This window comes from Nipponia nippon, unplaced genomic scaffold (genome assembly GCF_047370975.1).
Source record: "Nipponia nippon isolate SJK-2023a ecotype South Korea unplaced genomic scaffold, ASM4737097v1 scaffold_8, whole genome shotgun sequence".
In the NCBI taxonomy this organism is placed as follows: Eukaryota; Metazoa; Chordata; class Aves; order Pelecaniformes; family Threskiornithidae; genus Nipponia; species Nipponia nippon.
This window is the reverse complement of record NW_028262402.1, coordinates 18,332,382-18,403,175: the sequence shown is the minus strand read 5'-3', so window position 1 is coordinate 18,403,175 and position 70,794 is coordinate 18,332,382. Positions and strand designations below refer to the sequence as shown.

At 44.9% G+C, this 70,794-nt stretch overlaps 8 protein-coding genes across 8 annotated transcripts; all 8 read left to right on the top strand.

Moving 5' to 3' along the window:
* The first annotated feature begins 21,428 nt into the window (after nucleotides 1–21,428).
* Nucleotides 21,429–22,430, top strand: LOC148050471 (uncharacterized). Its single transcript, XM_087742268.1, has one exon. The coding sequence runs from the start codon at nucleotides 21,450–21,452 to the stop codon at nucleotides 22,428–22,430; it is 981 nt and encodes a 326-aa protein (XP_087598394.1). The 5' UTR covers nucleotides 21,429–21,449.
* Nucleotides 22,431–26,111: 3,681 nt separating this feature from the next.
* LOC148050470 (uncharacterized) lies at nucleotides 26,112–27,113 on the top strand. Its single transcript, XM_087742267.1, has one exon. The coding sequence runs from the start codon at nucleotides 26,133–26,135 to the stop codon at nucleotides 27,111–27,113; it is 981 nt and encodes a 326-aa protein (XP_087598393.1). The 5' UTR covers nucleotides 26,112–26,132.
* Nucleotides 27,114–30,815: 3,702 nt separating this feature from the next.
* Nucleotides 30,816–31,817, top strand: LOC148050469 (uncharacterized). Its single transcript, XM_087742266.1, has one exon. It carries the CDS (start codon nucleotides 30,837–30,839, stop codon nucleotides 31,815–31,817), a length of 981 nt encoding a protein of 326 aa, XP_087598392.1. The 5' UTR covers nucleotides 30,816–30,836.
* Nucleotides 31,818–35,507: 3,690 nt separating this feature from the next.
* LOC148050468 (uncharacterized) lies at nucleotides 35,508–36,509 on the top strand. Its single transcript, XM_087742265.1, has one exon. The coding sequence runs from the start codon at nucleotides 35,529–35,531 to the stop codon at nucleotides 36,507–36,509; it is 981 nt and encodes a 326-aa protein (XP_087598391.1). The 5' UTR covers nucleotides 35,508–35,528.
* A 3,665-nt stretch (nucleotides 36,510–40,174) lies between these two features.
* On the top strand, nucleotides 40,175–41,176 carry LOC148050467 (uncharacterized). The gene has a single exon (XM_087742264.1). It carries the CDS (start codon nucleotides 40,196–40,198, stop codon nucleotides 41,174–41,176), a length of 981 nt encoding a protein of 326 aa, XP_087598390.1. The 5' UTR covers nucleotides 40,175–40,195.
* A 3,701-nt stretch (nucleotides 41,177–44,877) lies between these two features.
* On the top strand, nucleotides 44,878–45,879 carry LOC148050466 (uncharacterized). Its single transcript, XM_087742263.1, has one exon. It carries the CDS (start codon nucleotides 44,899–44,901, stop codon nucleotides 45,877–45,879), a length of 981 nt encoding a protein of 326 aa, XP_087598389.1. The 5' UTR covers nucleotides 44,878–44,898.
* Nucleotides 45,880–49,560: 3,681 nt separating this feature from the next.
* Nucleotides 49,561–50,562, top strand: LOC148050465 (uncharacterized). The gene has a single exon (XM_087742258.1). It carries the CDS (start codon nucleotides 49,582–49,584, stop codon nucleotides 50,560–50,562), a length of 981 nt encoding a protein of 326 aa, XP_087598384.1. The 5' UTR covers nucleotides 49,561–49,581.
* Nucleotides 50,563–54,235: 3,673 nt separating this feature from the next.
* Nucleotides 54,236–55,237, top strand: LOC148050464 (uncharacterized). The gene has a single exon (XM_087742257.1). It carries the CDS (start codon nucleotides 54,257–54,259, stop codon nucleotides 55,235–55,237), a length of 981 nt encoding a protein of 326 aa, XP_087598383.1. The 5' UTR covers nucleotides 54,236–54,256.
* The last annotated feature ends 15,557 nt before the right edge of the window (nucleotides 55,238–70,794 follow it).

Sequence of the window (70,794 nt, the reverse complement as noted above, 5' to 3'; positions counted from 1 at the left end):
CAATGTAAAATATTAATGAGCTGTTTGACTCCAAATCATCAGTGTTCTGAAAACTCTCTAATAATACAAATCAATTTAATAAATTATTGTGGTGTCTTCTCGCTTAACCCATTATATTTTGATACAACCAAATGTAGATTTCAATTTCATAGTAACTTAATCATTGAAACATCACAAAAGAATGTACACTGCTCTTAGTTGATAATTTGAGTCTAAATGACAAAGGAACGGTGATGACAATAGAATCTACATAAGCACCTATCTTCAGGACCATGATATAGTTTGATGTAATAATTATCATGTAGATGTTATTTTCTAGCCTTTTCAATAGTTGCTGGTAATAAAAGAATATTTTCATCCAGTTTAGGAGAGTACTGCATAAAGGCCTCTGGAAGGCTTACCTGATGCATAATGTACATAAACACATCACTTTGTATCATGAAACATCAAAACCTACAAAAGTTAATTATTGAATATTGATTACTCATGTTCCTTATTTTTTCTTCAATAAAACTGATAAAAAGTGATTTATTTTTTATGAGAAAAAAGTCCTTGTATTCTCTTCAAACTATCAGGGTTTACAAACAAAATAAATTCCAGAGCTCTCCTTTGTCATCAGCTGGATACTATATTGACAAATTTTACACATAAGTTTTAAGGTAAAAATTATTGTAAAGTTGAGAAAGATAATGAGATTGAAAGGCAAATCTTAAAAAGATGCTTGTGAATTTGTGAGATACAATAACTGGGGAATGTCATTGGTCATGAAAAAAACATACATGATACCAAAAGGTCCTCTCAGCTTTTGTGTATTATTTGTACATTTCATTTGCAATAAAGGCCTTTATTATTCCATTTTCTTCCCACAGACAATTTTACACACAAAATAAGTGCTACATTGCAAGACTATACCCAGGTATACAGTAACTAAAAAATCAAGTATGGTGGCTAAAGCTATCTGAATATAAAATATCGAAGTACTTTGTTTCATCTTCTGTTGTATGAGCAGAATAACACTGTAAAAAGATGGTCATAGGTTCCAGGAATCATAGTTATTAGGATGTTGAAAATTCAGATCCTTTTTTTTTAAAAGGGGTCTAACACTACATATAATTTTTTTTTTCTTTTTATTTAATTCTCTTTCTTTTTATCTCTCAAACTACAATCTGGCCATAATGACAATTTCTCCAGTTTACTGTAAGCAGCAATTTCACACTTGAAATACATGCAGAGCATTAGCTAAATTTAAGTTGCACATTTTTTATTTTCTGAAGCTTCCTTTCCATTGCTGGATCAATCTACATCATCTAGTAAGATAGCCTTGGAAGTTAGAGACACTGATAAGAAAAGTGGGGGTTTTCCTAGCTCTGTAACTCTATAACAAGTTTCAGCTCAAACAAGTTGTTTAATCTGCAGATAAACAGGGTTACTCATCTGTAAAATGAAGAACTGGGAGTTTGCAAAGTGATTTGAGCTCTCAGATAGAAAGCTATTTATGAAAACAACTAATTGTTTCTTAGTTTGACTAATTGTTACACATTGTTTTCTTTGGCAACCATGTCTGAATTCAAAAAAACCCCAAACAACAGGAATTTTGAAGATCAGTTATCCTGATTCTCTCATTGCTGCCACTCAAGAGATGAAGCTGAGCTTTTTGGGGGGGAGGTGAGGTAGCAAATTCCTTTGCTACGTGTGATCTCCTTGAAAGTCATCAGTATTTTTTCATTCATATGATATGAATGTGAGCTCACAGGCCCCTAGAACTATGAAAGTTTTATTAAAAGATCTATATGGAGATAAAAACAGTAAGTAATCATCATATATATATATATATAAACATACGTAAGGTGATAATAATAGTAGTATTAGATAAATATCTATACATGTAAGAAAAATTCAATGGGAAGTCAACGTAAAATTTCAGAAAAAAACACACTTTCAATATTCATTGTTGTTTGAGCTGCCATCATCCTGATTTCTAACAGCATAAAAAATGTATTATTTTCTTTCAACCATTAGAATTTAAAGTATAGCAAAAGTTTTATTTTTCTGTTCTTAATATATAGATAACACAAGCAACAGAAAGTTATTGCCCTTGATATTAAGAAAAAGAAATTCTTTCTATCTGAGGGGAACAAAGGCATGGGACACAGGCAGAGACGTATCTAAACTTAGTGCACAAGCACTATAAAGCCCATTCAAATAACATAGTATATATTTATAAATGGTAAAACACAACTCAGTGAATCACTTCTTTGTGTGTTTTTCGCTTTCACAGTTCGTGCATACATAAGAACATGCAGAACTCCAAGTGTCTCAAATAAAAAATGTGAACCATAGTTTTTCCACTTCTGAGCATCAATCTTGTACCATAATTGTCTTCAGCTGCTGAAGTGAAACTTCATACCTAAGTTGTGTTGAGTAAGAATACAGTTTTCCTTTCTCCCTCCAGTGATTTTTAGTCAGGTGATATGAAAAGTTGGTATTACAATAACATTTTTAATACTCCCAACAAAGAACATAATAACACATAAAAGTATTAATTTGTAACCATACAAACCCATGTAGTAAGTGTGTCACATATGTTAAATAGGAATATATTTCTTTTTTGTCCAGCCTCTACTGCATTGAAGTTAAGGAAAATGTATACTATAAGTAAAACAACATTCCTTTGAACAACAATAACTGAAAAAAAAAACCAAAAACAAAGAAAAAAACCCAGCTGTTGACCAAATAATTTAGGTTTTACAAAGGAATTAAATATGAAAAAAAAAATCAAATTTAAAATTTTTCCTAAAACATGCAGTCTCGATTCCAGAGCAAAACATGAGTTCAAAAGCACCACAGAGGGACTCACTTTTGACATCTGGAAAAATACCACTGCCCATTTTTTTTTGCTAAAAGCTTGAATCTTTCATCTCTTCCGGGGAAGGAGAGAAGAAATAAGAGATGGAAATATTTCTGTACTTAGAAAACAAGAAAAGGTGGTTACAGTTAAGACTGTATACCAAAAGGGTTACTAGACATGCAACTGAATATCCTGCTCACAGTATCTTCACTGTGGAATTTAGGTAACTATAAAAATATGATCAAACTTTTTAAAAATATGAAAAGCTAAATATTTTTAGTAACTCTCATGAGAATATCTGTTCCTACACTAGTATAAAGGGGTTTACCTAATGAGTAAGTAGAAACACTTCTGAAGGCTGTGGAGGGAAAATCAGCATCACCACCACGTTCTGCTGCAGTGCTTGGAAGCTGTAACCTAAGGTTTCTTGGTAGTGAGACTATGCATGTGTCTATCAGCATACGGTAAAGCATTCCTGGATTTATTAAATTAGATTGTGTTTGAAAGTCTATTTACACTAAATTGCTAACAGCAAGTGCTTTTTCCTCCTCTGATGAAGAATCCTCATAGCACTTAAAATTACTGATCCACCTGGAAATCACCAATTGCCAAAAGCCACAAAGAACTTCTCCAGAACTGATTTGTTACTCACATTCATGATTCCTTCTTCATGGGCAGACTCTTGCATTTAATGCCGTTGCTTTAAAGTATTTAATACATTAGCAAGCTTGTATCAGTATACAGACAGATCCAAATAAAGACATACCTTCTACTTCTGAAGTAAAGTTCTTCCCAGCAGAAGCTCATGTTCTGTACTATATTCTACTTTATCCTATTTTGAAAGCCATTCATATATCCAACATAAGAAAAGCAGGCAGAGGTAAGGTTGTGTGATATTCCCTTCCTGTTTTACACTATATGAAGCTTTGCGAGCAGAGAGCCAGACATTTCACACTAGCCTTTCTCCATAGTGGGGAAAGAACTACAAAATAAGCAGGGTAATAATTAGGACATATGTTTAAGAATATTCTTTTTTTTTTAATAGATAACTTTAATTTTTTTAAACTAGCTCTATATAAGCTGTGGATATTATTGCCAAAATAGAGTGAAAATGAGGGCTACCTGATAAGAGTAATGTAATTAAATTCTGCTAGCTGCCACTTTGAATATGGGGTATTAACAAGATTCTTATGTGAAGGCTGTGTTGCTGAAGGTTTTTAACTGGCACTTTTCACGGTTCACACTGACTAGTGTGAGCAGTGACGGACAATAAATGAAGGTCCACAGTCTTCCACGCTGTAAAATGCCATTTCAACTTCTGTCAGCAGGGATTAAATTACAAAGTCACTAATGGATTGTGCATAGAGTAAAATAATTGATACTGAAAAGCTGGATAAAAAGATAAAATGTAATGGCAGTCATCCTCGAAAAGACTTGTTATACCAGAGGAAGTAGTCCTTAATGATCCACCCAGCAATTTTGTCCTTTTAAACCAGACATGTATTATTGATTGATGCCTTTTGGTTCAAAGCAAATGATTCAAACTAGTCTAGATAAGCCTGGACTAGATAAGAGGAAAAAGTAAAAATTCTGTTTCACCGAGTACCTGAAGACAAACTGTCAGACTGGTACTCTGTACAGCGTTGATTACAAAAGCAAGATATAAGACAGTAAATGAAAAATTACAACTAAAATTCCAAGCTCAGAGATAAAAACTCCATGACAACACAACCCTCTAAAAAGCATGACAAAGAAGTCACATACAATAACCATATCTTCTGCCAGCTGAAGACTCCCATGAACATTTAAATTGCCTTGCCTGATTTTAACTACCATGGTACCTATTGGCTCCTCTAGTGACCATGTAGTTATAGCTCTCTGCTACACGTCTTAAACTATAAAACAAAATGGTTGCTAATACCTAACAGCAGTAACTTTCAGTCTGCTTCATTGTGTTCATAATGTGAGTTCAAATTAAAAACTAAGCCTCTGAGAAACTCTGTGTTTAGACAGCACAGGGGAAGGTCTTATTATTTATATAGTCCCTCTGCTAAAACTAACAGATTAGAACAATACTTCTGTTACATCTGTCATTTTAATACATTTACTTCTTCAGCTGAAGGGTTTCAAAGAAAAACTGCAAATGAGATTATCTTTACTCCATTCTGTCTATGTAGATAGGAGATATAGAAACCTTAAAATGTAGGGAATTAAATGCTGTCCCTTTTATCTGTGAACTGCACTTTACTCATGTTTCCTTATTCCAAGCTTTATCAACTTGTGCACGGTACCTCTGTGAATTTATGCATTTCTAGAGACACTTTTTAGGACTGAGGAGGGAATTGCTTATATGATTGCAAAGATGGCTGGAAAGGGAGGCTGAATCAAGGACCATGAGGGAACAAACTGAACTCAAGAGACACTCCAGACTGTAAAATGTAAGAAAGGAGGAATGTGTTGTGAATTGAATTAAGTCTAGTGTCAAACTAATCAGTATGAAATTTTTGGTTTTCTTCTGACATTCTTCTAGACTTATTTGAAGAGTCTCTTCATTAAGCACACTCATTATAAATGATTCTGTTATATTAAGACTGATGCATTACTGCTTCTTTATGTGTTTGTTGTATTTAACAGAATTGACTCTTCTATTCCCACTTTGAAAAATGCATGTGAATAGTCTTATCTGGGCTTCAAAGTTGGAGGTAGAAATCATGGTCTAAGTTTAGGATGATTGGTAGCTTAGTTTGATAATAATGGAAGCAAGTTTTTTGCTAGTGGGGAAAATGGCAAGAAAGTTGATTAATTAGAGATTTTAAAAAATGAGATAACCATGGAAACATCATATGATAGAAAACAGGCTTGGCATGTCTTACAATAGAAGAGAACATTGTAAGCAGAAGCAAGAGAAGAAATAAACAAGTTTCTCATTGTTAGAAATGGTCTGAAAATTAAATGCAGCTTGGAGGACTCATAGAAACCTGGAGAAGGGAAAAGCTACCAAGACTCACAGCAGTATGAATGGACTGCTGGGAAAACAGGGAACTCAGTAGACAAACTACTAAGCAAAGCAGGAGGAAATGAAAGCTGAACTATGATGGCTTTACTGGTGGAATTCATGGCTAACTATCAAGTTCCATAGCATTCCTGGGGAAAATAAAGTCAGGCACTGTGATAGTCACTCACAGGAAGAATGCTGATGTTATGGACAAAGCATTTTTAAAAAAAAAAAAAAAAAAAAAAAATGTATGCTCTAGCATTACTGTGGGAATTGTCAACAGCACAGAAAGTTTCTAAGTTTTTTATTATTTCTGCTCCACAGTGACATGTAAAAAGATGCAGGTATTCTTACAATCTAAAATACCCCTGTGTTCTCATCCATCATCAGTTGCTTTATTCAAAGTGCATGAGAATGAAATAAGCACAAAACATCCAATTCTTCACCGAGTGACTGTACATCACTGTTATCACAAAGTCCGTTACCTGAAATGAGTGGTTTTGTTTAATTTTATTTGGAGCTCTTTCAGCAAATCAAGACATAACACCAGGTTATATATCACATAAGACAGAACAGTAGGTTATACACATTTATATCTGCTCATGTAAAACTCCATATAGCTTTTAAAATGTCACGCATGTGAATCTTTTCTTCTGCACTGCCAAATGAATTAGAGTTGGAGAAACTAGTCTGAAAGAATAGTAATAACTCCAGATAAATCATAGCCAGAGAGAAATAAAGCTGTATAAATATTAGTCATTCAGATTTGCTGTACAGATGACACATGTGTTTTGGTAGTTATCAACAAATGCTGATATTTCACTGGCCATCACTACCTCTTCAACAAATGTTCTCATGAGTAATAAAAGGTCTACTTTATTCCTTCTATGTGATGCAATAAAGGTAACACAGATATGTAGGCATATAATATTCCACTGCTTAAGACAGAATCTACACATGATACATATTTGCAAATGTGCTTCAATCCACACATACAGCAAAAAGATATGATGTTCTTCTATATTATCCATCCAGAAAAGTTGCAGAGCTATGTGATTTCATGCACGAGGCTTGTCTTTTTCAACATTAACTTTTTTCCCATTTAAACTTACTCTAAGCTTTTAGAGTCTTGAAACACTGGAGTCTTACGAAATCTCAAAAGGGTTCCATTAAGAGGGAGAAAAATAGAGAAGAAAAACATTATCTTTTATAAAAAAAAAATTCTTTAATTACACTGCAGTGAAAACCAGCAGATAAATATTAAAAGCACAAGTGATAGACTTCATACCGCATCATGTTTTGTAATTCTAAAATAGAACCTGCTAGATATAATCATTCTTGTGTGTATGCATCTATATATACACACACCCCTCCTCCCCAAACACAAGCATCTGTATGTTCACACATGCCATTGTTTTAGGTTGTTTATAATACATCTCCTATTCACAGGAAGTTGTCCAAAAAACCCCTCAAACACTCAGTTAAATAAAATTAAGTCTAATGTGTAATGAAAGGTTTACAGTCCCAGAAGGTGGCAAGTCCGTCTTTACTAGGGGACACACCAGCAATGATTTCTATTCACAGAAGATCTAAAATGTTTTTTTTACAAAATTCTAGCCATTTGTACACTGAGGATTTCACTTCACTGTACAGATTTTTATTTTCTCTTGTGAAATTGCCACATTTATAACTGTTCAACAGTTCTCCAAAGCATTTAACTTTTTCCCTCTAGCTTACATGAAATACATGTACTACATGACACGATAGGAAAAGAAGCAAGCCCAAAGAAGTACAAAAAGTCTGTAGTCAACTCAGCAGAAGTACAAGAGTAAAAAATAAAATTATGGTCCTCCAGACTCCCATTCCTGGGCTATAAGATTATTATTCCCCCAAAATAATGAAATGACATGGAGAAGTTCAGAGAGAACAGAAAAAAACAAGTCTCTTTTGTCCTTCTCATAGCCCCTACAATTTTCGATGCCCAAGTTATGTTTCAGCTCTGATTTGCTGCATGGATAACCCTGCTTTTGTCTCTGACTATTGTGACAGGACATGTCTACCGTATGTTTTTCCTCAGTTGGTGTTGCCTTAAAAAGATAGTTATCAAGATAGTTGAATTCCAGTGAGACAGAGGGTTTCTGAAAAACTGTATTTTACAGGGGACCAGCAGAGAATGACCCAGTGAAATTCCAAAGACAAAAGGAGATTGCTCACTCAATTTGTAACTCATCTGTGACATTGCTTGCCACAAGGTGTTGTGGATATTAAATGACATGTGAATTCAAGGGGAGACTAAAAAGTCCATAAAATATAAATCTATCATGGACTCTTACCTACAAAAGGCAACTCTGCCTAGAAAATCCCTAGGGCAGTAGGTTGGGAGAGTATTTTTGGGAAGTGCATCACTATATGCTAGTTGTGTTCCTGTACTCTTATTTAGTCAGGGTTGGAGGCAGTACCAGGTTATTCCTGTGCTCCAACATTGTGCTCAGGAAGAAGACTCTTCAAAGAAAAGATCTGAGAATAAACATAGGAAGGAAATGTAAAAAAGAGCTGAGCTGCTCTCCATAGAGATTTGAAGAGAAGTCTGTGGGGACTTGGACACAGCAAGAAAAAAATGGGTGTAGCAGAATTTGTATGAGCAAAACTCCAACTCATTAAGAGTGTGGAAAGAATGAAAAAGGCTGCATAAAAGATTTTCAGTTAATTTTAACAAACCTGACTGTAGTGAATGGGAGAGCTATCAAGGGGTCTGACAAACCTGGGAGGTTAGAATGGATGCTACAATGGTTGCACCCAAAAAGGGAGGAATATTACCTGTAACACACAAACGAGAACCTTAATTATTAATATCACAGTAACACCCACGAAGCTGTAAAAAAATAAACTGTGCTGGATGGTGACATTAGAAAATCCTTCAGACCAGGTTTTTATACTTACACACTCACTAAGAGAACAGGTTCTACTGTAGAAAGATGTCCAGTCATTCTTTTCATTACATATTGCATATATTGTATATCTCTCTGTGTGTTTGCACAGGCCCAGCACACAATGAGTGACAAATATAATAAGCAGTAATGAGTGCTTCTCCCTCTTCTGGGTCCCACAGTACAGCTGTAATCACTTTGGTAATGGCTTACACCACTGGCCCATCTCTGTCATTTTATGCTTCAGGGAGGGAAAAGTGGTAGACTTTGATGACAAGACATGAATCCATGATAGTTGGGGAAAAGTAAAACAGAAAACTGCGAAAGCATATTAAAGGAGATTATGCTGTGAATAAACTTGTTTAGCCACAGCATGAGTTGGATGCTAAATTTGTTACATAAAGCTAAACTTGAGTGCAGATTGATTCATTTGATGCGCTGTCAAAATTTAGTCTAGTGTGAAAGTCTCTTTTTAAACATATTGTCACTTTGGAACACACATTAAAAACTTGGATTAGACTGCCTGCACTAGCTAATCAAACAATGGAAGAGTAAAAGGTATTGGTCCAAAGCAATAACGCTGCACTGACGGTCAGAAAGAGTATCTAGAGACTTCTTAAATTCAAAGGAAACAGTCAGGGGTCACTATCACAATAAGTAGTTCTCTTTAAGAGGTAGCTTCAATCATACTGAGAAAGAGTTAAATAGAGACTGAACAAAGACTTTACAGATCTCATCAGCATACAGCATTCAAGGCAGGTCAATCTGGGAATAGCTGCTGTAGAGGGATCACACAGATAAAAGTATAAAATTGACCTGCCTTAGATCTTAAGGCAGTCACACTAGCAGTTGAAAATATCAGCTCATCCGTAAGATTTGCTTTCTTTAGGTAGAGCAGAAAGCATCAAACAAAAAGCCAAGGCTATTGACTCACATTAAAAGCTAACTTTAGGAGATACTAGCATGAGTCAGATCCAGGGCTACAAGTAAAAGTGACAGAATGGAGTTTTCACAGATTTTACATGTTTAAGAGGAGAGAAATAGAAGTCATTTCAATAAGCACTTAAGAAAAACTCTGCTATGAAGATGAAAACTCTTCACAGCTAAAGATAAAGAATAAAATTGGAAAGATAGATAAGTCTGAAGAAATTACATGATGAAGATCAGCAGATCCAAAAAATACACACACAAACTCCCTATACTTCTGAACATAGATGAGAGTATTTCCCCTTTTTTGCACTACCGGTAGTTCATTGAACTAGTTGAAATGAACCAGTGTCATGGGTGCCAAGGAAGCACTTTTATTCCTGGCCAACAAACTGTAACTGTACATCTTTGCTACCATTTAAGATGTAGTTGGAAGGTATTGCAAGTACCTATGAACTAGACTTAAAACAAGTTCATCTGGGCACCACAGAAAGGATAACTGCATAGAGTCAAGCACAAATGTCAACAAGTTCACCTCAGAAAATACTTAGGTAACCGAACTATGACAAGTTTTGCGATATGCCAAGGGAGATGAAACACCCTCCAGGGATTTGGTGATTTAAGAAGATGATACTCCTTTTTAAATAGAATCAGACAATGCAGTAGCTCCATAGACACCTGAAAACACAGATCAGTTACATAAAAGAAGGTGTATTTGCCATACAGTAAAGCTTCTGATGAAAATGTCAGTCATAATGTGAATATATGGCTACACCTACCCAACTACTGCCACCACTCCTCAAATAGCTTTTCAGCTGAACCACAAAGATGGAAAGTTCTGTTTTTAGGGAGCACAAGCTCTCTGCATACTAAATAACATGCCAATGCCTACTGAAATAATTTGAAAGTGTAAACTGAATCAGGACTGAGTTAATAATTTCTCTGTAACTTTAAATAAAAAAGCAGCGGATATTGATATAAACTTTCAAATGTTTTTAATACATCTGCATGAACCAGTGAAAAAGCCTTTTTTTTTCTGCAAAGACACATTAATTTTAGTTAGAAAATTAAAATTGCTTATTATAATACCCCCAAAAATGTGAAATGAACAAAATTACATTAAGAGGATTAAGAAAGTTATGACTAGCATTTAGACTTATAATATCAACTAACTATAAATAAGTTTTGGAAAGAAGTACATAGCTACCTGAAAGGTAAATAGATCCCAAATGTCTACACTGACATTCTTCAAAAGGGCTGATCTTCATAAGTCAGAAGAGGAAAAATGCAGCGGTGAGTCATGCTTTCTCAGGTGTCATAGTGCTATCGTTAATTACTTTTCTTCTTTATATTATATTAATGTAATTACTGTTATTTATGATCTGTGAAGGTCTGACAGTAAAGAGCTATAGAAGAAAGGCCTTAAAACTCCCAGGAGAGAAGATCATAGAGGAAAACCTTTACTCCTAGAAAAGTAGAATTAGAATCCCATTTTCTTCCAAGGCATTACAAGATTCAAATTTTAGTTCAAGTATAATAAATCTAACCTTGCTGTGTCTTTGTCAAAAAAAGAATGACTTGTCAGTACTAAATAATAACAATGTATATCCAAACTGCCAAAAGGTGACATTTCAGCTGTATTCTGTTGCATACAACCACACAGCTCTTAATTCTGTTTTGGCTGTTTATCAGCCTCATGTCACTGAGCCGGTTAAGAATCTCTAAATTTGCTATGCTGTGAACAGAACTCTTTAAGGACGTAGTTGTCACAATGACAAGCAATATACCATACATATAACAAGGCCAATTACTCTAGGAAAGGTATGTCCAACCTAGCAGTCATCTCACATACTATTATTTCATCCTGTCAACCAGTACATGCAGGAGACTAATGCTTACAGCTTCAGGTATGAACATGGTTCTACAGAAGACTGCTGCTTTGTCAATGTAGAAATGTTTTGTGGAGGGAATTTGATTTTGAAATGTGACAAGTTTTTTGGTAGCTCACCTGGCAAGCTGCTGAGGCCCCCATCCTGGTAAGCTGTCAGGAAGGTGGAAATCCAGGGCCTTCATCTTCTGGCATCCTAAACTCCCAGTCTCCTTGGGTCTTTTCACAAGTTGTCTGGTCAGCAGCTGAGAAAGAGTGTTTCCAGAGTTTCTAAGCACTTACTAATTTCCAGAACATCCATTATACTGATAAGAATCTAAGTACCTCTGAGACTTCAGACTAAACCCTCCAAGCCCCAGTGCTAATAAACTAGCCATGGTTCCTGGCTCACAGCATTATGCCAAATAGCCCACCAACAGTCTGAGCAATCTTAGGTCAGGGACTTAAGAATGCTAGCTTTCTATTTTTGAGACTGAATCTACCTGATAAACTAGGTAACACTCCCAGAGCTAGACTGTCCCATAGCTTGATCCCCTGTGAACGAGAGCTTAAAATGTCACCACATAGCTCCTTAATTGCATTCAGAAAAAAAAAAACCAAACAGCCAAGCAATCCCTTTTTCAAACCAGAGTCTGTCTGCACAGTTTCACATATCCCTTTGCTGAATCTGTTACACTGGAGACGTTCTACATTGCCTCTATGTGATCATGTTTTCTAATGATACTGAGATTTGAAAATGGTTGTCTCTCTTTTAGAAAGTATCCTAACCTTTCTTTTGATGGTTGTTTAATCTCCAGATGGATAAATTTCCTAAAAGAAAATTCTGAAGTCATCTAAAGTGTATTAAGTTTTCAATCCTAGATTTCTTACTTTGAAAAACAAAGAAAATGTGGTGTTTTCAGTTTCAGTTTCTCAGAGATAGATGTCAACAGCCACATAAGATTAAAGTCTGCTCCAGCTGATAGGATGGTTTATCTCTGGTGACATTTTTTGGTGATAAATACTGTAATGTTTCCTTTGAGTTCACTGTTATCTTGATGCTATTAACCATAGTCTGGACAGGTACCAGTAATGGAGTTTTGTGTGACACTTGCAACTGATCAGGAAGAGAACACTCTTACCAGCTATTTTGTTGAAGCCCTGGGCAGTTTTATAGGACTTACTGAGGTAACCAACAGTTGTGAATGAACTGGAAAATTCAAGCAGGATGTAACTGTATGGTACCAACAAAAATTTGTTGCTGCTGAAGATCAAAATAATGTCCTTATAAATAAATACATGTTACTGAATGTTTACTAAATAATGCATTCAGGACCCGTAAGTCACATCTCCATGCAAGACCCTTCTCATTTTATTTATCTATCCATTTTTGATTATCACCCTTGTCAAAATCCTTGCATACCTTAAAAAAATTCAATGCTTTCTCTAAATATTGCCCAGAAAATACTGCAGAATATCAGTTCTCATTATCCTTAGGAAAGTATCCACAACAAAAGACAGTATTTAGTAGGGGGAAGAGACAAGATAGCAAAATTTAACAATGGCATCAAATAGTTTTGACTGATTAATCTCAGGAAGTTTTATAAGGAACACTATAAGGATTTAAAAGTATGTCGCAAAGCATCATGTTGCAAGAGAAATTATCCATAAAGAACACAAAGTTCTCCACAGAGAAGGAAAAGCTTGAACTGTTAATACAAATTGATGGGTTCTACATAACATAGTCAAGGAAAATCAGCTAGGAATCTCTCTGGAGAGCTCTATGAAGATTTAGGATCAACACACACATGACTTCAAAAAGCAACTAAAAGACTATAATGAATTAATGTAAAACTTCTGGGTAAGTTATAATACCTTAATATTTATTTACTTTAATTACTTTACCTACATAAGACTATAAATTAATCCTTACTTACAGAAAACTCCTGTGAGTATAAGGGGTTTCATCAATTTAACCCATTTCCAGCTGTGACGTTAAATTTCTGTCAGGTGGCTTCAGCATTTAAAAATACTTTCACTTTAATATTCCTTAGCATGTTAGTGCATAAAAAAACTTAGAGGTTTTGGGTTACACAGGTACGGACCTCTACATAAACTGAAGAATCTAGCAGACCGATCAATACTAAGCAACAGCATACAGAAATTTATAGTCTGCCTTATAAACAGATAGTTTAATCACAACACCTACAGATGGTTTTATTAGGATGATCATAGTTAAGAAATTCCAAATTCCACTTTTGTTTTTTAAAATTACCTACATTCTTGAATTATTGCCACTCTAAAATATCAGTGGAAAGAGATAAATGCACCCTAAGAGTGACAACAATAATATAGCAACTATCATTTTTAGGATGTTATTTTAAAGATATTTACTATGCTTTAGTTAAAGATCATATTCTGCATACAAGGAAAGGACTAATTATTATCCACAGAAATTAGACTTTTCTAAGCTAAAGTGAAATAAATTACAGAAAATGTTCAGGGTACTATTACTACCATCCCAGCATTAAAAATCTGTGAGTTGATGCCCTAAAAGTTTGTAAGATTTAGAACTTACTTACTTAAAACAAAAAAAAATACCTGGTCCCTTGTCCCGATCCAATGTCGGGGGAGGTTTCGATACGATCCCAAGGACGAGATTAAGACGCTGGAATCGGTCAAATGTCATACAACCTTTTACTTTTATTCGAGGGGAGAAGAGAACGGAGGGAGGAGGGAGGGCAAGGGAGGAGGGGAAAAGAATAGGGGAGAGAGAGAGAGAGAAAGAAAGAGAAGGAAAAGGAGTTTATCGCCACCACCTCGAGTCCTGACGATCTTCTGCTGGGTCTCCGGTGGCCTCGGGCGTCGTCGGGGACCGAAGCGGCGGGGGGGGGGGGGGGGGGAGGCTTGAGGGTGCAGGAAGAGAACGAGTGGTCTCCCACGCGCCGCCGCTGCCGCCCCGCCCGAGGGCCACGTGTGCTCCTTATATAGGGGCTCACGCATGCGCGGATCACAAATGCGTACGTGCAGCTCGCCACGGATGTGCCGTCCCCGCCTCTGCTCTTTTCGCGCCTTTTTGTCCCCGCCTCGGCTCTTTTCGCGCCTTTAGTCTGTGCGCAGGCGCACGAGGTTGTTTTTCTTAAAGCTGTGGAGAAGGTGGTCTTTTCGAAGCGCGACGCTGGATGGCGCTACGGCGGCAATGTCGAGACAAAAGCCACGTTTTTCTATCGGTCCTTTACATCCCTTAATTTAAAGAAAGTTTCAATATTCATCTAATTGAATCACTGAAGTTAGGGCTTTAATACAAAATGCATGACTTCTGTGAAATCATATATTTAGCAACACCTAAAACAAATCAACTATTTGTCCTGCTTTCAGCTGGGATGGAGTTGATTTTTCTTCATAGTAGCTGGTATAGTGCTGTGTTTTGGATTTAGTATGAGAATAATGTTGGTAACACACTGATGTTTTAGCTGTTGCTCAGTAGTGCTTACACTAGTCAAGGACTTTTTAGCTTCTCATGCTTTGCCCGGTGTACAAGAAGCTGGGAGGGGGCACAGCCAGGACAGCTGACCCAAACTGGCCAAAAGGCTATTCCATACCATATGACATCATGCTCAGTATATAAACTGGGGGGAGTTGGCTGGGGGGCAGTGATCGCTGCTCGGGGACATGCTGGGCATCAGTCAGCAGGTGGTGAGCAATTGTATAGTGTATGACTTGCTTTATATATTATTATCACTACTACTACTATTCTATTTCATTTTGCTTCAATTATTAAACTGTTCTTACCTCAACCCATGAGTTTTCTCACTTTCACCCTTCCAGTTCTCTCCCCCATCCCACTGGGGTGGGGGGAGTGAGCAAGTGGCTGTGTGATGCTTAGTTGCTGGCTGGGGTTAAACCACAACACCATTCCAGGAAAACAAATCATCAGTGCCTTCAGGTGTAAGATGAGAATCAGAGACAGGAAGATAGCTCCTTGAAAGGAAATATTTAAACAATAACAAACTGGTTTTCATTACAGAAAGCCAACTCAATGAACTGTTATATAAATCATGAACAACATGTATGTGACAAAGAGCTACAAGTTACTGTGAGGATGGGTGTACAATGCGTCCTTACAGACTTAACCAAGAAGATGTCCTTGTTCTTTGGGCTTCCACAGGTGATAGATCTTGTCTAAAAGATGTCTCTTACAATTCAGAAGTCTTTCAAAAGCTAGGAACAAAAAAAGAAATTGCATGTATGTGTGTATTTACATGTGCACACACACACACAAAATTAGACTACATACAATGCCCTGCTTCTAGTGTCATGTATTTACATTAATCACTTCATTCAAGAATGCTGTTGTAATAGAGTTTTCATGCAATCCAGGTGATTATTATAAAGGCATGTCTTGAAGAACACAATATGCAAAGTGTAAAAAGTTAAAATAGCAAGACACTAACCAGAACAGGCAGCAAGGGAACTGGCAGCTGGAACACCTTGAAGAGATTCAAAGTACTGGGTTAGCAGACTTAGAAAGTTGCTTCATCTTCAGGGGTTTTCTTAATTTTCATTTTTTTTTCTCCTTTAAAAAACATTTTATTCCTATTTCTTAAAACCTTGATCATAAAACATAGCCTCTTTTTTATTCCATTGCTTTTGTTTTAGCATGCATCTCAATCAGGTTTGAGTACCCTGAGATGTGTTTGAAGAACTTAGGAGCAGGAAGCCGAAAGCTACAAACAGCCAGCCTGAACCCTAATAACACCAAATTGCGTATCTGAGAGATATATCTCAGAGTAGGTATTTCTTTTGAAGATATAAACCACCACCATCTAGTATCCCTAAGGGATAAACAGCACAAAAAAGCCTCGCTCCAGTACAAAAACTTGTAGTCATACCAAAAGAGGAAAAATGTTTTGAACTTCCATTTACTTAATGAAAAAAAAAGACCCAACAAACAAAAGACACACAAAAAAAACCCACTTAAAATTTGAACAGCAGCAAATTTAGAGTCTTATTTTTAAAAACAGAGGTGACAGCTGCACTCAGTTTTAAGAGTGTAATACAGTTGCCATGAAATGATGTAGAACTCTGCTCCACACCTGCATATCTAGGCACATCTGTCCACTAAATGCTTGATCTTTCACACAACTGGGTGAAAATTAAAACCAGAGTTTCAATTTTCACTATCAAAGATAAAATTACAAAAGAATTCAACTGCTGTTGAAAGGTGTAAAAGAGCTGTCTGAAGCTTTTTCTGATATTTTTCTGACATTATAAAGTAACCAGATGCAGATTATTACAGAAAGAAAATCTTGCTTTGCAAGTATTCACATCTGGCCCACCAGAAAGCTACCTGCTGGGAGCATGCACTCACTCTCACTCTCTCTCTTTCCCACTGTAGAAATAATAATGCTCATTGCTAAGCAAGCTCTCATTTGTCAATACCGCTCACAGGTCTACCCTTTTACAGAACAGCTGAGACTTGTTGCTGTAATTCATTAGCCAGGTCCTGGCTGCTAACATACTCAGGTAGTAAACTCATATTTGGAAAATCCTTCCTTCCATGTAGTTGCTGATAACCTTATAGGAGTGACAGTACTGTCTGTTGCAACTTTGTAGGCTCAAAATTTTCCTTCAGCTGCAGATCATTATGTAGGCTAACCCTTTACTAAGCTTTTTTTCTGCTTAATTTGTCCACCTTTTCAGACTCTGATTCAGCAATTATTCCCTGTATATTATTTTAATCTCATATTAGTTCTTTTTGTCTGCTCTACCTAACTTGCTTCATTTTTTCAAATAGGCCATTTTAATTCCAGGTCACCTGTCAATCAGTCAAAGAAACAAAAAAAGGTTTAAGTCTAAATCAGTGTGGGATCATCCTTTTTCATACCATGGTACTTAAGAGGGTATGTATGCACAGATACACACTATATACAGGATATCTTAAGTACTGGGAAATATGTTGACACATACTAAGTAACCCTGTCATAGACTGATATTATATTCAGTAGAACTTTTTGTTTTAAACAACAGAGGCTCTGCAAACCAGATAAATCTAGACATTCAAATACTCGATGTCCATAGACAGTCTTTTAATAAGCCTGTGGTTTCAAGCATACAAATTTCCTGAGGCACACAAATTTCCTGATAGAACTATTATGTTACATGGATATATCCATCACTTCGATGTATTACTTCAAGTCAAACCTGGCTGATGTATAGAAACACATTTTTCTCAGCTGGTTCCCTAAACTGAATTCCAAGGGAGTTGTGTTCCATTTCATCAAGGTCAAAGCAATGGAAAATTATCAAACAACAAACAGTTCATGAGCCAATGCCCAATTTTTTGTCCTATTTTCCAGTCTCCCAAGTTCCATTTTATTTGTGATTTCAGGTTAGTTTAGTTAATAGTTTGATCTGTTTTTTTGTTTTGTTTTTACCTGAGACTAATAATTGTCATGACAATCATGACAATTCTCTTTTTCAGGACATTTACATGAGATGTTTGAGTTCACTTACAAGATGAAGAAAAATTAGGTCTTAATCTCACAGTACACTGAAGAGTGTCCCTAGACCTGGGCTATTGGCTGCTCTGAAAAACATGATCTAATCTATGACACTACTATCTATACATAAAGTACTTAAGTTTAAATTGATCCAGAAAATCTGAAAACTATTTCTCTACTCTACTAGTAAGACATGCATGAATGAACCGGTATGCCTGAATTCTATTATCAGTTCCATTGAATGTTTAGTTATTAAAAATAGCACAGTATTTAGTAAGTATTAGTAAAACTCATCTACTGAAATGCCCATAGCTTGTAGTGAAGAAATTTTTTGGAGAAGATTCAAATCAGTCACCTCAGGTTAAATTTTTTATATGTAAGGTGATTGTTGCTATCACTGAGGTACTGGTAGCAACATGACTTTCACCCCTTATCTCCCCCCTTTTGTTTCATTCAATATAAAATAAACATTTTGGGGTTTATGATTTAATGCCAAAATGGAAATAAATATATTTGGTGTCAGTCCAAACCATCTAAAGAATTCTCTGTGGTTTGTCAATAAAATGGCAATTACTTACATGGTCCTACACTTATTCTTTTTAAATTATCAAAATTGACATTTAATTGACAAAGGAAGCATTTCACAAACATTTGTGGATGAAAGTCAGCCTGTCTTTTATTTGACTATGTAAATAAAAAATACAGATGAACTCTTAGAGCAATGTTATAGTTGTAGGATTTTGGCAGTGGAAGAGGGAAATAGGATTAGTTTTCATTAACAAGGCAGGGAGAAGATACCTGCATGAGCAATTAAAGACTTCCAGGAAGTATAATAAAAATAATTTAAAATTCTTCATTAAGATTAAATTGAATGTCAAAGATCATGATTCCTGCAGTACTTCAGCTGAAAGGATTTTTGTTGAGCAATAAATCAAGTCTGAAATGAAAGCAGGAATTACTAAGGAAATAAAAATATTAAATAGATTTAAGGAAAAAAAAAACATCCACTGCAACTTAAAATGAGTTTAAGATCAAGTTAGCAGAAATTAATTCAATTTAATTTTCTTCAGAGAGTAAACTTTCTGGAAGAAATGAAAGAAACATCTCTTGTTTGATCAAAGTATTAAAATTGAGTGGCTGCCCAAGAAGCCATGATTTAAGATGGAAGACCATACTTTACACAGAAAGGTGTGCTTCCAAAGAATTGAAGGATTAAGAATGAATGTGAAAGGAGTCCCTAACTCCACTGGGAACTCCTTGTAAGCCCAGTTCCAATGGCAACACTATTTCAGGAGAGCTTTTGGTGAATGAATGGCAGAGGGAGGGGTGGGAAAGAAGGCTCGAGTACCTTTTCCTCTCAGCTCATAGGGCCACAAAAGCCACTTTGACGTCAAAACTTCTGTTCTGGTGTATCATCTCTTCTGAGCTGCTCTTTCATGCAGTCCAAGGCATTCCTTCAATTTTGGCAAGAATGCAATGTTAGTTTTTTTTTCCTTAGATTACTAGGTACAGGGCTGGGGTGAAAGAGTGGTCATTGAAATGATGTGTTACACTTCCTTGGCCTCTCCTTTGTTTGCTTGCTTGCATTTCTTGTCTTTGTTGGTTGCTTTGTGGCCATGTCGCACAAGTTACAAATATACCATCATATTATATAATATATACTATCATTAATATAAAATAAATATAATAATATTAATAATAACATTAATAATAATAATAACAATAATGATAATGATAATGATAATAATAATAATAATAATAAAATATACCATCATATTATATAAATATACCATATACCATATACCATCATCAGGACTTGGACTCGATGATACTTGTGGGTCCCTTCCAACTCAGAACATCATTCTGACTTCTATGACTATATTAGAGGATGGCTTTTGGTAATGTAATGCATTCAGGAGTCTTCTATCTATATGTTTCTTGATGACATAAGGCAACTTATATTAAAACATCTGACTAAAATAAAGAACTTGGAGAACCAGAAATAATTAGAGGCCATGCTCTTCTTTCGGACTCTCTATGGGACAATATATTCTAATTATAATGGAATGATTTTAACTCCTGAATAGCAATCTGCCCCCCAAAAACCTTTGTCAGCAAGGAGAAGGTCCATGCAATATGATGAGTAATCTTTAATTGCTTAGATCATGTTGCCTTATTGGTCTCTACATAAAGTTTGTGGGCATTTCCTGGGGTATTCAGGGCATTCCAGCTGAAAACGTCTGTTGCAAACAGTAGTAACAAATCTCAATAATGTTGCAAAGTTCAAAGCAAGGAGGGGAGGAAGATTTTTATTTCAAAATAAAATTGATTTCACCCATTCACATGTGTGCTGGCATATCCACATATTTATAAGCAGCTAAACATGTATTTCCACCCAGTGTGGACAGAATTACCTGAGGTGAGGCAGAGAACAAGAGACACAACCTTTGGAGGCCTCTTCACATCTCCTGGATTGTCCTTACGTGGAACACTGTCTGCCTGTGTTTCAATGTTCTGTGGGAGGAACCAGGGGAGCACAGAGGGCTGGCCAGCAGGCTGAAGTGTGGGGAGAGCCTGTGGGACTTTGTCCTGCAGCCTCCGAGGGAGGCACGGGATGTTATCAAATGAACTCTCTTGGCATATGGGCCTGGAGATATGTACCACAGCCAGAGTAACCTGATGGGGCCCTGGGAAGCCACAGCCAAGACCTCAGTGACTGGCATGAAACACCAATGGCAAGCACAAGAGGAGATAGGGGGGATAGAGTGGGCAGTGGCATTGTGGTACCCTCAGACGCATGTGCTGGGGCTGCAGCACTGCCGGGGTGAGTGCCACAGGCAAGGATGGCCCATTGTGATGTCCCCGAGGAGTGGACTATGATGTCCCTGAGTGATGGGTTCCGACGTCACCGAGGGATGCACTGTGACAACATGTCCCTTGCTGCTTATATCCAGGCGGCGAGTCTCATCCGCCTGACTCGTGCCTTCACTCCAGATGAGCGAGTACACGAGGTTTGGGGCATTGAGTGAGGCTTTCGGTTGGTGCTAGTGTCATGCACAGAGAGCTGTTGACTGCAGCTCCCAGTGCCTGTTCCCACAGCCATCAGAGGATTTTCCCCTGCTCTGCCAGGTTTAGGCAGCCGGGGCACCCAGGCGGTGTGCTCACAGCAGCAGAGGTGAGCTGTACGGGGAAACTTCACTCTGGGGAACTGGGAGGGTTTCCTTCTTGAGGGTCCTGGACATTTCCTCCACCCCTGCCCAGGCCAGCGAATGACCATGGCCTCTCTTCCTTTTCTAGCGTGACACCCACTGCTGCAAAGCCAGTGAGAGGGAGCGGCTCCTCATCGCCAGCACTCCCCAGCCCACCGCAGCAAGTGGAGGGCATGGCCATGGAGCTGGACAACCAGTGTCCCATATGCCTGGACAGCTGGGAGGAGGCCAGCTACGTGATGCCATGCTGCCACCGTTTCTGTTTCCCCTGCATCCGGCGGTGGGCTGAGAGCAAGCCTGAGTGCCCCCTTTGCAAGAGAAGGGTGAGTTCCATCGTGCACTCGGTGCGGGCGCATGACAACTTCGAAGAGCATGTCATCAGACCGCCTACAGCATCACCAGTTGCTGTCCACCAGGCCGCCCACAGTCCTGCAGCATCCCCACCACTGGCCTCTGGACAGGTGCCCAGGGCTCCAGTAGGCGGCCTCCAGGCCGACACCTGGGCAACCCTGTTCTGGGACCACCCAGCTCTCCTCGAGCCCCTGCTGCCCTGGCTGCATCAGATGCTGGGGCTGATCTTTGAGGATGACCATCTGCAGGCAGCCATCGTGGAGGACATTGTCATGTCCAGCCTGGTCCTCTTCGGACCAGACGAAGATGTCCTCACCCAGCTGCTGGGGCTCTTCCTTCACAACCACACAGCAACATTTGTGAACGATCTCATCAACGCAGTCATGCAACTGTGCGGCAGGGAGGCCCACCACGTGCTGGGCCTGGAGGACACCCGTGTTGCCAGGGGACAGGAGGGCAGCCCTGTGGCTGCCCTCAGCCTCACTGCCTCCCGAGAAGGATCTCCCACACCCAGCCCAGCCCGCTCCAGTAACCCTGCCAGATACAATGTGGACGACCTCCCCAGCACCTCCACAGCTACCCTTGGTGGGGATCCCAGCAGCCACCCCTCTGCCCCTGCTCCCATTCCCAGGGAGCAAGAAGAGCCCCAGGATGAGCCAGAGGAGGCTGCGCCAGGTCCCTCCACTTCCAGCCAGGGCAGGGAATGCTCCCCTGGGGGGTCACGGCGACCCCCAAAGAGGAGAGCCGGCAGCCCTGAGGCCTCTTCACCACCCAAGAAGAGGCCACCCCACCAGCAACACTAGAAGAACATCCCAGGAGCTGCTGAAACCAGGGCTGGGCCATCAGCTGGGGCATGCATCAGCCCCCAAGAAGATCAGAAGGCTCTCCTTAGTAGTCCAGATCTAATGATCAGACAGAGAAAATAAAGGCATGAAAGCTACAGAAAAAGTCTCAGTGTTACTCACAATGCAGGTGGCATTGCTGTCCTCACCCGTGCTGCTTTCTACCCTTTTGCTGTGCCCACTGTTTCCTCTCTTTGTCCTTAGATGAGCACCATGGGACTTCTCCCTCTGATCTGGCACAACCTCTTTGCCCTGCTTTGACTATCATGGGGTCCAGACCTGTGGTCTCTGAGCGCATCTCTCCCCAAAGCACAAGCATCATGGGTCTTGGCCCTCTGCTCTTGCAGGGCCCAGTTCCCTTGAGCAAGGTGTCATGGCACCTGGCCCTGTGCTCTTGCTGTGGCCCTTTCCCCTGATTCAAGCACCATGGGGGCTGGCCCTATGGACCTGAAGGGCGCTGATCTGAGCACCGCTGAGTCAGATTGTCTGGTCTCGCTGAGCCCTCTTTCCCCTCATTTGAATGCTACAGGACTTGGTCCTCTGCTCTTGCAGGACCTCTTTTGCTTGAGCAGGGTGCCATGGTACCTGGGCCTGTGCTGTTGCAGGGTCCTTCCCCTCATTCGAGCACCACAGGGCCTGGCACTACAGCTTTGCAGGACGCCATGGTACCTGGGCCTGTGCTGTTGCAGGGTCCTTCCCCTCATTCGAGCACCACAGGCCCTGGCACTACAGGTTTGCAGGACCTCTTTTCCCTGACAGGAGCACCGTGGTGCCTAGCCCTGTGCTCTTGCAGGGCTTCTGAGCCCTGATTCATGACCTATAGGTCATGATGAAAGCCTGATGGTCTTTGAGGGCTTCCTTCCTTTCAATTGAGTGCCATGGGGCCTGGCCCTCTGCCGTTGCAGGGCCCCTCAGCCCTGATCGCAGCACAATGGAGATCAGCCAAGTGGCCTTGCAGGGCCCCTGAGTACTGATTTAGGTGTGTGGGGACTGTGGACTTCCCCTAAGATAGCTCCTCTTCTCCCTAGTATCCAGTGACAGGATTCCTGGGAATGTCTCAAAGCTCTGTCAGGGGAGGTTCAGACTTGACATTAGGAAACACTTCTTTACTGACAGGGTGGTCAAAACTGCAACACCCTTCCTAGAGCGGTGGTCAATGCCCCATGCCTGTCAGTATTTAAGAGGCATTTGGACAATGCCCTTAATAAGATGCTTTAAATTTTGATCGGCCTGAATTGGTCAGGCAGTTGGACCAGATGGTCATGGTAGGTCCCTTCCAACTAAAATATTCTATTCTTTTCTTTTCTATTCTATTCTATTCTATTCTATTCTATTCTATTCTATTCTATTCTATTCTATTCTATTCTATTCTATTCTATTCTATTCTATTCTATTCTATTCTATTCTATTCTATTCTATTCTATTCTATTCTATTCTATTCTATTCTGTTCTGTTCTGTTCTGTTCTGTTCTGTTCTGTCCTATCCTATCCTATCCTATCCTATCCTATCCTATTTGCCTCCACTGTCCCTTTCAGCAGGATTTCTTTTGCATTGCATTTAGTTTTTTTATTTTTACACTATACTTTTAGTTTTATACTTTCTAAGTATGGATAATTCCATTCCACTGTAAATAAAACACTGAGGAGGCTATTTGAACTGTATGCTGTGAATTGTTTTCTTTTTCTTAAAGTGAGTCTGCTAGCCTGAGAAAATGAAAATACAATTTTTTTAGTAAGTATATAGATAATACCAGTGCATGTTTGATTAATTCTGATGAGTTCCTTTCTTTTACTATGGAATGGTAGCAATAATATCAGTTATTTTACATATTTCAACGTGAAAATTGTGTGAAATTTTCAAGATAAATGGGACAAAAAGGGCGGTCAAGTAAAGTAAGGCTAGAGACACGCTTTTTTTTATAGTATGAAATGAACTTTATGTAATTACAAACCTGTTCAGGCTGCTTTCCATCAGTGCTAAACATTCAAAACTCAATCACAGTTTATTATTATGTCTCAGAATTCAGATCCAAGACAGAATCACAAAGTGACTGAGGTTGGCAGAGACCTCTGGAAATTGTGTACTCCAACACCCTGCTCAAGTAGGGTCACCTACAACAGGTTTCCCAGGACCTTGTCCAGTCACACTTTGAATATCTCTGCAAACGGACAGTCCACAACCTCTCTGGGCAACCTTTTCTAGTGTTTTACTACCTTCACAATGATAAAAAAAAAAATCTTATGTTTAAATGGAATTTGCATGTTTAAATGGGACAGCCTGTATTTCATTGTGTCTCCTTCACCCCATATCAGGTATTTGTACACATTCAGAAGTTCCCCTCTGAGCCTTCTGCAGGCGGAACAGTCCTCGCTCTCATCCTCTCCCCACATGACAGATGCTTCACAGACCTTTGATCATCTTCATGGCCCTTTGCTGGACTTGGTCCAGTATGTCCATGTCTTTCTTGTACACGACAGCCCAGACCTAGATGCAGCACCCAGATGTGTCTCACCAGGGCTGAGTAGAGGGGAAGGATCACCTCCCTTAAGCTGCTTGCAACACGCCTCAAAATGAATAGAATCATAGAATATCTCAAGTTGGCAGGGACCCATAAGGATCGAGTCCATCTCCGTGCTCCTCACAAGACTACCTAAAACTAAGCCATATGACTAAGAGCATCATCCAGATGCTCCTTGAACTCTGAAAGGGTTGGTGCCATGACCACCTTTGGAGGCCTCTTCACATCTCCTGGATTGTCCTTACGTGGAACACTGTCTGCCTGTGTTTCAATGTTCTGTGGGAGGAACCAGGGGAGCACAGAGGGCTGGCCAGCAGGCTGAAGTGTGGGGAGAGCCTGTGGGACTTTGTCCTGCAGCCTCCGAGGGAGGCACGGGATGTTATCAAATGAACTCTCTTGGCATATGGGCCTGGAGATATGTACCACAGCCAGAGTAACCTGATGGGGCCCTGGGAAGCCACAGCCAAGACCTCAGTGACTGGCATGAAACACCAATGGCAAGCACAAGAGGAGATAGGGGGGATAGAGTGGGCAGTGGCATTGTGGTACCCTCAGACGCATGTGCTGGGGCTGCAGCACTGCCGGGGTGAGTGCCACAGGCAAGGATGGCCCATTGTGATGTCCCCGAGGAGTGGACTATGATGTCCCTGAGTGATGGGTTCCGACGTCACCGAGGGATGCACTGTGACAACATGTCCCTTGCTGCTTATATCCAGGCGGCGAGTCTCATCCGCCTGACTCGTGCCTTCACTCCAGATGAGCGAGTACACGAGGTTTGGGGCATTGAGTGAGGCTTTCGGTTGGTGCTAGTGTCATGCACAGAGAGCTGTTGACTGCAGCTCCCAGTGCCTGTTCCCACAGCCATCAGAGGATTTTCCCCTGCTCTGCCAGGTTTAGGCAGCCGGGGCACCCAGGCGGTGTGCTCACAGCAGCAGAGGTGAGCTGTACGGGGAAACTTCACTCTGGGGAACTGGGAGGGTTTCCTTCTTGAGGGTCCTGGACATTTCCTCCACCCCTGCCCAGGCCAGCGAATGACCATGGCCTCTCTTCCTTTTCTAGCGTGACACCCACTGCTGCAAAGCCAGTGAGAGGGAGCGGCTCCTCATCGCCAGCACTCCCCAGCCCACCGCAGCAAGTGGAGGGCATGGCCATGGAGCTGGACAACCAGTGTCCCATATGCCTGGACAGCTGGGAGGAGGCCAGCTACGTGATGCCATGCTGCCACCGTTTCTGTTTCCCCTGCATCCGGCGGTGGGCTGAGAGCAAGCCTGAGTGCCCCCTTTGCAAGAGAAGGGTGAGTTCCATCGTGCACTCGGTGCGGGCGCATGACAACTTCGAAGAGCATGTCATCAGACCGCCTACAGCATCACCAGTTGCTGTCCACCAGGCCGCCCACAGTCCTGCAGCATCCCCACCACTGGCCTCTGGACAGGTGCCCAGGGCTCCAGTAGGCGGCCTCCAGGCCGACACCTGGGCAACCCTGTTCTGGGACCACCCAGCTCTCCTCGAGCCCCTGCTGCCCTGGCTGCATCAGATGCTGGGGCTGATCTTTGAGGATGACCATCTGCAGGCAGCCATCGTGGAGGACATTGTCATGTCCAGCCTGGTCCTCTTCGGACCAGACGAAGATGTCCTCACCCAGCTGCTGGGGCTCTTCCTTCACAACCACACAGCAACATTTGTGAACGATCTCATCAACGCAGTCATGCAACTGTGCGGCAGGGAGGCCCACCACGTGCTGGGCCTGGAGGACACCCGTGTTGCCAGGGGACAGGAGGGCAGCCCTGTGGCTGCCCTCAGCCTCACTGCCTCCCGAGAAGGATCTCCCACACCCAGCCCAGCCCGCTCCAGTAACCCTGCCAGATACAATGTGGACGACCTCCCCAGCACCTCCACAGCTACCCTTGGTGGGGATCCCAGCAGCCCTGCCTCTGCCCCTGCTCCCATTCCCAGGGAGCAAGAAGAGCCCCAGGATGAGCCAGAGGAGGCTGCGCCAGGTCCCTCCACTTCCAGCCAGGGCAGGGAATGCTCCCCTGGGGGGTCACGGCGACCCCCAAAGAGGAGAGCCGGCAGCCCTGAGGCCTCTTCACCACCCAAGAAGAGGCCACCCCACCAGCAACACTAGAAGAACATCCCAGGAGCTGCTGAAACCAGGGCTGGGCCATCAGCTGGGGCATGCATCAGCCCCCAAGAAGATCAGAAGGCTCTCCTTAGTAGTCCAGATCTAATGATCAGACAGAGAAAATAAAGGCATGAAAGCTACAGAAAAAGTCTCAGTGTTACTCACAATGCAGGTGGCATTGCTGTCCTCACCCGTGCTGCTTTCTACCCTTTTGCTGTGCCCACTGTTTCCTCTCTTTGTCCTTAGATGAGCACCATGGGACTTCTCCCTCTGATCTGGCACAACCTCTTTGCCCTGCTTTGACTATCATGGGGTCCAGACCTGTGGTCTCTGAGCGCATCTCTCCCCAAAGCACAAGCATCATGGGTCTTGGCCCTCTGCTCTTGCAGGGCCCAGTTCCCTTGAGCAAGGTGTCATGGCACCTGGCCCTGTGCTCTTGCTGTGGCCCTTTCCCCTGATTCAAGCACCATGGGGGCTGGCCCTATGGACCTGAAGGGCGCTGATCTGAGCACCGCTGAGTCAGATTGTCTGGTCTCGCTGAGCCCTCTTTCCCCTCATTTGAATGCTACAGGACTTGGTCCTCTGCTCTTGCAGGACCTCTTTTGCTTGAGCAGGGTGCCATGGTACCTGGGCCTGTGCTGTTGCAGGGTCCTTCCCCTCATTCGAGCACCACAGGGCCTGGCACTACAGCTTTGCAGGACGCCATGGTACCTGGGCCTGTGCTGTTGCAGGGTCCTTCCCCTCATTCGAGCACCACAGGCCCTGGCACTACAGGTTTGCAGGACCTCTTTTCCCTGACAGGAGCACCGTGGTGCCTAGCCCTGTGCTCTTGCAGGGCTTCTGAGCCCTGATTCATGACCTATAGGTCATGATGAAAGCCTGATGGTCTTTGAGGGCTTCCTTCCTTTCAATTGAGTGCCATGGGGCCTGGCCCTCTGCCGTTGCAGGGCCCCTCAGCCCTGATCGCAGCACAATGGAGATCAGCCAAGTGGCCTTGCAGGGCCCCTGAGTACTGATTTAGGTGTGTGGGGACTGTGGACTTCCCCTAAGATAGCTCCTCTTCTCCCTAGTATCCAGTGACAGGATTCCTGGGAATGTCTCAAAGCTCTGTCAGGGGAGGTTCAGACTTGACATTAGGAAACACTTCTTTACTGACAGGGTGGTCAAAACTGCAACACCCTTCCTAGAGCGGTGGTCAATGCCCCATGCCTGTCAGTATTTAAGAGGCATTTGGACAATGCCCTTAATAAGATGCTTTAAATTTTGATCGGCCTGAATTGGTCAGGCAGTTGGACCAGATGGTCATGGTAGGTCCCTTCCAACTAAAATATTCTATTCTTTTCTTTTCTATTTTATTCTATTCTATTCTATTCTATTCTATTCTATTCTATTCTATTCTATTCTATTCTATTCTATTCTATTCTATTCTATTCTATTCTATTCTATTCTATTCTATTCTATTCTATTCTATTCTGTTCTGTTCTGTTCTGTTCTATTCTGTTCTGTTCTGTTCTGTTCTGTTCTGTTCTGTTCTGTTCTGTTCTATCCTACCCTATCCTATCCTATCCTATCCTATTTGCCTCCACTGTCCCTTTCAGCAGGATTTCTTTTGCATTGCATTTAGTTTTTTTATTTTTACACTATACTTTTAGTTTTATACTTTCTAAGTATGGATAATTCCATTCCACTGTAAATAAAACACTGAGGAGGCTATTTGAACTGTATGCTGTGAATTGTTTTCTTTTTCTTAAAGTGAGTCTGCTAGCCTGAGAAAATGAAAATACAATTTTTTTAGTAAGTATATAGATAATACCAGTGCATGTTTGATTAATTCTGATGAGTTCCTTTCTTTTACTATGGAATGGTAGCAATAATATCAGTTATTTTACATATTTCAACGTGAAAATTGTGTGAAATTTTCAAGATAAATGGGACAAAAAGGGCGGTCAAGTAAAGTAAGGCTAGAGACACGCTTTTTTTTTATAGTATGAAATGAACTTTATGTAATTACAAACCTGTTCAGGCTGCTTTCCATCAGTGCTAAACATTCAAAACTCAATCACAGTTTATTATTATGTCTCAGAATTCAGATCCAAGACAGAATCACAAAGTGACTGAGGTTGGCAGAGACCTCTGGAAATTGTGTACTCCAACACCCTGCTCAAGTAGGGTCACCTACAACAGGTTTCCCAGGACCTTGTCCAGTCACACTTTGAATATCTCTGCAAACGGACAGTCCACAACCTCTCTGGGCAACCTTTTCTAGTGTTTTACTACCTTCACAATGATAAAAAAAAAAATCTTATGTTTAAATGGAATTTGCATGTTTAAATGGGACAGCCTGTATTTCATTGTGTCTCCTTCACCCCATATCAGGTATTTGTACACATTCAGAAGTTCCCCTCTGAGCCTTCTGCAGGCGGAACAGTCCTCGCTCTCATCCTCTCCCCACATGACAGATGCTTCACAGACCTTTGATCATCTTCATGGCCCTTTGCTGGACTTGGTCCAGTATGTCCATGTCTTTCTTGTACACGACAGCCCAGACCTAGATGCAGCACCCAGATGTGTCTCACCAGGGCTGAGTAGAGGGGAAGGATCACCTCCCTTAAGCTGCTTGCAACACGCCTCAAAATGAATAGAATCATAGAATATCTCAAGTTGGCAGGGACCCATAAGGATCGAGTCCATCTCCGTGCTCCTCACAAGACTACCTAAAACTAAGCCATATGACTAAGAGCATCATCCAGATGCTCCTTGAACTCTGAAAGGGTTGGTGCCATGACCACCTTTGGAGGCCTCTTCACATCTCCTGGATTGTCCTTACGTGGAACACTGTCTGCCTGTGTTTCAATGTTCTGTGGGAGGAACCAGGGGAGCACAGAGGGCTGGCCAGCAGGCTGAAGTGTGGGGAGAGCCTGTGGGACTTTGTCCTGCAGCCTCCGAGGGAGGCACGGGATGTTATCAAATGAACTCTCTTGGCATATGGGCCTGGAGATATGTACCACAGCCAGAGTAACCTGATGGGGCCCTGGGAAGCCACAGCCAAGACCTCAGTGACTGGCATGAAACACCAATGGCAAGCACAAGAGGAGATAGGGGGGATAGAGTGGGCAGTGGCATTGTGGTACCCTCAGACGCATGTGCTGGGGCTGCAGCACTGCCGGGGTGAGTGCCACAGGCAAGGATGGCCCATTGTGATGTCCCCGAGGAGTGGACTATGATGTCCCTGAGTGATGGGTTCCGACGTCACCGAGGGATGCACTGTGACAACATGTCCCTTGCTGCTTATATCCAGGCGGCGAGTCTCATCCGCCTGACTCGTGCCTTCACTCCAGATGAGCGAGTACACGAGGTTTGGGGCATTGAGTGAGGCTTTCGGTTGGTGCTAGTGTCATGCACAGAGAGCTGTTGACTGCAGCTCCCAGTGCCTGTTCCCACAGCCATCAGAGGATTTTCCCCTGCTCTGCCAGGTTTAGGCAGCCGGGGCACCCAGGCGGTGTGCTCACAGCAGCAGAGGTGAGCTGTACGGGGAAACTTCACTCTGGGGAACTGGGAGGGTTTCCTTCTTGAGGGTCCTGGACATTTCCTCCACCCCTGCCCAGGCCAGCGAATGACCATGGCCTCTCTTCCTTTTCTAGCGTGACACCCACTGCTGCAAAGCCAGTGAGAGGGAGCGGCTCCTCATCGCCAGCACTCCCCAGCCCACCGCAGCAAGTGGAGGGCATGGCCATGGAGCTGGACAACCAGTGTCCCATATGCCTGGACAGCTGGGAGGAGGCCAGCTACGTGATGCCATGCTGCCACCGTTTCTGTTTCCCCTGCATCCGGCGGTGGGCTGAGAGCAAGCCTGAGTGCCCCCTTTGCAAGAGAAGGGTGAGTTCCATCGTGCACTCGGTGCGGGCGCATGACAACTTCGAAGAGCATGTCATCAGACCGCCTACAGCATCACCAGTTGCTGTCCACCAGGCCGCCCACAGTCCTGCAGCATCCCCACCACTGGCCTCTGGACAGGTGCCCAGGGCTCCAGTAGGCGGCCTCCAGGCCGACACCTGGGCAACCCTGTTCTGGGACCACCCAGCTCTCCTCGAGCCCCTGCTGCCCTGGCTGCATCAGATGCTGGGGCTGATCTTTGAGGATGACCATCTGCAGGCAGCCATCGTGGAGGACATTGTCATGTCCAGCCTGGTCCTCTTCGGACCAGACGAAGATGTCCTCACCCAGCTGCTGGGGCTCTTCCTTCACAACCACACAGCAACATTTGTGAACGATCTCATCAACGCAGTCATGCAACTGTGCGGCAGGGAGGCCCACCACGTGCTGGGCCTGGAGGACACCCGTGTTGCCAGGGGACAGGAGGGCAGCCCTGTGGCTGCCCTCAGCCTCACTGCCTCCCGAGAAGGATCTCCCACACCCAGCCCAGCCCGCTCCAGTAACCCTGCCAGATACAATGTGGACGACCTCCCCAGCACCTCCACAGCTACCCTTGGTGGGGATCCCAGCAGCCCTGCCTCTGCCCCTGCTCCCATTCCCAGGGAGCAAGAAGAGCCCCAGGATGAGCCAGAGGAGGCTGCGCCAGGTCCCTCCACTTCCAGCCAGGGCAGGGAATGCTCCCCTGGGGGGTCACGGCGACCCCCAAAGAGGAGAGCCGGCAGCCCTGAGGCCTCTTCACCACCCAAGAAGAGGCCACCCCACCAGCAACACTAGAAGAACATCCCAGGAGCTGCTGAAACCAGGGCTGGGCCATCAGCTGGGGCATGCATCAGCCCCCAAGAAGATCAGAAGGCTCTCCTTAGTAGTCCAGATCTAATGATCAGACAGAGAAAATAAAGGCATGAAAGCTACAGAAAAAGTCTCAGTGTTACTCACAATGCAGGTGGCATTGCTGTCCTCACCCGTGCTGCTTTCTACCCTTTTGCTGTGCCCACTGTTTCCTCTCTTTGTCCTTAGATGAGCACCATGGGACTTCTCCCTCTGATCTGGCACAACCTCTTTGCCCTGCTTTGACTATCATGGGGTCCAGACCTGTGGTCTCTGAGCGCATCTCTCCCCAAAGCACAAGCATCATGGGTCTTGGCCCTCTGCTCTTGCAGGGCCCAGTTCCCTTGAGCAAGGTGTCATGGCACCTGGCCCTGTGCTCTTGCTGTGGCCCTTTCCCCTGATTCAAGCACCATGGGGGCTGGCCCTATGGACCTGAAGGGCGCTGATCTGAGCACCGCTGAGTCAGATTGTCTGGTCTCGCTGAGCCCTCTTTCCCCTCATTTGAATGCTACAGGACTTGGTCCTCTGCTCTTGCAGGACCTCTTTTGCTTGAGCAGGGTGCCATGGTACCTGGGCCTGTGCTGTTGCAGGGTCCTTCCCCTCATTCGAGCACCACAGGGCCTGGCACTACAGGTTTGCAGGACGCCATGGTACCTGGGCCTGTGCTGTTGCAGGGTCCTTCCCCTCATTCGAGCACCACAGGCCCTGGCACTACAGGTTTGCAGGACCTCTTTTCCCTGACAGGAGCACCGTGGTGCCTAGCCCTGTGCTCTTGCAGGGCTTCTGAGCCCTGATTCATGACCTATAGGTCATGATGAAAGCCTGATGGTCTTTGAGGGCTTCCTTCCTTTCAATTGAGTGCCATGGGGCCTGGCCCTCTGCCGTTGCAGGGCCCCTCAGCCCTGATCGCAGCACAATGGAGATCAGCCAAGTGGCCTTGCAGGGCCCCTGAGTACTGATTTAGGTGTGTGGGGACTGTGGACTTCCCCTAAGATAGCTCCTCTTCTCCCTAGTATCCAGTGACAGGATTCCTGGGAATGTCTCAAAGCTCTGTCAGGGGAGGTTCAGACTTGACATTAGGAAACACTTCTTTACTGACAGGGTGGTCAAAACTGCAACACCCTTCCTAGAGCGGTGGTCAATGCCCCATGCCTGTCAGTATTTAAGAGGCATTTGGACAATGCCCTTAATAAGATGCTTTAAATTTTGATCGGCCTGAATTGGTCAGGCAGTTGGACCAGATGGTCATGGTAGGTCCCTTCCAACTAAAATATTCTATTCTTTTCTTTTCTATTTTATTCTATTCTATTCTATTCTATTCTATTCTATTCTATTCTATTCTATTCTATTCTATTCTATTCTATTCTATTCTATTCTATTCTATTCTATTCTATTCTATTCTATTCTGTTCTATTCTGTTCTGTTCTATTCTGTTCTGTTCTGTTCTGTTCTGTTCTGTTCTGTTCTGTTCTGTTCTATCCTACCCTATCCTATCCTATCCTATCCTATTTGCCTCCACTGTCCCTTTCAGCAGGATTTCTTTTGCATTGCATTTAGTTTTTTTATTTTTACACTATACTTTTAGTTTTATACTTTCTAAGTATGGATAATTCCATTCCACTGTAAATAAAACACTGAGGAGGCTATTTGAACTGTATGCTGTGAATTGTTTTCTTTTTCTTAAAGTGAGTCTGCTAGCCTGAGAAAATGAAAATACAATTTTTTTAGTAAGTATATAGATAATACCAGTGCATGTTTGATTAATTCTGATGAGTTCCTTTCTTTTACTATGGAATGGTAGCAATAATATCAGTTATTTTACATATTTCAACGTGAAAATTGTGTGAAATTTTCAAGATAAATGGGACAAAAAGGGCGGTCAAGTAAAGTAAGGCTAGAGACACGCTTTTTTTATAGTATGAAATGAACTTTATGTAATTACAAACCTGTTCAGGCTGCTTTCCATCAGTGCTAAACATTCAAAACTCAATCACAGTTTATTATTATGTCTCAGAATTCAGATCCAAGACAGAATCACAAAGTGACTGAGGTTGGCAGAGACCTCTGGAAATTGTGTACTCCAACACCCTGCTCAAGTAGGGTCACCTACAACAGGTTTCCCAGGACCTTGTCCAGTCACACTTTGAATATCTCTGCAAACGGACAGTCCACAACCTCTCTGGGCAACCTTTTCTAGTGTTTTACTACCTTCACAATGATAAAAAAAAAAATCTTATGTTTAAATGGAATTTGCATGTTTAAATGGGACAGCCTGTATTTCATTGTGTCTCCTTCACCCCATATCAGGTATTTGTACACATTCAGAAGTTCCCCTCTGAGCCTTCTGCAGGCGGAACAGTCCTCGCTCTCATCCTCTCCCCACATGACAGATGCTTCACAGACCTTTGATCATCTTCATGGCCCTTTGCTGGACTTGGTCCAGTATGTCCATGTCTTTCTTGTACACGACAGCCCAGACCTAGATGCAGCACCCAGATGTGTCTCACCAGGGCTGAGTAGAGGGGAAGGATCACCTCCCTTAAGCTGCTTGCAACACGCCTCAAAATGAATAGAATCATAGAATATCTCAAGTTGGCAGGGACCCATAAGGATCGAGTCCATCTCCGTGCTCCTCACAAGACTACCTAAAACTAAGCCATATGACTAAGAGCATCATCCAGATGCTCCTTGAACTCTGAAAGGGTTGGTGCCATGACCACCTTTGGAGGCCTCTTCACATCTCCTGGATTGTCCTTACGTGGAACACTGTCTGCCTGTGTTTCAATGTTCTGTGGGAGGAACCAGGGGAGCACAGAGGGCTGGCCAGCAGGCTGAAGTGTGGGGAGAGCCTGTGGGACTTTGTCCTGCAGCCTCCGAGGGAGGCACGGGATGTTATCAAATGAACTCTCTTGGCATATGGGCCTGGAGATATGTACCACAGCCAGAGTAACCTGATGGGGCCCTGGGAAGCCACAGCCAAGACCTCAGTGACTGGCATGAAACACCAATGGCAAGCACAAGAGGAGATAGGGGGGATAGAGTGGGCAGTGGCATTGTGGTACCCTCAGACGCATGTGCTGGGGCTGCAGCACTGCCGGGGTGAGTGCCACAGGCAAGGATGGCCCATTGTGATGTCCCCGAGGAGTGGACTATGATGTCCCTGAGTGATGGGTTCCGACGTCACCGAGGGATGCACTGTGACAACATGTCCCTTGCTGCTTATATCCAGGCGGCGAGTCTCATCCGCCTGACTCGTGCCTTCACTCCAGATGAGCGAGTACACGAGGTTTGGGGCATTGAGTGAGGCTTTCGGTTGGTGCTAGTGTCATGCACAGAGAGCTGTTGACTGCAGCTCCCAGTGCCTGTTCCCACAGCCATCAGAGGATTTTCCCCTGCTCTGCCAGGTTTAGGCAGCCGGGGCACCCAGGCGGTGTGCTCACAGCAGCAGAGGTGAGCTGTACGGGGAAACTTCACTCTGGGGAACTGGGAGGGTTTCCTTCTTGAGGGTCCTGGACATTTCCTCCACCCCTGCCCAGGCCAGCGAATGACCATGGCCTCTCTTCCTTTTCTAGCGTGACACCCACTGCTGCAAAGCCAGTGAGAGGGAGCGGCTCCTCATCGCCAGCACTCCCCAGCCCACCGCAGCAAGTGGAGGGCATGGCCATGGAGCTGGACAACCAGTGTCCCATATGCCTGGACAGCTGGGAGGAGGCCAGCTACGTGATGCCATGCTGCCACCGTTTCTGTTTCCCCTGCATCCGGCGGTGGGCTGAGAGCAAGCCTGAGTGCCCCCTTTGCAAGAGAAGGGTGAGTTCCATCGTGCACTCGGTGCGGGCGCATGACAACTTCGAAGAGCATGTCATCAGACCGCCTACAGCATCACCAGTTGCTGTCCACCAGGCCGCCCACAGTCCTGCAGCATCCCCACCACTGGCCTCTGGACAGGTGCCCAGGGCTCCAGTAGGCGGCCTCCAGGCCGACACCTGGGCAACCCTGTTCTGGGACCACCCAGCTCTCCTCGAGCCCCTGCTGCCCTGGCTGCATCAGATGCTGGGGCTGATCTTTGAGGATGACCATCTGCAGGCAGCCATCGTGGAGGACATTGTCATGTCCAGCCTGGTCCTCTTCGGACCAGACGAAGATGTCCTCACCCAGCTGCTGGGGCTCTTCCTTCACAACCACACAGCAACATTTGTGAACGATCTCATCAACGCAGTCATGCAACTGTGCGGCAGGGAGGCCCACCACGTGCTGGGCCTGGAGGACACCCGTGTTGCCAGGGGACAGGAGGGCAGCCCTGTGGCTGCCCTCAGCCTCACTGCCTCCCGAGAAGGATCTCCCACACCCAGCCCAGCCCGCTCCAGTAACCCTGCCAGATACAATGTGGACGACCTCCCCAGCACCTCCACAGCTACCCTTGGTGGGGATCCCAGCAGCCCTGCCTCTGCCCCTGCTCCCATTCCCAGGGAGCAAGAAGAGCCCCAGGATGAGCCAGAGGAGGCTGCGCCAGGTCCCTCCACTTCCAGCCAGGGCAGGGAATGCTCCCCTGGGGGGTCACGGCGACCCCCAAAGAGGAGAGCCGGCAGCCCTGAGGCCTCTTCACCACCCAAGAAGAGGCCACCCCACCAGCAACACTAGAAGAACATCCCAGGAGCTGCTGAAACCAGGGCTGGGCCATCAGCTGGGGCATGCATCAGCCCCCAAGAAGATCAGAAGGCTCTCCTTAGTAGTCCAGATCTAATGATCAGACAGAGAAAATAAAGGCATGAAAGCTACAGAAAAAGTCTCAGTGTTACTCACAATGCAGGTGGCATTGCTGTCCTCACCCGTGCTGCTTTCTACCCTTTTGCTGTGCCCACTGTTTCCTCTCTTTGTCCTTAGATGAGCACCATGGGACTTCTCCCTCTGATCTGGCACAACCTCTTTGCCCTGCTTTGACTATCATGGGGTCCAGACCTGTGGTCTCTGAGCGCATCTCTCCCCAAAGCACAAGCATCATGGGTCTTGGCCCTCTGCTCTTGCAGGGCCCAGTTCCCTTGAGCAAGGTGTCATGGCACCTGGCCCTGGGCTCTTGCTGTGGCCCTTTCCCCTGATTCAAGCACCATGGGGGCTGGCCCTATGGACCTGAAGGGCGCTGATCTGAGCACCGCTGAGTCAGATTGTCTGGTCTCGCTGAGCCCTCTTTCCCCTCATTTGAATGCTACAGGACTTGGTCCTCTGCTCTTGCAGGACCTCTTTTGCTTGAGCAGGGTGCCATGGTACCTGGGCCTGTGCTGTTGCAGGGTCCTTCCCCTCATTCGAGCACCACAGGGCCTGGCACTACAGCTTTGCAGGACGCCATGGTACCTGGGCCTGTGCTGTTGCAGGGTCCTTCCCCTCATTCGAGCACCACAGGCCCTGGCACTACAGGTTTGCAGGACCTCTTTTCCCTGACAGGAGCACCGTGGTGCCTAGCCCTGTGCTCTTGCAGGGCTTCTGAGCCCTGATTCATGACCTATAGGTCATGATGAAAGCCTGATGGTCTTTGAGGGCTTCCTTCCTTTCAATTGAGTGCCATGGGGCCTGGCCCTCTGCCGTTGCAGGGCCCCTCAGCCCTGATCGCAGCACAATGGAGATCAGCCAAGTGGCCTTGCAGGGCCCCTGAGTACTGATTTAGGTGTGTGGGGACTGTGGACTTCCCCTAAGATAGCTCCTCTTCTCCCTAGTATCCAGTGACAGGATTCCTGGGAATGTCTCAAAGCTCTGTCAGGGGAGGTTCAGACTTGACATTAGGAAACACTTCTTTACTGACAGGGTGGTCAAAACTGCAACACCCTTCCTAGAGCGGTGGTCAATGCCCCATGCCTGTCAGTATTTAAGAGGCATTTGGACAATGCCCTTAATAAGATGCTTTAAATTTTGATCGGCCTGAATTGGTCAGGCAGTTGGACCAGATGGTCATGGTAGGTCCCTTCCAACTAAAATATTCTATTCTTTTCTTTTCTATTTTATTCTATTCTATTCTATTCTATTCTATTCTATTCTATTCTATTCTATTCTATTCTATTCTATTCTATTCTATTCTATTCTATTCTATTCTATTCTATTCTATTCTATTCTATTCTATTCTATTCTATTCTGTTCTGTTCTGTTCTGTTCTGTTCTATCCTACCCTATCCTATCCTATCCTATCCTATTTGCCTCCACTGTCCCTTTCAGCAGGATTTCTTTTGCATTGCATTTAGTTTTTTTATTTTTACACTATACTTTTAGTTTTATACTTTCTAAGTATGGATAATTCCATTCCACTGTAAATAAAACACTGAGGAGGCTATTTGAACTGTATGCTGTGAATTGTTTTCTTTTTCTTAAAGTGAGTCTGCTAGCCTGAGAAAATGAAAATACAATTTTTTTAGTAAGTATATAGATAATACCAGTGCATGTTTGATTAATTCTGATGAGTTCCTTTCTTTTACTATGGAATGGTAGCAATAATATCAGTTATTTTACATATTTCAACGTGAAAATTGTGTGAAATTTTCAAGATAAATGGGACAAAAAGGGCGGTCAAGTAAAGTAAGGCTAGAGACACGCTTTTTTTATAGTATGAAATGAACTTTATGTAATTACAAACCTGTTCAGGCTGCTTTCCATCAGTGCTAAACATTCAAAACTCAATCACAGTTTATTATTATGTCTCAGAATTCAGATCCAAGACAGAATCACAAAGTGACTGAGGTTGGCAGAGACCTCTGGAAATTGTGTACTCCAACACCCTGCTCAAGTAGGGTCACCTACAACAGGTTTCCCAGGACCTTGTCCAGTCACACTTTGAATATCTCTGCAAACGGACAGTCCACAACCTCTCTGGGCAACCTTTTCTAGTGTTTTACTACCTTCACAATGATAAAAAAAAAAATCTTATGTTTAAATGGAATTTGCATGTTTAAATGGGACAGCCTGTATTTCATTGTGTCTCCTTCACCCCATATCAGGTATTTGTACACATTCAGAAGTTCCCCTCTGAGCCTTCTGCAGGCGGAACAGTCCTCGCTCTCATCCTCTCCCCACATGACAGATGCTTCACAGACCTTTGATCATCTTCATGGCCCTTTGCTGGACTTGGTCCAGTATGTCCATGTCTTTCTTGTACACGACAGCCCAGACCTAGATGCAGCACCCAGATGTGTCTCACCAGGGCTGAGTAGAGGGGAAGGATCACCTCCCTTAAGCTGCTTGCAACACGCCTCAAAATGAATAGAATCATAGAATATCTCAAGTTGGCAGGGACCCATAAGGATCGAGTCCATCTCCGTGCTCCTCACAAGACTACCTAAAACTAAGCCATATGACTAAGAGCATCATCCAGATGCTCCTTGAACTCTGAAAGGGTTGGTGCCATGACCACCTTTGGAGGCCTCTTCACATCTCCTGGATTGTCCTTACGTGGAACACTGTCTGCCTGTGTTTCAATGTTCTGTGGGAGGAACCAGGGGAGCACAGAGGGCTGGCCAGCAGGCTGAAGTGTGGGGAGAGCCTGTGGGACTTTGTCCTGCAGCCTCCGAGGGAGGCACGGGATGTTATCAAATGAACTCTCTTGGCATATGGGCCTGGAGATATGTACCACAGCCAGAGTAACCTGATGGGGCCCTGGGAAGCCACAGCCAAGACCTCAGTGACTGGCATGAAACACCAATGGCAAGCACAAGAGGAGATAGGGGGGATAGAGTGGGCAGTGGCATTGTGGTACCCTCAGACGCATGTGCTGGGGCTGCAGCACTGCCGGGGTGAGTGCCACAGGCAAGGATGGCCCATTGTGATGTCCCCGAGGAGTGGACTATGATGTCCCTGAGTGATGGGTTCCGACGTCACCGAGGGATGCACTGTGACAACATGTCCCTTGCTGCTTATATCCAGGCGGCGAGTCTCATCCGCCTGACTCGTGCCTTCACTCCAGATGAGCGAGTACACGAGGTTTGGGGCATTGAGTGAGGCTTTCGGTTGGTGCTAGTGTCATGCACAGAGAGCTGTTGACTGCAGCTCCCAGTGCCTGTTCCCACAGCCATCAGAGGATTTTCCCCTGCTCTGCCAGGTTTAGGCAGCCGGGGCACCCAGGCGGTGTGCTCACAGCAGCAGAGGTGAGCTGTACGGGGAAACTTCACTCTGGGGAACTGGGAGGGTTTCCTTCTTGAGGGTCCTGGACATTTCCTCCACCCCTGCCCAGGCCAGCGAATGACCATGGCCTCTCTTCCTTTTCTAGCGTGACACCCACTGCTGCAAAGCCAGTGAGAGGGAGCGGCTCCTCATCGCCAGCACTCCCCAGCCCACCGCAGCAAGTGGAGGGCATGGCCATGGAGCTGGACAACCAGTGTCCCATATGCCTGGACAGCTGGGAGGAGGCCAGCTACGTGATGCCATGCTGCCACCGTTTCTGTTTCCCCTGCATCCGGCGGTGGGCTGAGAGCAAGCCTGAGTGCCCCCTTTGCAAGAGAAGGGTGAGTTCCATCGTGCACTCGGTGCGGGCGCATGACAACTTCGAAGAGCATGTCATCAGACCGCCTACAGCATCACCAGTTGCTGTCCACCAGGCCGCCCACAGTCCTGCAGCATCCCCACCACTGGCCTCTGGACAGGTGCCCAGGGCTCCAGTAGGCGGCCTCCAGGCCGACACCTGGGCAACCCTGTTCTGGGACCACCCAGCTCTCCTCGAGCCCCTGCTGCCCTGGCTGCATCAGATGCTGGGGCTGATCTTTGAGGATGACCATCTGCAGGCAGCCATCGTGGAGGACATTGTCATGTCCAGCCTGGTCCTCTTCGGACCAGACGAAGATGTCCTCACCCAGCTGCTGGGGCTCTTCCTTCACAACCACACAGCAACATTTGTGAACGATCTCATCAACGCAGTCATGCAACTGTGCGGCAGGGAGGCCCACCACGTGCTGGGCCTGGAGGACACCCGTGTTGCCAGGGGACAGGAGGGCAGCCCTGTGGCTGCCCTCAGCCTCACTGCCTCCCGAGAAGGATCTCCCACACCCAGCCCAGCCCGCTCCAGTAACCCTGCCAGATACAATGTGGACGACCTCCCCAGCACCTCCACAGCTACCCTTGGTGGGGATCCCAGCAGCCCTGCCTCTGCCCCTGCTCCCATTCCCAGGGAGCAAGAAGAGCCCCAGGATGAGCCAGAGGAGGCTGCGCCAGGTCCCTCCACTTCCAGCCAGGGCAGGGAATGCTCCCCTGGGGGGTCACGGCGACCCCCAAAGAGGAGAGCCGGCAGCCCTGAGGCCTCTTCACCACCCAAGAAGAGGCCACCCCACCAGCAACACTAGAAGAACATCCCAGGAGCTGCTGAAACCAGGGCTGGGCCATCAGCTGGGGCATGCATCAGCCCCCAAGAAGATCAGAAGGCTCTCCTTAGTAGTCCAGATCTAATGATCAGACAGAGAAAATAAAGGCATGAAAGCTACAGAAAAAGTCTCAGTGTTACTCACAATGCAGGTGGCATTGCTGTCCTCACCCGTGCTGCTTTCTACCCTTTTGCTGTGCCCACTGTTTCCTCTCTTTGTCCTTAGATGAGCACCATGGGACTTCTCCCTCTGATCTGGCACAACCTCTTTGCCCTGCTTTGACTATCATGGGGTCCAGACCTGTGGTCTCTGAGCGCATCTCTCCCCAAAGCACAAGCATCATGGGTCTTGGCCCTCTGCTCTTGCAGGGCCCAGTTCCCTTGAGCAAGGTGTCATGGCACCTGGCCCTGGGCTCTTGCTGTGGCCCTTTCCCCTGATTCAAGCACCATGGGGGCTGGCCCTATGGACCTGAAGGGCGCTGATCTGAGCACCGCTGAGTCAGATTGTCTGGTCTCGCTGAGCCCTCTTTCCCCTCATTTGAATGCTACAGGACTTGGTCCTCTGCTCTTGCAGGACCTCTTTTGCTTGAGCAGGGTGCCATGGTACCTGGGCCTGTGCTGTTGCAGGGTCCTTCCCCTCATTCGAGCACCACAGGGCCTGGCACTACAGCTTTGCAGGACGCCATGGTACCTGGGCCTGTGCTGTTGCAGGGTCCTTCCCCTCATTCGAGCACCACAGGCCCTGGCACTACAGGTTTGCAGGACCTCTTTTCCCTGACAGGAGCACCGTGGTGCCTAGCCCTGTGCTCTTGCAGGGCTTCTGAGCCCTGATTCATGACCTATAGGTCATGATGAAAGCCTGATGGTCTTTGAGGGCTTCCTTCCTTTCAATTGAGTGCCATGGGGCCTGGCCCTCTGCCGTTGCAGGGCCCCTCAGCCCTGATCGCAGCACAATGGAGATCAGCCAAGTGGCCTTGCAGGGCCCCTGAGTACTGATTTAGGTGTGTGGGGACTGTGGACTTCCCCTAAGATAGCTCCTCTTCTCCCTAGTATCCAGTGACAGGATTCCTGGGAATGTCTCAAAGCTCTGTCAGGGGAGGTTCAGACTTGACATTAGGAAACACTTCTTTACTGACAGGGTGGTCAAAACTGCAACACCCTTCCTAGAGCGGTGGTCAATGCCCCATGCCTGTCAGTATTTAAGAGGCATTTGGACAATGCCCTTAATAAGATGCTTTAAATTTTGATCGGCCTGAATTGGTCAGGCAGTTGGACCAGATGGTCATGGTAGGTCCCTTCCAACTAAAATATTCTATTCTTTTCTTTTCTTTTCTTTTCTATTTTATTCTATTCTATTCTATTCTATTCTATTCTATTCTATTCTATTCTATTCTATTCTATTCTATTCTATTCTATTCTATTCTATTCTATTCTATTCTATTCTATTCTATTCTATTCTATTCTATTCTATTCTGTTCTGTTCTGTTCTGTTCTGTTCTGTTCTATCCTACCCTATCCTATCCTATCCTATCCTATTTGCCTCCACTGTCCCTTTCAGCAGGATTTCTTTTGCATTGCATTTAGTTTTTTTATTTTTACACTATACTTTTAGTTTTATACTTTCTAAGTATGGATAATTCCATTCCACTGTAAATAAAACACTGAGGAGGCTATTTGAACTGTATGCTGTGAATTGTTTTCTTTTTCTTAAAGTGAGTCTGCTAGCCTGAGAAAATGAAAATACAATTTTTTTAGTAAGTATATAGATAATACCAGTGCATGTTTGATTAATTCTGATGAGTTCCTTTCTTTTACTATGGAATGGTAGCAATAATATCAGTTATTTTACATATTTCAACGTGAAAATTGTGTGAAATTTTCAAGATAAATGGGACAAAAAGGGCGGTCAAGTAAAGTAAGGCTAGAGACACGCTTTTTTTTTATAGTATGAAATGAACTTTATGTAATTACAAACCTGTTCAGGCTGCTTTCCATCAGTGCTAAACATTCAAAACTCAATCACAGTTTATTATTATGTCTCAGAATTCAGATCCAAGACAGAATCACAAAGTGACTGAGGTTGGCAGAGACCTCTGGAAATTGTGTACTCCAACACCCTGCTCAAGTAGGGTCACCTACAACAGGTTTCCCAGGACCTTGTCCAGTCACACTTTGAATATCTCTGCAAACGGACAGTCCACAACCTCTCTGGGCAACCTTTTCTAGTGTTTTACTACCTTCACAATGATAAAAAAAAAAATCTTATGTTTAAATGGAATTTGCATGTTTAAATGGAATTTGCATATTTAAATGGGACAGCCTGTATTTCATTGTGTCTCCTTCACCCCATATCAGGTATTTGTACACATTCAGAAGTTCCCCTCTGAGCCTTCTGCAGGCGGAACAGTCCTCGCTCTCATCCTCTCCCCACATGACAGATGCTTCACAGACCTTTGATCATCTTCATGGCCCTTTGCTGGACTTGGTCCAGTATGTCCATGTCTTTCTTGTACACGGCAGCCCAGACCTAGATGCAGCACCCAGATGTGTCTCACCAGGGCTGAGTAGAGGGGAAGGATCACCTCCCTTAAGCTGCTTGCAACACGCCTCAAAATGAATAGAATCATAGAATATCTCAAGTTGGCAGGGACCCATAAGGATCGAGTCCATCTCCGTGCTCCTCACAAGACTACCTAAAACTAAGCCATATGACTAAGAGCATCATCCAGATGCTCCTTGAACTCTGAAAGGGTTGGTGCCATGACCACCTTTGGAGGCCTCTTCACATCTCCTGGATTGTCCTTACGTGGAACACTGTCTGCCTGTGTTTCAATGTTCTGTGGGAGGAACCAGGGGAGCACAGAGGGCTGGCCAGCAGGCTGAAGTGTGGGGAGAGCCTGTGGGACTTTGTCCTGCAGCCTCCGAGGGAGGCACGGGATGTTATCAAATGAACTCTCTTGGCATATGGGCCTGGAGATATGTACCACAGCCAGAGTAACCTGATGGGGCCCTGGGAAGCCACAGCCAAGACCTCAGTGACTGGCATGAAACACCAATGGCAAGCACAAGAGGAGATAGGGGGGATAGAGTGGGCAGTGGCATTGTGGTACCCTCAGACGCATGTGCTGGGGCTGCAGCACTGCCGGGGTGAGTGCCACAGGCAAGGATGGCCCATTGTGATGTCCCCGAGGAGTGGACTATGATGTCCCTGAGTGATGGGTTCCGACGTCACCGAGGGATGCACTGTGACAACATGTCCCTTGCTGCTTATATCCAGGCGGCGAGTCTCATCCGCCTGACTCGTGCCTTCACTCCAGATGAGCGAGTACACGAGGTTTGGGGCATTGAGTGAGGCTTTCGGTTGGTGCTAGTGTCATGCACAGAGAGCTGTTGACTGCAGCTCCCAGTGCCTGTTCCCACAGCCATCAGAGGATTTTCCCCTGCTCTGCCAGGTTTAGGCAGCCGGGGCACCCAGGCGGTGTGCTCACAGCAGCAGAGGTGAGCTGTACGGGGAAACTTCACTCTGGGGAACTGGGAGGGTTTCCTTCTTGAGGGTCCTGGACATTTCCTCCACCCCTGCCCAGGCCAGCGAATGACCATGGCCTCTCTTCCTTTTCTAGCGTGACACCCACTGCTGCAAAGCCAGTGAGAGGGAGCGGCTCCTCATCGCCAGCACTCCCCAGCCCACCGCAGCAAGTGGAGGGCATGGCCATGGAGCTGGACAACCAGTGTCCCATATGCCTGGACAGCTGGGAGGAGGCCAGCTACGTGATGCCATGCTGCCACCGTTTCTGTTTCCCCTGCATCCGGCGGTGGGCTGAGAGCAAGCCTGAGTGCCCCCTTTGCAAGAGAAGGGTGAGTTCCATCGTGCACTCGGTGCGGGCGCATGACAACTTCGAAGAGCATGTCATCAGACCGCCTACAGCATCACCAGTTGCTGTCCACCAGGCCGCCCACAGTCCTGCAGCATCCCCACCACTGGCCTCTGGACAGGTGCCCAGGGCTCCAGTAGGCGGCCTCCAGGCCGACACCTGGGCAACCCTGTTCTGGGACCACCCAGCTCTCCTCGAGCCCCTGCTGCCCTGGCTGCATCAGATGCTGGGGCTGATCTTTGAGGATGACCATCTGCAGGCAGCCATCGTGGAGGACATTGTCATGTCCAGCCTGGTCCTCTTCGGACCAGACGAAGATGTCCTCACCCAGCTGCTGGGGCTCTTCCTTCACAACCACACAGCAACATTTGTGAACGATCTCATCAACGCAGTCATGCAACTGTGCGGCAGGGAGGCCCACCACGTGCTGGGCCTGGAGGACACCCGTGTTGCCAGGGGACAGGAGGGCAGCCCTGTGGCTGCCCTCAGCCTCACTGCCTCCCGAGAAGGATCTCCCACACCCAGCCCAGCCCGCTCCAGTAACCCTGCCAGATACAATGTGGACGACCTCCCCAGCACCTCCACAGCTACCCTTGGTGGGGATCCCAGCAGCCCTGCCTCTGCCCCTGCTCCCATTCCCAGGGAGCAAGAAGAGCCCCAGGATGAGCCAGAGGAGGCTGCGCCAGGTCCCTCCACTTCCAGCCAGGGCAGGGAATGCTCCCCTGGGGGGTCACGGCGACCCCCAAAGAGGAGAGCCGGCAGCCCTGAGGCCTCTTCACCACCCAAGAAGAGGCCACCCCACCAGCAACACTAGAAGAACATCCCAGGAGCTGCTGAAACCAGGGCTGGGCCATCAGCTGGGGCATGCATCAGCCCCCAAGAAGATCAGAAGGCTCTCCTTAGTAGTCCAGATCTAATGATCAGACAGAGAAAATAAAGGCATGAAAGCTACAGAAAAAGTCTCAGTGTTACTCACAATGCAGGTGGCATTGCTGTCCTCACCCGTGCTGCTTTCTACCCTTTTGCTGTGCCCACTGTTTCCTCTCTTTGTCCTTAGATGAGCACCATGGGACTTCTCCCTCTGATCTGGCACAACCTCTTTGCCCTGCTTTGACTATCATGGGGTCCAGACCTGTGGTCTCTGAGCGCATCTCTCCCCAAAGCACAAGCATCATGGGTCTTGGCCCTCTGCTCTTGCAGGGCCCAGTTCCCTTGAGCAAGGTGTCATGGCACCTGGCCCTGGGCTCTTGCTGTGGCCCTTTCCCCTGATTCAAGCACCATGGGGGCTGGCCCTATGGACCTGAAGGGCGCTGATCTGAGCACCGCTGAGTCAGATTGTCTGGTCTCGCTGAGCCCTCTTTCCCCTCATTTGAATGCTACAGGACTTGGTCCTCTGCTCTTGCAGGACCTCTTTTGCTTGAGCAGGGTGCCATGGTACCTGGGCCTGTGCTGTTGCAGGGTCCTTCCCCTCATTCGAGCACCACAGGGCCTGGCACTACAGCTTTGCAGGACGCCATGGTACCTGGGCCTGTGCTGTTGCAGGGTCCTTCCCCTCATTCGAGCACCACAGGCCCTGGCACTACAGGTTTGCAGGACCTCTTTTCCCTGACAGGAGCACCGTGGTGCCTAGCCCTGTGCTCTTGCAGGGCTTCTGAGCCCTGATTCATGACCTATAGGTCATGATGAAAGCCTGATGGTCTTTGAGGGCTTCCTTCCTTTCAATTGAGTGCCATGGGGCCTGGCCCTCTGCCGTTGCAGGGCCCCTCAGCCCTGATCGCAGCACAATGGAGATCAGCCAAGTGGCCTTGCAGGGCCCCTGAGTACTGATTTAGGTGTGTGGGGACTGTGGACTTCCCCTAAGATAGCTCCTCTTCTCCCTAGTATCCAGTGACAGGATTCCTGGGAATGTCTCAAAGCTCTGTCAGGGGAGGTTCAGACTTGACATTAGGAAACACTTCTTTACTGACAGGGTGGTCAAAACTGCAACACCCTTCCTAGAGCGGTGGTCAATGCCCCATGCCTGTCAGTATTTAAGAGGCATTTGGACAATGCCCTTAATAAGATGCTTTAAATTTTGATCGGCCTGAATTGGTCAGGCAGTTGGACCAGATGGTCATGGTAGGTCCCTTCCAACTAAAATATTCTATTCTTTTCTTTTCTTTTCTATTTTATTCTATTCTATTCTATTCTATTCTATTCTATTCTATTCTATTCTATTCTATTCTATTCTATTCTATTCTATTCTATTCTATTCTATTCTATTCTATTCTATTCTATTCTATTCTATTCTGTTCTGTTCTGTTCTGTTCTGTTCTATCCTACCCTATCCTATCCTATCCTATCCTATTTGCCTCCACTGTCCCTTTCAGCAGGATTTCTTTTGCATTGCATTTAGTTTTTTTATTTTTACACTATACTTTTAGTTTTATACTTTCTAAGTATGGATAATTCCATTCCACTGTAAATAAAACACTGAGGAGGCTATTTGAACTGTATGCTGTGAATTGTTTTCTTTTTCTTAAAGTGAGTCTGCTAGCCTGAGAAAATGAAAATACAATTTTTTTAGTAAGTATATAGATAATACCAGTGCATGTTTGATTAATTCTGATGAGTTCCTTTCTTTTACTATGGAATGGTAGCAATAATATCAGTTATTTTACATATTTCAACGTGAAAATTGTGTGAAATTTTCAAGATAAATGGGACAAAAAGGGCGGTCAAGTAAAGTAAGGCTAGAGACACGCTTTTTTTTTATAGTATGAAATGAACTTTATGTAATTACAAACCTGTTCAGGCTGCTTTCCATCAGTGCTAAACATTCAAAACTCAATCACAGTTTATTATTATGTCTCAGAATTCAGATCCAAGACAGAATCACAAAGTGACTGAGGTTGGCAGAGACCTCTGGAAATTGTGTACTCCAACACCCTGCTCAAGTAGGGTCACCTACAACAGGTTTCCCAGGACCTTGTCCAGTCACACTTTGAATATCTCTGCAAACGGACAGTCCACAACCTCTCTGGGCAACCTTTTCTAGTGTTTTACTACCTTCACAATGATAAAAAAAAAAATCTTATGTTTAAATGGAATTTGCATGTTTAAATGGAATTTGCATGTTTAAATGGGACAGCCTGTATTTCATTGTGTCTCCTTCACCCCATATCAGGTATTTGTACACATTCAGAAGTTCCCCTCTGAGCCTTCTGCAGGCGGAACAGTCCTCGCTCTCATCCTCTCCCCACATGACAGATGCTTCACAGACCTTTGATCATCTTCATGGCCCTTTGCTGGACTTGGTCCAGTATGTCCATGTCTTTCTTGTACACGGCAGCCCAGACCTAGATGCAGCACCCAGATGTGTCTCACCAGGGCTGAGTAGAGGGGAAGGATCACCTCCCTTAAGCTGCTTGCAACACGCCTCAAAATGAATAGAATCATAGAATATCTCAAGTTGGCAGGGACCCATAAGGATCGAGTCCATCTCCGTGCTCCTCACAAGACTACCTAAAACTAAGCCATATGACTAAGAGCATCATCCAGATGCTCCTTGAACTCTGAAAGGGTTGGTGCCATGACCACCTTTGGAGGCCTCTTCACATCTCCTGGATTGTCCTTACGTGGAACACTGTCTGCCTGTGTTTCAATGTTCTGTGGGAGGAACCAGGGGAGCACAGAGGGCTGGCCAGCAGGCTGAAGTGTGGGGAGAGCCTGTGGGACTTTGTCCTGCAGCCTCCGAGGGAGGCACGGGATGTTATCAAATGAACTCTCTTGGCATATGGGCCTGGAGATATGTACCACAGCCAGAGTAACCTGATGGGGCCCTGGGAAGCCACAGCCAAGACCTCAGTGACTGGCATGAAACACCAATGGCAAGCACAAGAGGAGATAGGGGGGATAGAGTGGGCAGTGGCATTGTGGTACCCTCAGACGCATGTGCTGGGGCTGCAGCACTGCCGGGGTGAGTGCCACAGGCAAGGATGGCCCATTGTGATGTCCCCGAGGAGTGGACTATGATGTCCCTGAGTGATGGGTTCCGACGTCACCGAGGGATGCACTGTGACAACATGTCCCTTGCTGCTTATATCCAGGCGGCGAGTCTCATCCGCCTGACTCGTGCCTTCACTCCAGATGAGCGAGTACACGAGGTTTGGGGCATTGAGTGAGGCTTTCGGTTGGTGCTAGTGTCATGCACAGAGAGCTGTTGACTGCAGCTCCCAGTGCCTGTTCCCACAGCCATCAGAGGATTTTCCCCTGCTCTGCCAGGTTTAGGCAGCCGGGGCACCCAGGCGGTGTGCTCACAGCAGCAGAGGTGAGCTGTACGGGGAAACTTCACTCTGGGGAACTGGGAGGGTTTCCTTCTTGAGGGTCCTGGACATTTCCTCCACCCCTGCCCAGGCCAGCGAATGACCATGGCCTCTCTTCCTTTTCTAGCGTGACACCCACTGCTGCAAAGCCAGTGAGAGGGAGCGGCTCCTCATCGCCAGCACTCCCCAGCCCACCGCAGCAAGTGGAGGGCATGGCCATGGAGCTGGACAACCAGTGTCCCATATGCCTGGACAGCTGGGAGGAGGCCAGCTACGTGATGCCATGCTGCCACCGTTTCTGTTTCCCCTGCATCCGGCGGTGGGCTGAGAGCAAGCCTGAGTGCCCCCTTTGCAAGAGAAGGGTGAGTTCCATCGTGCACTCGGTGCGGGCGCATGACAACTTCGAAGAGCATGTCATCAGACCGCCTACAGCATCACCAGTTGCTGTCCACCAGGCCGCCCACAGTCCTGCAGCATCCCCACCACTGGCCTCTGGACAGGTGCCCAGGGCTCCAGTAGGCGGCCTCCAGGCCGACACCTGGGCAACCCTGTTCTGGGACCACCCAGCTCTCCTCGAGCCCCTGCTGCCCTGGCTGCATCAGATGCTGGGGCTGATCTTTGAGGATGACCATCTGCAGGCAGCCATCGTGGAGGACATTGTCATGTCCAGCCTGGTCCTCTTCGGACCAGACGAAGATGTCCTCACCCAGCTGCTGGGGCTCTTCCTTCACAACCACACAGCAACATTTGTGAACGATCTCATCAACGCAGTCATGCAACTGTGCGGCAGGGAGGCCCACCACGTGCTGGGCCTGGAGGACACCCGTGTTGCCAGGGGACAGGAGGGCAGCCCTGTGGCTGCCCTCAGCCTCACTGCCTCCCGAGAAGGATCTCCCACACCCAGCCCAGCCCGCTCCAGTAACCCTGCCAGATACAATGTGGACGACCTCCCCAGCACCTCCACAGCTACCCTTGGTGGGGATCCCAGCAGCCCCGCCTCTGCCCCTGCTCCCATTCCCAGGGAGCAAGAAGAGCCCCAGGATGAGCCAGAGGAGGCTGCGCCAGGTCCCTCCACTTCCAGCCAGGGCAGGGAATGCTCCCCTGGGGGGTCACGGCGACCCCCAAAGAGGAGAGCCGGCAGCCCTGAGGCCTCTTCACCACCCAAGAAGAGGCCACCCCACCAGCAACACTAGAAGAACATCCCAGGAGCTGCTGAAACCAGGGCTGGGCCATCAGCTGGGGCATGCATCAGCCCCCAAGAAGATCAGAAGGCTCTCCTTAGTAGTCCAGATCTAATGATCAGACAGAGAAAATAAAGGCATGAAAGCTACAGAAAAAGTCTCAGTGTTACTCACAATGCAGGTGGCATTGCTGTCCTCACCCGTGCTGCTTTCTACCCTTTTGCTGTGCCCACTGTTTCCTCTCTTTGTCCTTAGATGAGCACCATGGGACTTCTCCCTCTGATCTGGCACAACCTCTTTGCCCTGCTTTGACTATCATGGGGTCCAGACCTGTGGTCTCTGAGCGCATCTCTCCCCAAAGCACAAGCATCATGGGTCTTGGCCCTCTGCTCTTGCAGGGCCCAGTTCCCTTGAGCAAGGTGTCATGGCACCTGGCCCTGGGCTCTTGCTGTGGCCCTTTCCCCTGATTCAAGCACCATGGGGGCTGGCCCTATGGACCTGAAGGGCGCTGATCTGAGCACCGCTGAGTCAGATTGTCTGGTCTCGCTGAGCCCTCTTTCCCCTCATTTGAATGCTACAGGACTTGGTCCTCTGCTCTTGCAGGACCTCTTTTGCTTGAGCAGGGTGCCATGGTACCTGGGCCTGTGCTGTTGCAGGGTCCTTCCCCTCATTCGAGCACCACAGGGCCTGGCACTACAGCTTTGCAGGACGCCATGGTACCTGGGCCTGTGCTGTTGCAGGGTCCTTCCCCTCATTCGAGCACCACAGGCCCTGGCACTACAGGTTTGCAGGACCTCTTTTCCCTGACAGGAGCACCGTGGTGCCTAGCCCTGTGCTCTTGCAGGGCTTCTGAGCCCTGATTCATGACCTATAGGTCATGATGAAAGCCTGATGGTCTTTGAGGGCTTCCTTCCTTTCAATTGAGTGCCATGGGGCCTGGCCCTCTGCCGTTGCAGGGCCCCTCAGCCCTGATCGCAGCACAATGGAGATCAGCCAAGTGGCCTTGCAGGGCCCCTGAGTACTGATTTAGGTGTGTGGGGACTGTGGACTTCCCCTAAGATAGCTCCTCTTCTCCCTAGTATCCAGTGACAGGATTCCTGGGAATGTCTCAAAGCTCTGTCAGGGGAGGTTCAGACTTGACATTAGGAAACACTTCTTTACTGACAGGGTGGTCAAAACTGCAACACCCTTCCTAGAGCGGTGGTCAATGCCCCATGCCTGTCAGTATTTAAGAGGCATTTGGACAATGCCCTTAATAAGATGCTTTAAATTTTGATCGGCCTGAATTGGTCAGGCAGTTGGACCAGATGGTCATGGTAGGTCCCTTCCAACTAAAATATTCTATTCTTTTCTTTTCTTTTCTATTTTATTCTATTCTATTCTATTCTATTCTATTCTATTCTATTCTATTCTATTCTATTCTATTCTATTCTATTCTATTCTATTCTATTCTATTCTATTCTATTCTATTCTATTCTATTCTGTTCTGTTCTGTTCTGTTCTGTTCTATCCTACCCTATCCTATCCTATCCTATCCTATTTGCCTCCACTGTCCCTTTCAGCAGGATTTCTTTTGCATTGCATTTAGTTTTTTTATTTTTACACTATACTTTTAGTTTTATACTTTCTAAGTATGGATAATTCCATTCCACTGTAAATAAAACACTGAGGAGGCTATTTGAACTGTATGCTGTGAATTGTTTTCTTTTTCTTAAAGTGAGTCTGCTAGCCTGAGAAAATGAAAATACAATTTTTTTAGTAAGTATATAGATAATACCAGTGCATGTTTGATTAATTCTGATGAGTTCCTTTCTTTTACTATGGAATGGTAGCAATAATATCAGTTATTTTACATATTTCAACGTGAAAATTGTGTGAAATTTTCAAGATAAATGGGACAAAAAGGGCGGTCAAGTAAAGTAAGGCTAGAGACACGCTTTTTTTTATAGTATGAAATGAACTTTATGTAATTACAAACCTGTTCAGGCTGCTTTCCATCAGTGCTAAACATTCAAAACTCAATCACAGTTTATTATTATGTCTCAGAATTCAGATCCAAGACAGAATCACAAAGTGACTGAGGTTGGCAGAGACCTCTGGAAATTGTGTACTCCAACACCCTGCTCAAGTAGGGTCACCTACAACAGGTTTCCCAGGACCTTGTCCAGTCACACTTTGAATATCTCTGCAAACGGACAGTCCACAACCTCTCTGGGCAACCTTTTCTAGTGTTTTACTACCTTCACAATGATAAAAAAAAATCTTATGTTTAAATGGAATTTGCATGTTTAAATGGAATTTGCATATTTAAATGGGACAGCCTGTATTTCATTGTGTCTCCTTCACCCCATATCAGGTATTTGTACACATTCAGAAGTTCCCCTCTGAGCCTTCTGCAGGCGGAACAGTCCTCGCTCTCATCCTCTCCCCACATGACAGATGCTTCACAGACCTTTGATCATCTTCATGGCCCTTTGCTGGACTTGGTCCAGTATGTCCATGTCTTTCTTGTACACGGCAGCCCAGACCTAGATGCAGCACCCAGATGTGTCTCACCAGGGCTGAGTAGAGGGGAAGGATCACCTCCCTTAAGCTGCTTGCAACACGCCTCAAAATGAATAGAATCATAGAATATCTCAAGTTGGCAGGGACCCATAAGGATCGAGTCCATCTCCGTGCTCCTCACAAGACTACCTAAAACTAAGCCATATGACTAAGAGCATCATCCAGATGCTCCTTGAACTCTGAAAGGGTTGGTGCCATGACCACCTTTGGAGGCCTCTTCACATCTCCTGGATTGTCCTTACGTGGAACACTGTCTGCCTGTGTTTCAATGTTCTGTGGGAGGAACCAGGGGAGCACAGAGGGCTGGCCAGCAGGCTGAAGTGTGGGGAGAGCCTGTGGGACTTTGTCCTGCAGCCTCCGAGGGAGGCACGGGATGTTATCAAATGAACTCTCTTGGCATATGGGCCTGGAGATATGTACCACAGCCAGAGTAACCTGATGGGGCCCTGGGAAGCCACAGCCAAGACCTCAGTGACTGGCATGAAACACCAATGGCAAGCACAAGAGGAGATAGGGGGGATAGAGTGGGCAGTGGCATTGTGGTACCCTCAGACGCATGTGCTGGGGCTGCAGCACTGCCGGGGTGAGTGCCACAGGCAAGGATGGCCCATTGTGATGTCCCCGAGGAGTGGACTATGATGTCCCTGAGTGATGGGTTCCGACGTCACCGAGGGATGCACTGTGACAACATGTCCCTTGCTGCTTATATCCAGGCGGCGAGTCTCATCCGCCTGACTCGTGCCTTCACTCCAGATGAGCGAGTACACGAGGTTTGGGGCATTGAGTGAGGCTTTCGGTTGGTGCTAGTGTCATGCACAGAGAGCTGTTGACTGCAGCTCCCAGTGCCTGTTCCCACAGCCATCAGAGGATTTTCCCCTGCTCTGCCAGGTTTAGGCAGCCGGGGCACCCAGGCGGTGTGCTCACAGCAGCAGAGGTGAGCTGTACGGGGAAACTTCACTCTGGGGAACTGGGAGGGTTTCCTTCTTGAGGGTCCTGGACATTTCCTCCACCCCTGCCCAGGCCAGCGAATGACCATGGCCTCTCTTCCTTTTCTAGCGTGACACCCACTGCTGCAAAGCCAGTGAGAGGGAGCGGCTCCTCATCGCCAGCACTCCCCAGCCCACCGCAGCAAGTGGAGGGCATGGCCATGGAGCTGGACAACCAGTGTCCCATATGCCTGGACAGCTGGGAGGAGGCCAGCTACGTGATGCCATGCTGCCACCGTTTCTGTTTCCCCTGCATCCGGCGGTGGGCTGAGAGCAAGCCTGAGTGCCCCCTTTGCAAGAGAAGGGTGAGTTCCATCGTGCACTCGGTGCGGGCGCATGACAACTTCGAAGAGCATGTCATCAGACCGCCTACAGCATCACCAGTTGCTGTCCACCAGGCCGCCCACAGTCCTGCAGCATCCCCACCACTGGCCTCTGGACAGGTGCCCAGGGCTCCAGTAGGCGGCCTCCAGGCCGACACCTGGGCAACCCTGTTCTGGGACCACCCAGCTCTCCTCGAGCCCCTGCTGCCCTGGCTGCATCAGATGCTGGGGCTGATCTTTGAGGATGACCATCTGCAGGCAGCCATCGTGGAGGACATTGTCATGTCCAGCCTGGTCCTCTTCGGACCAGACGAAGATGTCCTCACCCAGCTGCTGGGGCTCTTCCTTCACAACCACACAGCAACATTTGTGAACGATCTCATCAACGCAGTCATGCAACTGTGCGGCAGGGAGGCCCACCACGTGCTGGGCCTGGAGGACACCCGTGTTGCCAGGGGACAGGAGGGCAGCCCTGTGGCTGCCCTCAGCCTCACTGCCTCCCGAGAAGGATCTCCCACACCCAGCCCAGCCCGCTCCAGTAACCCTGCCAGATACAATGTGGACGACCTCCCCAGCACCTCCACAGCTACCCTTGGTGGGGATCCCAGCAGCCCCGCCTCTGCCCCTGCTCCCATTCCCAGGGAGCAAGAAGAGCCCCAGGATGAGCCAGAGGAGGCTGCGCCAGGTCCCTCCACTTCCAGCCAGGGCAGGGAATGCTCCCCTGGGGGGTCACGGCGACCCCCAAAGAGGAGAGCCGGCAGCCCTGAGGCCTCTTCACCACCCAAGAAGAGGCCACCCCACCAGCAACACTAGAAGAACATCCCAGGAGCTGCTGAAACCAGGGCTGGGCCATCAGCTGGGGCATGCATCAGCCCCCAAGAAGATCAGAAGGCTCTCCTTAGTAGTCCAGATCTAATGATCAGACAGAGAAAATAAAGGCATGAAAGCTACAGAAAAAGTCTCAGTGTTACTCACAATGCAGGTGGCATTGCTGTCCTCACCCGTGCTGCTTTCTACCCTTTTGCTGTGCCCACTGTTTCCTCTCTTTGTCCTTAGATGAGCACCATGGGACTTCTCCCTCTGATCTGGCACAACCTCTTTGCCCTGCTTTGACTATCATGGGGTCCAGACCTGTGGTCTCTGAGCGCATCTCTCCCCAAAGCACAAGCATCATGGGTCTTGGCCCTCTGCTCTTGCAGGGCCCAGTTCCCTTGAGCAAGGTGTCATGGCACCTGGCCCTGGGCTCTTGCTGTGGCCCTTTCCCCTGATTCAAGCACCATGGGGGCTGGCCCTGTGGACCTGAAGGGCGCTGATCTGAGCACCGCTGAGTCAGATTGTCTGGTCTCGCTGAGCCCTCTTTCCCCTCATTTGAATGCTACAGGACTTGGTCCTCTGCTCTTGCAGGACCTCTTTTGCTTGAGCAGGGTGCCATGGTACCTGGGCCTGTGCTGTTGCAGGGTCCTTCCCCTCATTCGAGCACCACAGGGCCTGGCACTACAGCTTTGCAGGGCGCCATGGTACCTGGGCCTGTGCTGTTGCAGGGTCCTTCCCCTCATTCGAGCACCACAGGCCCTGGCACTACAGGTTTGCAGGACCTCTTTTCCCTGACAGGAGCACCGTGGTGCCTAGCCCTGTGCTCTTGCAGGGCTTCTGAGCCCTGATTCATGACCTATAGGTCATGATGAAAGCCTGATGGTCTTTGAGGGCTTCCTTCCTTTCAATTGAGTGCCGTGGGGCCTGGCCCTCTGCCGTTGCAGGGCCCCTCAGCCCTGATCGCAGCACAATGGAGATCAGCCAAGTGGCCTTGCAGGGCCCCTGAGTACTGATTTAGGTGTGTGGGGACTGTGGACTTCCCCTAAGATAGCTCCTCTTCTCCCTAGTATCCAGTGACAGGATTCCTGGGAATGTCTCAAAGCTCTGTCAGGGGAGGTTCAGACTTGACATTAGGAAACACTTCTTTACTGACAGGGTGGTCAAAACTGCAACACCCTTCCTAGAGCGGTGGTCAATGCCCCATGCCTGTCAGTATTTAAGAGGCATTTGGACAATGCCCTTAATAAGATGCTTTAAATTTTGATCGGCCTGAATTGGTCAGGCAGTTGGACCAGATGGTCATGGTAGGTCCCTTCCAACTAAAATATTCTATTCTTTTCTTTTCTATTCTATTCTATTCTATTCTATTCTATTCTATTCTATTCTATTCTATTCTATTCTATTCTATTCTATTCTATTCTATTCTATTCTATTCTATTCTGTTCTGTTCTGTTCTGTTCTGTTCTGTCCTATCCTATCCTATCCTATTTGCCTCCACTGTCCCTTTCAGCAGGATTTCTTTTGCATTGCATTTAGTTTTTTTATTTTTACACTATACTTTTAGTTTTATACTTTCTAAGTATGGATAATTCCATTCCACTGTAAATAAAACACTGAGGAGGCTATTTGAACTGTATGCTGTGAATTGTTTTCTTTTTCTTAAAGTGAGTCTGCTAGCCTGAGAAAATGAAAATACAATTTTTTTAGTAAGTATATAGATAATACCAGTGCATGTTTGATTAATTCTGATGAGTTCCTTTCTTTTACTATGGAATGGTAGCAATAATATCAGTTATTTTACATATTTCAACGTGAAAATTGTGTGAAATTTTCAAGATAAATGGGACAAAAAGGGCGGTCAAGTAAAGTAAGGCTAGAGACACGCTTTTTTTTTATAGTATGAAATGAACTTTATGTAATTACAAACCTGTTCAGGCTGCTTTCCATCAGTGCTAAACATTCAAAACTCAATCACAGTTTATTATTATGTCTCAGAATTCAGATCCAAGACAGAATCACAAAGTGACTGAGGTTGGCAGAGACCTCTGGAAATTGTGTACTCCAACACCCTGCTCAAGTAGGGTCACCTACAACAGGTTTCCCAGGACCTTGTCCAGTCACACTTTGAATATCTCTGCAAACGGACAGTCCACAACCTCTCTGGGCAACCTTTTCTAGTGTTTTACTACCTTCACAATGATAAAAAAAAAAATCTTATGTTTAAATGGAATTTGCATGTTTAAATGGGACAGCCTGTATTTCATTGTGTCTCCTTCACCCCATATCAGGTATTTGTACACATTCAGAAGTTCCCCTCTGAGCCTTCTGCAGGCGGAACAGTCCTCGCTCTCATCCTCTCCCCACATGACAGATGCTTCACAGACCTTTGATCATCTTCATGGCCCTTTGCTGGACTTGGTCCAGTATGTCCATGTCTTTCTTGTACACGGCAGCCCAGACCTAGATGCAGCACCCAGATGTGTCTCACCAGGGCTGAGTAGAGGGGAAGGATCACCTCCCTTAAGCTGCTTGCAACACGCCTCAAAATGAATGGAATCATAGAATATCTCAAGTTGGCAGGGACCCATAAGGATCGAGTCCATCTCCGTGCTCCTCACAAGACTACCTAAAACTAAGCCATATGACTAAGAGCATCATCCAGATGCTCCTTGAACTCTGACAGGGTTGGTGCCATGACCACTTCCCTGAGGACTCTGTTCCAGTGACCGACCACCCTCTCAGTAAAGAACCCTTTTGTGATGTCCAATCTGAACTTCCCCTGATACAGCTTCCAAATGTCGTATCACTGGGCACCAGAGAGAGGAGATCAGCACCTTTCCCTCCACTGCCCCCCTTGAAGAAGTTGTAGACTGCAATGTTGACTTCTCTTCTCTAAGCTGATCAAACCAAGTGACTTCAGGCCCTTCTTGTAAGTCTTGCCCTTGAGACTTTTCACCATCTTGATCACCCTCCTCTGGACACACTCTAATAGTTTGATGTCCTTCTTATATTGAGGTGCCCAAAAACTGCACACAGTGCTCGAGGTGCAGCCGCACCAGTGCAGTGTAGAGCAGGACAATCACCTCCCTCGAGTGGCTAGCTATGTTGTGCTTGATGCACCCCAGGACACAGTTGGCTCTTTTGGCTGCCAGGGCATGCTGTTGACTTATATTCAACTTGCTGTCAACCCAGACCCCCAGATCTCTTTCTGCGGGGCTGCTCTCCAGCCTCTCGTTCCCCAGTTTTTATACATAACCAGGATTACCCCAGCCCAGGTGCAGAATCTGGCACTTGTTCTTGTTAAATTAATCTTGTTAAAGTAGGCTATAATATAGCCCAGAATGTCCTTGGCCTTCTTTTCCGCAATGGCTCATTGCTGGTTCCTGTTGACCTTCTACACCAGGAACTCCAGGGTCTTTTTTGCAAAGCTACTTTCCAGCCAGTTAGCCCCCAGCATACACTGGTACCTGGGGCTGTTCCTCTCCAGGTGCAAAACTTGGCAGTTCCCTTTACTGAACTTCATGAAGTTCCTCTTTGCCTGTTTCTCCAGCCTGTCCAGGTCCAGCACAACCATATTTTGTATCAGCCATCCCTCCCAGCTTTTTATCATCCGCAGACTTGCTGACAGCACACTCAGTCCCATCATCCAGGTCATAAAGGAGATACTGAACAGCATGGACCCCAATGTTGATCCCTGGGGTACACCACCAGTGACTGGCCTCCAGTTGAACTTTGTGCTGTTGATCACGGTCCTTTGAGCATGGCATTTCAGGCACTATTGCATCCACTGCACTGTCCATTTATCTAGTCCATACTCCATCAGTTTCTCTGTGAGGATGTTATGGGAGACAGTGTCAAAGGCCTTGATAACATCAAGGCAAACAATATCCACTGTTCTTCTGTCATCCACAGAGCCAGTCATCTTATCACAGAAGACTGATCAAATTGGTCAAGCATGATTTCCCAGTCATAAATCTGTACTGACTTCTCCCAGTCACCTTGTCCTCAATCTGCGTGGAAATGTTTTCCAGGAGGATTTGCTCCATCACCTTCCCAGGGATCAAGGGAAGACTTCCTGTCCTGTAGTTCCCCTGATCCTTCTTCATATATATATATTCAATTATATATTCTAATTATAATGGAATGATTTTAACTCCTGAATAGCAATCTGCCCCCCAAAAACCTTTGTCAGCAAGGAGAAGGTCCATGCAATATGATGAGTAATCTTTAATTGCTTAGATCATGTTGCCTTATTGGTCTCTACATAAAGTTTGTGGGCATTTCCTGGGGTATTCAGGGCATTCCAGCTGAAAACGTCTGTTGCAAACAGTAGTAACAAATCTCAATAATGTTGCAAAGTTCAAAGCAAGGAGGGGAGGAAGATTTTTATTTCAAAATAAAATTGATTTCACCCATTCACATGTGTGCTGGCATATCCACACATTTATAAGCAGCTAAACATGTATTTCCACCCAGTGTGGACAGAATTACCTGAGGTGAGGCAGAGAACAAGAGACACAACCTTTGGAGTCCTCTTCACATCTCCTGGATGGGAGAGGGAGGGATGATCCCTGGTGGGATGGGGGAGAGACTCGGAAGAGTACAAGTGAGAAAACTCGTGGCTTGAAACAAAGACAGTTTAATAGGTAAAGCAAAAGCCATGCACACAAGCAAAGCAAAAAAAGGAATTCATTTGCTAGTTCCCATTGGCAGGCAGGTGTTCAGCCATCTCCAGGAAAGCAGGGCTCCATCATGCATAACGGTTACTTGGGAAGACAAGCACCATCACTCCAAACTTGCCCCCCTTCCTTCTTCTTCCCCCAGCTTTATATACTGAGCATGACGTCATATGGTATGGAATAACCCTTTGGCCAGTCTGGGTCCACTGTCCTGGCTGTGCTCCGTTGCAGCTTCTTGTGCACCTGGCAGAGCATGGGAAGCTGAAAAGTCTTAGACTATTATAAACATTACTTAGCAACAACTAAAACATCAGTGTGTTACCAACATTATTCTCATACTAAATCCAAAACACAGCACTATACCAGCTACTAAGAAGAAAATTAACTCTATCCCAGCTTAAACAAGGACAGTCTCCCATCCCTTATCATCAGACTTAGCTTGAAAGCATGGAAAAAGCTGTAAGGTAATAGCACATTACAGCACTGCATCCTTTATGAAAATGATTGATTTATAGTATGTTTTCAAGTAAAGGCCACAATATACTGTCTATGCGAAGCATAAACATTCCTACTAACCCTGAAAATTTAGCCTATTTCTGGATTTGCCTCAATTGCACAATGGAAAGCATATATCAAAGAAATACAGAGCCATAACTTAATTCTACATACTTGATATTTCTTTCCCTTGCTTCTTGCTGGCATGCCAATGAAAGAGTCAATATTTAACAGATTTTGCCACAGTAGCCAAATCCAGGGAAATGCTATGACACCAGCTCATATATAAAAGGCAAGTAAGGCATGGTAAATGAAAAGTCTCTCTAAAGACAACTGCTTATAAAGGTAAGAGGTATAAAGAGAAATAAGGCAACTATTTATAAAAGGTTTATTGGCTTTTCTAGCCTAATTAAAAAAATACACTTTTCACCTGGAGTCCAGACTTATTTGGAGGAAAAATATTAAAATTTAATCGTTGACTTATTTAACTAATCTAGCTTCTTGTGGGATGATAACTTCAGATTTCAAAGCTTGTGCGTGAGACAAATTACCTAATAATTTGTTAGAGAAAATAGCTGAAGGTTATGACAATGTAGAACGCCCAAATTGCTACTTGAAACTTATCAGAAAGATTGAAAATCTCTTATTTCTACTGTCCCCTCAGCACACCTAGAAATCCAAACTTTAACTTAAAGTTCATCACAGACATTCTTCATGTGCTTGAAAAGACAAACATACATCCACATACAGCTGCATGTCTTCACCCTTATAATGGTTCTTTGCTCAGTAAAATACAGAGTCTTACAAGATCACAGTGTAGAGAATAACTGATTACTTAATTTTCCTTTATTCTTCAGAAATATCAGTTGCAAAAGTGCAATACTTCTGGGTGTTTTACAAGTCTGAAACTCTCCATAAGGCACTGAAAGACTTCTGCTTTGACCTCAATTAGGCTTCCTGTTTTTAGCTTGTCTGACTTCATCTGCAGGTAAAAACAAAATTCCTGTTTCTTGGAGAGCTTCATCTTTAATCATTTCTTCTCTTTTTCTTTAAATCATGAAATTAAATCTCTTCTTCCAAATTACAGCAATAGTTTGTGGTCTATGGAATGGAAATGGTGAACACACAAAAGCACTGATCGAGAATGAATGTGTTGATTTCAATTTAGATAAACTGTTAGTATCTCAACAAAGCACATATACTGAATTAATTATTTTCAAGACTGGTTGAAGTTGAATGGATCCCAGAAAATATTTGTATTTAGATCAAACTATGTATTTCTTTAATAATATTATTCCATCAAAATGTTTAGACAGTTCTATATTCTCCCTGTGAAAATAGATTATATGAATATTATAATCATAGAATGCTTTGGGATGGAAGGCACCTTTAAAGGTCATCTAGTTCATACCCTCTGCAATTGGCAGAGACATCTACAACTAGATCAGGTTGCTCAGAGCCCCATCCAGCCTGTCCTTAAATGTTTCCAAGGGTGGGACATCTACCACCTCTCTGGGTAACCTGTTCCAGTGTTTCACCACCCTCTGAGTAAATGATTTTTTCCTTGTATTCAGTCTGAATCTACCCTCTTTTCGTTTAAAACCATTACCCCTTGTCCTATCACAACAGACCCTACTAAAAAGTCTGTCCCCATCTTTCTTATAATCCCCCTTTAAGTACTGAAAGTCCTCAATAAGGTCACCCTGGAGCCTTCTCTTCTCCAGGCTGAACAACCCCAGCTCTTTCAGCCTTTCCTCATAGCAGAGGTGTTCCATCCCTCTGATCATTTTTGTAGCCCTCCTCTGGACCCTCTCCAACAGGTCAATGTCCTTCCTGTACTGAGGACTCCAGAGTTGGACACAGTACTCCAGGCGGGGTCTCACCAGAGCAGAGCAGAGGGGAAGAATCACCTCCCTTGACCTGCTGGACACGCCTCTTTGCATGCAGCCCAGGATACGGTTGGCCTTCTGGGCTGCGAGAGCACATTACCGGCTCCTGTCCAGCTTTTCATCTATCAGTATCCCCAAGTCCTTCTCCTCAGGGCTGCACTCAATCCCTTCATCCTCCAGCCTGTATTGATACTGGGGATTGCTCCAACCCAGGTGCAGGATCTTGCACTTGGCCTTGTTGAACCTCATGAGGTTCACACAGGCCCACTTCTGAAGCTTGTCCAGGTCTCTCTGGATGGTATGCCATCCCTCAGGCATGTCAACTGCACCACTCAGGTTGGAGTCATCTGCAAACTTGCTGAGGGTGCACTTGATCCCACTGTCTGTGTCATTGGTGAAGATACTGAACAGCACTGGCCCCAGTACGGACCCCTGCGGAACACCACTCATCACCATTCTCCATCTGGATATCGAGCCATTGACCACTACCCTCTGGATGTGACCATCCAGCCAATTCCTTGTCCACTGAAAGTCCACCCAATGTCATAATTCGCATTACAGGTTTTGAAAACTTGTTTCATAATACCTTAATGCTATGGGTTACCTAAATTACAGCTTAATATTAGGTACTAGTACTCAGTTTTTTCTATATAGTTTTACTTCGTATGTCCAGTAGCCATGCAGTTTTATTTGAACTATAGTCAAATAAGTGACTTGAAAAGAATAACATTGTGGAGATATCAAATAGTATCTGGTACAGTATTTAAGAGAAATTCCTTGTGTTTCAATCTGTCCTCAAGCTCTTGAAATAATCTTCTTCTCAGTCCAATATTTTATGTGGCCCACTTTGGTCAGATTTTAACTTGACTGAAATTCTGTGATAGAGAGTGAGCTGTCCATGATACGTCCATTTTGAGATGTCCTCAAAAAAAATGGAAGGTGATCAAATTAAAATTGTCCTTTGCTGTTCCACAAATTAGAACAACTACTATTTTCTTGCTTAAAGATATAGACAGAACACTATTCTGCTTGTGGACTGAATCTAGGATTTCAGTGAAAGTTTCTCAGAGGAAATTTAGCTGTTAAAATGAAAGTTGAAATTGCATTTAAGACAACTACTTAAAAAGAGATTAGAAAAACTATGCTGTCAGAAAACACGCAGAATTCAGCCTTAGGAAATTACCAGTATCCGCTGTTAAGCTGAGCTCATGCCCAAGAAAAAAATGACTTTGGTTGTCTGGAGTGCCAGACAGACTTCTCATAGCATATGCTTTGAGCAGACTTTAACTCGGAGAGACCAGTCCCACCACGTACAAACCTCAATTTATATAAAGTTTTCTTTTACAGTTTTGCAAACATATCCTGCAGCTCTTTTCTCCATATCTGTCGTGGTTTAACCCCAGCCGGCAACTAAGCACCACACAGCCACTCACTCAGTCCCCCCTAGTGGGAAGGGGGAGACAATCGGAAGAGTAAAAGTGAGAAAACTCATGGGTTGAGATAAAGTTTACAGTTTAATAGGTAAAGCAAAAGCCATGCGCAAGCAAACCAAAATAAAGAATTCATTTACTATTTCCCATTCACAACCAGGTGTTCAGCCATCTCCAGGAAACCAGGGCTCTATCACGTGTAACGGTTACTTGGGAAGACAAACACCATCGCTCCAAACATCCTCCCTTTCCTTCTCCTTCCCCTAGCTTTCTATGCTGAACATGATGTCGTATGGTATGTAACATTGCTCTGGCCAGTTGGGGTCAGGCGTCCCAGCTGTTGTCCCCCCAACTTCTTGTGCACCCCCAGCCTGCTTGCTGGTAGGGTGGTGTGAGAAGCAGAAAAGGCTTTGACTATGTGTAAGCATTGCTCAGCAGTAACTAAAACTTCCCTGTATTATCAGCACTGTTTTCAGCACAAATACAAACATAGCCTCATACTAGCTTCTATGAAGAAAATTAACTCTATCCCAGCCCAAACCAGCACAATCTCTCATATAACTGAATGAGAAACCGAAACAAAAGCACTTTTTTCATAGCCATCTTACATTCTTCAAGAGCAACAAAAAATTTGCAGCAGAGAATTGCCTCATAAGGTCTTTCCAACAGTAGGACTTACTAGCTTTAACTTTCAAAAGTGACCTCCACTTAACAACTGTTCTCCATGAACAGCATAAAACCAATGGTCCTGTATTAATATGGAGAAACATAGCAATTCATCATTACCTGCTTTTCACTGTTCTCTGTAGTCAGAAAATTTGCAGTACCTCTGTTCCATTCTTACAGTTTTGTCTTTTGAAGCTTCTTATGGGGGTTTTGTAATTGTTCTTTTAAAAACACAAGCAAGTGATATGCACATTTTTAAATATTATTATAATTTTTATTTAACTGTCAATGGCTACCTGAGAGGGAGCATTTTTAAGTCATTTGATTTTGCTGGGCATTCATCATATAAACAGCAGATAACACAGCTGTATAGAAAGCAAGCTTGTCTCCCCTTCAACTGTGAAGCACCATAAGAATTTACAAGTTTAATTCATGTATTTTCATGAATAGATGGTAATGGTAACTATAATACTGCTTGCATAGTAAAGGCATTTTTAAAAAGATATTTCATGCCAAATCAACAGGCATTTAATCAGATAATATAAACAAACTGTTCAGCGTAGCATATATTAATTACGATATTCTGTGAAATGGTATTTGGTGCTTTAGCAAACATTAAAAAAACACATTCAGAAAAGAATAAACATCATTAAAATATTATTAGATGCAGCATTTAATGCCAAGGGAAGATAACTTTCAGATCAATGTCCACTATAAGTAGGTGAACTGGGTACTGGCTGCTGGAAAAGCCCACGCTAATAAAAAACTCTTCACTTCTGTCAAGGAGCTAAGAAATATTTCTGCTGAAGTCCACCTTTTCACACCTTCATAAGAATGAGGTAGTGAAAAATGGGTCTTCTGAGAAGTTTCTATATTGCTAATATGGTAAACATAGACTTTCCTGTATGCAGTGTCTACAAGGCAGATTTTCCAAGGAATACTCTCTATATTCCTTGGTTTCTAAAAGTCCCACCTGGTCTATTCCTTGCTATCTGTGAATGTATGCTGCATGGCTCCTAAATCCAATTAATTTCAAAAGACAAATGTACAAAACCTTGAAACAAGGCTGACACCTAGAAGAAAGTCTGAATAGATGCAGAGAGATACAACCTACCTACCCATTGAACAGTAATTTTTATTCGTACTTTCTGCTGCTATTTTGTTCAGAATTCCACCTGTTCTTTTTCACATCAACATACAGTAACAGTAATCCCCACATGGATAAAATTGTAATTATATATAACCTGTAATTTGAAAAAAAATTCTAATGATCAGCTGATGTGGTGTCTGACAAACTCTGGATTAGTTTAAGAAGCAGTTAAATCTGTGCTGTGTACCTACTGTACATATCATCTTATGTATATATTACATTCTGTCTGTAACAGAAAGAAGCAGAAGAAGCCTCAGGTCACAAATTCTAGAAGAAGGAGAGGGAATTAGGACATTTGCTCACATGTGTATCTCAGCATTAGAAAATTAGATTAGAAAATAATAGTTCTTTTATTTAACAATACCTCAGCACTGTCATATGAAAATGAATTTTAATTCTGAGATTACAGAAGTGCTAGTTGATTATTTTAAGACCTAGTATTATGCCAGGGCAATGAAATGCTATGAATTTGGATCTGTCTCAGAAACATCAAATCCTTACAGAGCCTGCTAATGCATATTCATAGTCCACTTCAACCTCAGTTTCATATGGCCAGCTCCCACCACTCCATAAATGCTGCAGGGAGAGGAATTGTAATTGTGAATGCCTCAAAGAAATTTGTGCAAAGAAAGAAAACTGACTGCCTTCCTCTGCATAGAAGGTACAGGCAAGTCATAACCCAGTCCCTTTATCTGCTAGGAAAATTGGCACTATTCGCCTCCATAAATGCAGTGATTTTTAATAAATTTGCACAAATGCAAATTCAAATTAGGACACAGGTTGGTGTGGAAGTGCAGCCACTCTTTCCTACATAACCAAATCTAAGGGTATTTCTTTCCGAGAAATTCAGGAAATTGTTGCTTTGTAGATAGAAGACTACCATCTTCAGGTGGTGTAATGGATGCCCCCACTCTGACTGAGTGAACAGTACTTTGGTTCAGGCATCACTGACAATGAAATCTGGCTGAAATCAGCGCTGCTGTGCAAACTGTGAGAACTGTGCTAGGCTGTATCTTCTCAGAAACTAAGGAATCTAAGCTATGTCTTATCAAGCTAACAGTACCAGCCTGAACTGTGACTAGACAAAACTAAAACTGCACAAAACTACAGCTGAACACTTGCACATACACTGAAGGTGGGAGGTTGACTACGAGTCAATCACTTTAGGCTATAAATATTTGCAGTCCCCTCTGAGCCCATTGAGCTCTTCTGTACAGCAGCAGGCTGCATGGCAGCGATCTACCCTCTTAACAGGGATACATCTCAAGGTTACTTCTTGAGGCTGAGAGATCCCTTACTCAGCATCTGTTACCTATAACAAGGTAAGCAGCATTTTACATTAGGCCTAAAAGTATGCTAGTGACATTTATATATCCAGCTATAGCTTAATTATTAGCGGTGTAGTAAGTAGTAGTGTTTGACCACCGCCTATTTATCTCTTAGTTATTGTTAAATCATTGTTAAATCACTATTTAATTACCATTCAATTATTGCTTAATCATAATTCAATTATCATTTAGTTATCATTCAATCATCAAATAATTGTCTTATGATCATTGTTTAGTCATTAATAAAACCTTATAGTTAACCCCGTAGCAATGATGTCTCTTAATAATTCACCTGTGACAGATGGTATCAATAACCTTACCAGAGAGGGTAAGCTGTAAAATGGAAAATAAAGTGCTTGGTAGTGCAACTCCTGAGCTATCCTGGTCATCAGGACACTCTCTTCTGAGTCTGTGCAAGGCAACAGACTACTGTTCTCAGAAAGAAAGCTAACTGGCCCTGATGCAACCATAAACTATGAACAAGTTTTTATCAAAATGTGTAAAGATGAAATGAAAGGAGGACAAAGAACTTTCTTCATGCCATCATTTGATTAAAAAGCATTTTCAGGTGTACATTTCACCCTCCATTTCCTAAGGGTGATTCAGAAATCTTTTGAATGTTTTGAAATTAACTGTAATGGAGAGAAACAGAAGAATTGTAGGGTGATTATTATTAAGTAACTTATCATGCCTGCCACTTTAAACAGAATTTGGTGCAAAGAGACATGGAAGTGGCATCTGGTTTATAACACAACAATATTCTTCAATACTTGAAAAAGTTCAGTGAGTCTTTGCAGAGACATAGCACATATATCAAAAGCTATTCTAGCTTATTCTTCAAATGCCAGCTGTGAATTAAAAGTTCAGAGTCTATAGCTTCAGATTTATATTTTATTCATCTTTTACTCCAGTTTCTTCGGAACCAGACTTAAGTGGGCTTGTGGACATCATTAGTAATATCTAAGATTATTGCCCTCCTAAACTGAAAAGTGAGATCCAAAATTTGTAAACAGAATATAGCAAACAACCTTAAGAAAGTGGACACAAGTATAGATCAGGGAACAGTCACCAAATTTAAAGTGATGCAGAGCTTTCTCAAAAATCCTGCCCAGTTTTTCTGTAGTAATAGAAAGAGATCTATTCACCAGTTTCCTTGTTTTGAAAACTTTATATAAAATCACTTCTACGAACAACTTCTGAAAATGGCCAAACAGATATTCAGAATATTGGGAATAAATAAATTTTAGATTGTACTAGTATATTAATTCCCTTTTTCTTTCATAGTCATCACTGTTTCCCAGATTCTTATATCATATAGTGTATTTGGCTAGTCATATTCATGAATTGTTATACTTTCAAGTGCCACCATTTATCTTAAAAGAAAAATTTTGCTCATCACTTTCATTTTCACCAAGGGATGACAGAGACTGTTTTCTAACTTTGAGTCAAGTATTAAGGTATAAAGATGTACTTAGCTACTGTTCTGGCCAACAGAGTGAAGACAGAGCTAGAGACTTGCAGAGCTAAGGGATTAAAGTAGTACAGCTTGAGCTATGTAGATTCTGTATTCCAGTTTCTGTAGATGAAAAACGATCATATCCATGGAGAAAGGAGACAGATTGAGGACTTGAACATTTACGAATGTGTTACAGCTGCATATATGCTGTATTGTGCATGATAGAGAACGAGCTTATGGAAAAACTAGTAAAAGTTTTCAAGAGGAAATGGATAATTTTCTGAAAAATTCTGGCATGACCCAAGCAATATCATATTTTCTTTAATTTGCTTCTGTTTGCTGTGTTGTGCAGAAAAAGCAGTGAGTGAAACCAGTTGCAAGAACAATAACATAGAAGTGGTTGTAAATTGCAAAGAAAGCTCTTTATTGTGAGGGAAGATTTACAGTAGTGAGGATGAAACAAATCTCAGCTCTGTAAGATGTCACCTACCATAAAGTTGCAACTATTTCACAGGCAGCTGATTATAGCACTTTGGGGGGTGGAGGGGAAATCAGGCCAAAGCATATACAGAAATACAATATAATAGGAGCTGGACCACTGTTAGATAAAGTGCTTTTTAACCTAATACATTTTTTATTCCAATAATACGCACACAGCTAACAAAAGGTTCAGTCCTAAACTACTTACATAGGTTTAATTACATCAGAGTTAAAGGCAGTTAGCTGTTTGGGACTTGGCCCGCTGCCAAGTAATTAGCACTTCGTGTTATCCTACCGAAAAACACTTCTGCTAGCCTGAAAAAGGCAGAGTTTTGTAAGCAATACCCCCACCTAGCGATGAAACTGTAACCTAACTGGACTGCACTTCGTAGCCTCTGAGACAGAATCAGGAGCACCTCGTACTCTGTGATAGGAATAACAACAGTTTATTCAGCGTCAGCAGTCTGCACATATAACGTGCATATGCTGTAATGTGAGCAAGACATAAAGGGCTATGTTTGTAAGAGGTTCTGCCTACAAAGACACTTTTCATGCTAGCAATAATTAACAATACCCTGTTACCCTCTGTCAGCTTCTACACTTCTCCTGAAGACTGTCTGAATTCCTGCACACCTGAAAAAGAGGGTGTTAGCTTTGTTCTGAGGCTTTGAAGTATATTCTTTCATTGGCTAAAATGTATGGCCACCAAAAGTCACATATTACAGTTCTAAGCACAAACTTGTGAAAATATGCCAAAAAGTTGAGAAGTTATAAATGTTGTGTTTTAAATATACCCACTGAGAGACGTGAGGTAATCTCAGAACAGGTAAACAATAAGTTCCCAAGATAATACCTTTGTTTTATTGCACTCATCTACCCTTGAATAAAATGGCCTCAAGCAATAGTGTCATTTTTACTGCAAAACAATCTTAAAATCACTTCATCTTAACTTTGAACTTCTCAGCTTTTGAAAGCAAACTGGTCTTGAACACATGCAACATCACTGATGATTAAGTAGTGACACAGCATTTATCAAAATAAAAAAGTCCCTGTTTTCATGGTTTTAGCAAGTTTATTTACTTAACAAATAATGCAGAAATGGCCAGTTTCCAAGGAAAATTTAAATAATATTTAGCATAATCCATGAAAAGATGATACAATTCAACTAGATTTTTTTTAAAAGTGCTCTCCTAAATTTTTATTAACATGTTAGAATTCACCCATTTCAGAATATTTTGAATTTGATATTCCCTGAAATTGCAATCCACTAACCTCTTGAGGGTTTCTCCTTTCACTAAGCCTCCCCAGACACTAACCATAATATATTTAGCTACAGACAGAGTATCATAGAATCATAGAAGCATAGAAGCATAGAATCATAGAATGCTTTGGGATGGAAGGCACCTTTAAAGGTCATCTAGTCCATCCCCCCCTGCAACTGGCAGAGACATCTACAACTAGATCAGGTTGCTCAGAGCCCCATCCAGCCTGTCCTTTAATGTTTCCAAGGACGGGGCATCTACCACCTCTCTGGGCAACGTGTTCCAGTGTTTCACCACCCTCATTGTAAAAAATTTCTTCCTTATATCTAGTCCGAATCTACCCTCTTTTAGTTTAAAACCATTACCCCTTGTTCTATTGCTACAGGCCCTGCTAAAAAGTCTGTCCCCATCTTTCTTATAAGCCCCCTTTAAGTATTGAAAGGCCAAGTATGACCTACATGAAACCCCAAATATTTTTGTTTAGCTTGATCCAATGCTGCACTATGAAACCACATCTATTACTTCTATGAAATCTGGTTCTAGGGCTTTCTTCCTTGTTCTTGTCCAGAAGAAACCCCATTTAACCAGGACGGATAAAGGAAATATCCACATCCAGCTCATTTTTGGGGTATCTATTGTCCTGAGAGAGGAAGGAAATTGCAAGGTAATCTTTATTTCTGTTTTTCAAGTAATATTTGAATATATATATATCTGTATAGTGC

Excerpts from the sequence above, each read along its gene's own strand:
- LOC148050471 (XM_087742268.1), top strand. The coding sequence starts at position 21,450 with ATGGCCATGGAGCTGGACAACCAGTGTCCCATATGCCTGGACAGCTGG.
- LOC148050470 (XM_087742267.1), top strand. The coding sequence starts at position 26,133 with ATGGCCATGGAGCTGGACAACCAGTGTCCCATATGCCTGGACAGCTGG.
- LOC148050469 (XM_087742266.1), top strand. The coding sequence starts at position 30,837 with ATGGCCATGGAGCTGGACAACCAGTGTCCCATATGCCTGGACAGCTGG.
- LOC148050468 (XM_087742265.1), top strand. The coding sequence starts at position 35,529 with ATGGCCATGGAGCTGGACAACCAGTGTCCCATATGCCTGGACAGCTGG.
- LOC148050467 (XM_087742264.1), top strand. The coding sequence starts at position 40,196 with ATGGCCATGGAGCTGGACAACCAGTGTCCCATATGCCTGGACAGCTGG.
- LOC148050466 (XM_087742263.1), top strand. The coding sequence starts at position 44,899 with ATGGCCATGGAGCTGGACAACCAGTGTCCCATATGCCTGGACAGCTGG.
- LOC148050465 (XM_087742258.1), top strand. The coding sequence starts at position 49,582 with ATGGCCATGGAGCTGGACAACCAGTGTCCCATATGCCTGGACAGCTGG.
- LOC148050464 (XM_087742257.1), top strand. The coding sequence starts at position 54,257 with ATGGCCATGGAGCTGGACAACCAGTGTCCCATATGCCTGGACAGCTGG.